The sequence below is a fragment of the Gadus morhua genome, chromosome 11 (assembly GCF_902167405.1).
Source record: "Gadus morhua chromosome 11, gadMor3.0, whole genome shotgun sequence".
Lineage (NCBI taxonomy): Eukaryota > Metazoa > Chordata > Actinopteri > Gadiformes > Gadidae > Gadus > Gadus morhua.
The window spans coordinates 101,691-173,248 of record NC_044058.1 but is presented as its reverse complement, the minus strand read 5'-3'; the positions used below and the strand labels follow the sequence as shown (position 1 = coordinate 173,248).

Here is a 71,558-nt window from a genome sequence, read left to right as displayed (position 1 = left end):
AGGGAAAGTTAAAAAGGAAAGTGCAATGTATTTAAGAAAGTGAGAAAATTAAATTGAAAGTTATTTAAGATCAGATCAACAGACTCTCTGGAACCCAAGTCGGGACCACAACCCGACCTTAAGGACAATCTATTACAATATTCTAGGACTCTAGCCCAGAACCAAAGGCAAACAACAAACAACCTCAGCAAATGTCATGTATTTTTCTGGTAAAAATAGAAAATAAAGGGAAAGTTAAAAAGGCATTTTAGTAAAATAAAGGTAAAGTATTTAAGATTTAGCAGAAAGCTAAAGCAAACATAAAAGTCTTCAATCTTGTTTTGAAGGTGCTCAGAGTTGGGGCAAGTCTTAAATCCTCAGGGAGTTTATTCCAGCTATTTGTTGCATAGTAACTAAATCCTGCTTTCCCATGTTTCGTGTTTACTCTGGGGATAATTAACAGATTGGTCTCAGAAGATCTTAGTGTTCTAGAAGGCTTATGTAGTGGAAGCATATCAGTTAAATATTTTGGGCCTAAACCATGTAGGGATTTATAGGTCTTTGTTAAAACTCTAGCAGCAGCATTCTGAACAAGCTGAAGCTTCCTTAGAGTTTGTTTTGGGAGACCTGTAAGGAGACCATTGCAGTTATCAAGCTTACTAGTGATAAAGGCATGTGCAAGTTTTTGTAAGTCTTCGGTGGACATGAGCCCTCTAAGTCTTGCTACATTTTTAAGGTGATAATATGCAGATTTTGTAACTGATTTGATGTGACTTTCGAAATGTAAATCAGAATCCATGATAACCCCTAGGTTTCTGGCTTTGATTGAGGTTTTCAGGGACAGAGAGTGAAGGTGTTGGGTTATTTTAAGCCTTTCCGTTTTAGCACCAAATACAATTATCTCTGTTTTATCCTCATTTAGCTGAAGGAAATTTCGGCACATCCAGTCTTTCACTTGCTCAATGCACTGGCATAGCAGATCTATGGGCCGATAGTCATTTGGTGATAGCGATACATAGATTTGCGTGTCATCAGCATAGCAATGATGGTCAATATTGTTATTATGCATGATTTGCCCTAGTGGGAGCATGTAGATGTTGAATAAAGAGGGTCCTAAGATCGAACCTTGTGGGACTCCACACATCACGTTGGTTGATTCTGATACAAAGTCGCCGATGGAAACAAAGTAGTTCCTATTTTGTAGGTAGGATCTGAACCAATTTAAGACTGTGCCTGAAAGCCCCACCCAGTTTTCTAACCTGTCCAAAAGTATTGTATGGTCTACAGTGTCGAATGCAGCACTGAGGTCTAGAAGCATTAGTATTGAGGTTTTGCCAGAGTCTGTGTTAAGACGGATGTCGTTTACAACTTTAATGAGGGCGGTCTCAGTGCTGTGCAGGGGTCGAAATCCTGATTGGAAGGTGTCATAACAACCCGGTCTCACGAAAAGTCGTGACACTGTCACATTATTTAATCTATTGAAACGTGATCAGGATCACGTATTTTCAAAATTTTCGTGTTTTAAAGCACAAATTTCCGGCCGTGGTGCAAACAATATTATTCAAGAGTTATAATCAAGCCCAACACATCAATATTAGTGACAACCCATTAAATACGATATGATTTCTAGATGTCATGGCAACGTCTGCTCGCGACACTGGACTTGCGAGGCGTCGACGCGGACTTTCATTCACATAACCAAAAACAAGACAGTAGATGGCTAGATAAAATAAACATCAAGACATACAGCGCACCTGCATTTAATATATCCGTGAATTGTCACAATTTCTCAGAATCAAAGGTGAAAGTAGAAACGGGTGGCCTAAAGCTGTCATATTGTTCACAGACAAGTTTAAGTAGAAATGGGTGGCCAAAAGCTGTCATATTGTTAGTTATCATTGACTTGAAATACATGGGTTTGAAATTTGTGCTGTAAAACACGAAAATTTTGAAAATACGTGATCCTGATCACGTTTCAATAGATTAAATAACGTGACAGTGTCACGACTTTTCGTGAGACCGGGTTGGTCATAACAACCAGTTGATGCCAGGAAGTGATTAAGTTGCTGGAGGACAACTTTCTCAATGATTTTACTTATGAAGGGCAGATTTGATATTGGTCTGTAGTTGTTAATAATAGAGGTATCTAGGCTCCGCTTTTTTAAAAGGGGTTTAATAACTGCAGTTTTCAGGGCTTTTGGGAAGTTGCCTGACTGGAGAGAGTTGTTAACTATCTGCAATATGTCTATTGCTAGGCAGTCAAAAACATTCTTAAAGAGGTTGGTAGGTAAAGAATCAAGGCAACAGGTGGATGGCTTTAGTTGTGTAACAGTTTCCACAAGAGTTTTAGAGTCAATAACATTAAAGCATGCCATCCCTGCCATGTTACTTTTGCCTGAACAGGGTGGTAGTCCAACATTTTTGTTTGAAGTGGAGATATTGATGGCGCGTCTGATGCCTTCAATTTTATCAGTATAAAAAGCTGCAAACTCATTGCATTTCTGCGTGGAATGGAGATCAGGTGGAATTTGTGTTGGGGGGTTGGTCAGTCTGTCAACAGTTGCAAATAGGGTTTTTGCATTATTATTATTGGATTTAATGATATTGGAGAAAAATGTTTCTCTAGCACTTTTTAAGTCTGAATTGTAGGCACGGAGGCTCTCTTTGTAGATATCATGGTGAATATGAAGTTTTGTTTTACGCCAGATGCGTTCAACCTTCCTGCATTCTTTTTTCTGTGCTGTTACAGAAGCAGCTTTTCTCCAGGGTGCCTTTTGCTTTCCAGAAATCGTTTTAACCTTGTAAGGTGCAATGACATCCATGACTTTCAAAATTTTCAAATTAAAGTTTTCTACAAGATCATCAGCAGAACATGGGTTGAGAGGTGGTAGTAAGGAGATGGCCTTTCTAAAAAGTACATACGATTCTTCATTGATATACCGTTTTTTGACAGTATTTGATTTTGTCTGTATGTTGGGAATAAAAGATATATTAAAGAAAACACAAAAGTGGTCAGACAAGGAAGGATCAGTCACAGAGAGATCAGAAACATTGAGGCCCTTTGTGATAACCAGGTCTAGAGTGTGGCCCTTACAATGAGTAGTCTCTTTCACATGTTGGGACAGTTCAAATGTGTCCAAAATGGTAAAAAGTTTTTTTGCACACTTGTCATTCAAATCATCAGTATGAAAATTGAAGTCACCAGTTATAACTAGACAGTCAAAGTCTGTGGAGATGCTCGACAATAATTCTGTGAATTCATCGAAAAAATTTGCAGAGTATGTGGGTGGCCTGTAAATAATTAATAGGAGAACTCTGGGGGAGCATTTCAATACAGCACAAAGGTATTCGAATGATGGAAAATCACCAAATAACATCTGTTTCCCCTGAAAATCATTTTTAAATATAACAGCGACCCCTCCACCTCTTTTTCCAGATCTACATGCATCAAAAAAGTTATAGTTGGGAGGAGCTGTCTCTATCAGAACGGTTGCACTGTTATTTTGTTCCAGCCATGTTTCAGTTAAAAACATAAAATCCAGTTTAGAGGTGGTAATAAAATCATTAACTAAAAATGATTTGTTATTAAGAGACCTAACATTAAGTAGACCCATCCTGATGGTGTTGTTGATAGGCTTTAAGGTTGTTTTTGGTTTGGAGGAAATATGTATGAGATTTGTGAGGTTAGCAGTGTGTCTAAGTTTCCCTTTGTTTACTCTCTTAGTGGTTACAGCAGGAATGCAAAAGTTGCCATGTTTTGACATAGGCAACCTTGGGTTCAGCAGATTATGCGAAACGTCCTTTATACTTTGTCTACAGCTGAACCCTTTTTTGTCTCAGTAATACTCAGGACTACTATCAGTACAGGGGGCGGGGGGCTGGGGCGCCATCCTCTTGGGTGTTATCAGCCTGTGGCCATGACGTGGCGATGCTATCATTGACACAGATGCAAGTTTGATGCCTACATATTCCTGTTTCTTAAATTCAGCTGGAAAATCGCAAAGGGAGGAGACAGTGGAGCTGGAGTTGTTGTGGCTATGGGAGAGATGAGGAGGGGGGTGGCCGTTCCTGGCCAAGCCAGCATCGGCGATGGGGGAGGGCACGGTGTCCATGGTGTCGGGCAGGCTGTTGTCTCTCTTCAAGGTCTTTGGTCTGTAATGCAGAGGAGGGGGATGGCCGTTCCTCGTCAAGCCAGCATCAGCGATGGGGGAGGGCACAGTGTTGATGGCGTCGGGCGGGCTGTTGTCTCTCTTCAAGGTCTGTGGGCTGTCTGCTATCTGTGTGTCAGATAGTGGCAGAGTAGATGTGTGGGGGAGGCTGTAGTCTCGCTTCTTCTCAACCTGTGCTCTGATTGTGGCCTGTGCGTCAGACCATGGCAAGATTGTGGCCTGTGCGTAAAGCGAGAAGAGAAGATTGTCCCTCAACAGTTTTGAGCCTAACCTGTTTGGGTGTAGGCCATCTGCTCTGAAAAGATATTTGCGCCCCCAGAATAAGTTGAAATTGTCAATAAAGCCCCTTCCTCTTTCATTGCAGACTCTGGAAAGCCATGTATTCAGTGCAAGTAGACGACTGAATCTGTTTATTCCCCTGTCAACTGCTGGTATGGGTCCACTGATGAATGAGTTGATGTGTATTGTGTCCAGTGTATCCAATAGATCAGTGTAATCCCTCTTCAGAAGTTCTGACTGTTCTCTTTGAATATCATTTAATCCTGCATGCACAATAATCTGTGAGATTTTGGGGTTTTCCAATATGATTTTGGCTAGTTTATGGTTGATATCACTAACCATTCCATATGGGAAGTTGCATGTTTTGATCTTCTTACCGGTTATATCCTTGATGGTTGAGTCTCCTATAATCAGAGTGTCTGGTTCATCTGCTTCCTCTGAGATGGGCCCTTGTTGGACGGTGGCAGACACATGCGCAGCCCGCCTCCGTGGCGACTGGTTGTTCCATCTCTGTCCGTACCGTCTGTCCGGACACATTTCAGGGGTCAGGGGTGCACAGGTGGCCGAGGCATGCGCAGCTCGCCTCCATGGCGACTGGTTCATGTTCCGTCTCTGTCCGCACTGTCCGTCCGGACGCATCTCGGGGCTCAGGGGTGCATGGGGGGCAGGCTCGTTCGTGGACTCTTGAAGTGGCAGGAACCGGTTCTTCAGTGGCAGGGTTAATTTCAGTGACGGGCTAATCCGGCTGATAACTTTAGCTTTGGGTAGTTTAGCATTTGGCGTTGAGTGATCTTGTTGATTCACTTTGGTATGTTGTTTTGGCTTAGCGCCGACTCTGTGCCAGTGAAACGCAGCTGGAACTGTCTCTCTCTTGTCCAGCTTCGGGGAGGATACAGTGTAGCTTTGATCATCTTGCTGTATCTGAGTGAGCTCAGCAAACTCACCCATCGGCACTGTATCCTGTAGGGGTCCTTTGCATTTTTCTAATGCTGCTAGTCTCGTTTCCATTAAAGCCACCGTCTGTCGCAGTTTGGTGCAGTCTGTGCATTTCCCAGTCTCCATGCCTGAGATATCCGAGTACAGAGGCATGTTGGCGATAGGAAAGTCCAGGGCTTTTTCTGAGGTCTGATCCGGGAGTAAAAAGTGCCAAAATGTATTGTTGAATCGAGCGATGGAGGACGACGAAAACAAACTATATACTGTTAGGTATTATGATCATGAAATAAAATAAGATAAAGTAGATCTGAACGATGAATTAAGTAGTTTTTTCCAATGCCTAGCGGAGCTTCGGGAAACATGACCTCTCTCTGCTGCTGCTATCTGCTATTAATCTACAGGTCTTGATGTATTTTGGAGAACATCCCCAGTCCAAGAAGGAGAATCCACTGACATGGTGGAAAAAGAATGCAGTACACTATCCAACACTGGCAAAGCTGGCAAAGTCCCTGCTGTGTATACCCGCCACATCCACGCCATCAGAGCGTCTTTTTTCAGCAGCGGGTACCATCGCCTCAAAGAAGAGGGCAAGCCTCAGCCCTGAGCATGTTGATATGCTTACCTTCCTTCACTGCAATCACATGCTTCTTTAAAGACTTATGTGTACAGAGCAAGAGACATAAGGAGGTGTAGCCAAGTTATTCTTCACAGCTACACGTTTTTGCCTCCTAAATGCCAAAAAATGTTAAAGGCCCACTATGCAACTTCGGGCATTTCTTGGCTGTTTTCTTGGTTTTGGCACGCACATTTCTCTACACAGCGCCCCCTACAGCTTCGTAGTAGATATTGCACAACACTGTCGTAACAACTCGTTGACGACCCTTCCCCATGCACTTCTACGCGAGCCATGTGCATTTGTTTTCAAAGAAGCCGGCGAATGCGTGGAGCCATGTCCGAAGTAGATGTTCATAAAGTGTAGGCAAGGTTATACATTTTTAAAAAGGTGTATTTGTATTGCAATAAACATAAATCCATCCTTTTTTATAGTTGACGGGGAGAATGCATATCCTAGATTATAATTGTTATATCTTAGGTTGAACAGAACAATCAGTGTAAGAGGTTTGGCCAACATAATAATCTAAATAAACAAGAACCTGGATTCGGGGATTCAATCTGTATCTGGGGGACGAGACGGACGAACAGCAAAACACCCATGGAAACAAAGGTGTTTATATGGTTGCAACCAAGCAAGCTAGAAACATACAGGGCTCAACAAAACGGTCGAGAAAACAATTTGTACAGGGCTCACAACAAAATGGTTGAGCAAACACATTTGTACAGAGACTATCAACATCAAGAATACCACGAAGACAAAGATCACCCAAAGGTACTTTCAATTTCAAAAGCAACACGGCCGAGTCGGCGTCTGATTTGCAGTCTTCTTTTTCTTTCAGTTCACGCTATTCCTGAAAAGCTTGCTCAACGTTTACTCGTGTCTGGCCTCTCTGTCGGTCAGTCTCCCTTTTCTCTTCTTCGGTTCCTCCGACATTGGGTTTCTCTGTCTCTTTTTAGTCGTTCGATCTATGATGAATATAACAATCCCTTAGTTACTTGTGTTTATATCGAGCCGGTTCCGCGTTTGGGGGTCTGTGCCGTAAAGCACCAACGCCCGGAGTTCAGAACTTTCAACGCTCCAACGCGTGACGCTTAGCCACGATAGCCAATCAGCGTGGAGCTTGACCCGACATCACCGACAGAGAGTAGTGACCCTTGCACAGAAGCATACGGCCGACATCTTTCTTTATTCTGGGGGTGGAAATAGTAACATAGTTACGCCATTAAATGCGTTTATGGAAACATTTTTAGCGAGAAATGTGCATTTTACTTTCATTATGTTCGCTCGGTGAATGTGAAGGATGTTTGGTTTGATAGTTATGACGGAGAGGGAACGCTCCGTTCACTTGCATGGACAGAGTCTCTGGATGCTAAGCAACCTCAACGTCTTGGCGGACTATTTCTCTCCTGATCAACACTACGAATGCTGGAAACACACCAGACACACCATGTGAAGTTATTCAACCCGATTATTGTTATTTATATCAGAGATTATTTAATCTAACCCGATCTAAGCTCTATCACCCAAACACGGCGGCGTTTGTGTTTCCTACCTCGGACTCCAGCGCAGCCACGGCCGACAACTATCTTTATTCAGGGTGGAAATAGTAACATAGCTACGCCATTAAATGCGTTTATGGAAACATTTTTAGCGAGAAATGTGCATTTTACTTTCATAATACTCGCTCGGTGAATGTGAAGGATGTTTGGTTTGATAGTTATGACGAAGAGGGAACGCTCCGTTCACTTGCATGGACATGGACTCATCTAGCTGCGTTGACGCGTTGGAAGCGTTGAACCGAGTAACCACCACACAATGATCAAGCGTCAGGCGAGTAACGCGTTTGGTGTGGCCGCACCGTAACGCGGTTGGTGTGGCCGTACCATTAGTCGATTGATCCATGATGAATGCAACAATTGCCTCGCAACTGGCTGTTTATATCTAGCCGGTGCCATGTTTGGGTGTGTGTCTGTGCCGTAAAGCATTTTCGAAACTACAATCTGACTACATTTCGAGGATACTTCCGTTGCGTCACATCCGGATTGTGTCGGTCCGAACAGAGCAAGTTGCATATGCGCTTTTTCACTGGAGAGGCGACATGGGTAAATGACACACCCACCAATCGACCCAGAAATGGATGCAGAACCATCAGCATAACTCTCAACCTGCATACTTAATGTAATTTTGGCTAAAAAAGTTGCATAGTGGGCCTTTAAAAGAAGAAGATGGTTATGGCTGTTTGAAATGTAGATTTTCAGATGTGAAGTTGCACAAATTTAAGAAAGTTTTTATGTTTTTATTACGTATTTTTATTTTATGTATAACTTATTTTTGATACCAGGAACAGACTCAATAATTGTATTTATCTTTCTTTACATCTCAGGATTTGTTTTTAAAGCCAGAATGTGTGAAACTATGCATGGGCTTGTTCCAAGTTTCCAAGCTTATGTTGTTCCTGAATTGCAAAAGGTAAAAACTTGTAGTTCTGAAAGTGAAGTAAATGCTTACTTAAACCCAAGAATGTATGGCACATAAATGCACTTAATTTATCTGTCAACATTGTTATTTTTCATGGTACAAGTACAGACTAATAAACAATGGGAAAGTAACTAAATTGGTACTTTTGGTAGAAAATATGGTTTGCTACTCCATGCATTTTTTTAATAAAAAATGTTGATTTTTAAAAAAAAAGGAAACAAATTGGTTGTTCATTATTAATTGACCTGTGTTATTTTCTCATGTTTATTTATAATTACTTTTCAATTAAGCAATGTAAGTTTTATCCGATTTCTCGATTAATCGATGGAATAATCGGTAGAATAATCGATTACTAAAATATTCGATAGCTGCAGCCCTACTACAATGAATGAGCAAATACACAAGAAGCAAATGAATTGTACAGGATTTCTTGGATTGGATAACTTTACATTGAACTGTCAGAGGTATACAAATGATTTGTATCACATCATATCATTAAAAGCAGTGAGCACATAACTGTTGTGGTTTGTTCTAATCAATTTTCAAGGAGAAGCACTAAATTGCCAATGATTTCTCGTGAGGTTGTCGTCTTTGATGATGACAATATCATTGGCTCTGAGGTTGCGTTGAGGTGAGTGCCATTTCTGTCTTGTGGATATGTTGAGCAAATATTCCTTCTAGTGACCCCAGAATTGTTCAATGAGATATTGAACTCTTCTCCATCTCTTTGTAGCATACAAATCCTCCTTCACGAATACTTCAGGGGGAGGAAGAGCAACTTTAGATTTCATCATCATGAGATGATTCGGTGTTAAAGGTTCCAGCGAATAAGGATCATTGATTCCATTTACTGTCAATGGGCGACTATTAACGATTGCCATGGCCTCATACAACAGTGTTCTGAGAGAGGCGTCATCAAGTCGACCTGGGCACTGGGCGAAGGTTGCATTCAGCACATTTCGAACAGTTCCAATTTGCCGTTCCCAGACACCGCCTGCATGGCTGGTAGAGCCATGCAAGCGGTGTTAAACATTTCTCTTCAAATGTTTAACAGTTGAAGAGAATTTCACATTGCTTCTCAGACAGGAAAATTTCCAGTAGCTTGGTGTCGCATAAGTGCTTCCTTAAACTAATTTCTGGGGCCAACAAAGTTAGAACCTTGGTCGCAGTGTCGTTGTCGGACAGCTCCTCTGAAGCTGATACAGCATCTCAATGCGTTGATGAATGAACATGATCTCCGAGCATCTCTATATGGACAGCTCTTGAGTACAGACATGTGCGGGCATTCTTTGCAGGCTTTCTTTACAATGAACGGGCCAAAACAGTCCATGCCGCTATTTGTAAAAGGTGCTGAGGCTTCAAGACGTTCTTTAGGGAGTTCAGCCTTCCGCTGGTTCTCTGTCGGCCGACAAAGTTTCCTGCAAAGCAGACAGGTGTGTACCAGTTTAGCAACCAGCTTGCTGCCACCAATGACCCAGAATCAATTTGTCCTAAGCTCTATTTGTGTCTGGCTTCGACCCTGATGGCATGTCTTAGCGTGGCAGTGGGACACAATCAGTTTAGCTGTTTCGTAAGATGACTGGTTACTCGATTTTGTGGCAGACAGATGTCTGTTTTAATCTCCCACCAACACGGAAAAGTCCTTCAGACCAAATGGGATCAAGACTGAAGAGATAGCTCGAGGTTGGGAGGTCTTTTTCACCTTGAAGCGACTTTATCTCATGGGGGAAGGCTTGCTGCTGTACGATTTTAATCACTGCCTCAGCAGCCTTCTCACGCTCCTCCACAGTCACATGTTTACTATGTTGGTTTTGTTTAGCTTGATTCTTGCAACCACCTTTACAAAAGTTGTCCATGAGGAAAACTGACTCAGACGCTGGAGGATGTCGTTGCAGTTATTGGCTTCGGTTGCAAGCACCTGAATTGTCTGGACTTCAGGATCACTGACAAGCAAATCTGCTGGAGTGCTGGGTGTTAGATGTAATTCACGCTCCCAGAGAAATTTCGGTCCTCGCAGCCAGTTCATTGAGTGAATGTCTGAAGCATTAAGACTTCGGGATGCCTAATATGTCGGGTTTCCTGAGGTATCCCGTAATACCACTGACTGGGATTACTATTATTTCTAATCAGCTGAACACGGTTTGCAACAAATATGTGGAACCTACAGGCATCATTGTTGATGTACCCAAGCATAACTTGCGAATCAGTCCACAAAAATTCTTGATCAATTTTCATGTCAAGCTCACCCTTTAACATGACGCTTACTTTTGCAGAAACCACCGCTGCTGCGAGTTCAAGTCTTGGGATACTTGTGACCTTTGAGGATGCGACCCTTGCCTTTGCTATCACAAGACTGCAATGGATTTCATTCTTGTCATTTTTGTACCTGAGGTAAAAACATGCACCATATCCTACACAACTGGCGTCTGAAAAATGGTGTAACTCTACACTGACAATGTTATGAAAGTCATGTGGGTGGTAACACCTTAGAATTGAGACCTCTTTCAACTTGAGAAGACCATTAATCTATTCTTCCCACCGTGGCTTTACATCTTCTGAGAGTGGGTCATCCCATCCGATGCCTCTGTGACAAAGCTCTTGAAGGATACGTTTTCCACCTAGGCTGAATGGAGCAATGAATCCGAGTGTATCGTAGAGAGAGGCGATGACAGACAAAAAACCATGATGAGTTGAAGGCCGATCTTTCAAGCTGAAGTTAAAGCTGAAAGTGTCATCCTTTATTGACCATTGAATGCCGAGCACGTTCTGATGGGGTTGGATCAAAACCTAGAGGCTCAATGTCTGCTGCTCTATAGGGATCTAGACAAGAGAGCACTGCTTCTTCATTTGAGTTGAATTTGTGAAGGCTTAGGCCTCCTCTTTTGCACAACTCTTGCGACTCAGTGGCTTCTTCGACTGATGAAACGCTGACCTAACCATCATCAACGTAATCGTTTTTCTCCACGAATGTTGAAGCCATGGGATAGTCAGTTTTGTGTTGTCATGCTAGATGCTTTAAACCAAAATTGGCTCATCCTGGAGACGAAGCGTCTCCGAAGAGATGAACCGCCATCCTGTACTCCTGAGGTTCCTTCTCCAGATCACCACCTTTCACTAGAGGAACTTCAGATAATTTCTGGATTCTGGAGTAACAGAGAATTGATAAAACGTTCTTTCAATGTCACAGATGCTGGCTACAGCTTCCTTCCTGAATCTGCAAATTACTCCTACCAGAGGATTGATTAGATCAGAACCAGTTAGCATAGTGTCGTTTAGAGAAACACCATGTCATTTGGCCGAACAGTCAAAAACGACTCAACTTATCTGGTTTTCTGGGGTGATAGATGCCATGATGCGGCAGGTACCACTCTGTCTGTCCCTCTGATGTCCAAGGGGCAGGCTCTGCATTACCTTTGTTAATGGTTTCTTCCATGAATGTTTTGTATTGATCACAGTATTGTTTGCTGGCCTTTATTTTTTTCTTGAGACACTGCAGGCGAACCGTGGCTAACCTTTTGTTTTTTGGCAGGTTGGGCGGACTGTTGCCTTTGGGGGAGAGGCATTTCATAATGCCCGTCCTCCTTCTGTGTGATTTTGTTACTGAGGAACTGTATGAAATGAACAGCTTCTTGGGACACATATTTATCCTCATAAGTTCTCTCAATAAAGTCTGATTCCAGGGCCTTTGGAACATCTGTCGCCGATGGAAATGGCAGTTATTTTACTGTGAGTCGATGCACAAAGCTCTGACTTCCTTGTCTGTCTAAGTTGGGGTTTGATGAGCCTACTATACTACATCCTAGTTCTGATCTCCGTGCAAATGGTTGGTTTTCATCACCTAAGATGACTTCACGAGGAGCTAGTGCTGCTTGTCAGTCGTATCCGATTAGGAGCCCTACATCACAGTCTTGGAGGGGTGGTCAATTATCTGCCAAGCTTCTGAGATGAGGCCACAGTAATGTGTATGTGTAAAATAAGCAATGAATGTGGGCGCGAGTGCGTGCATCCATCTGTTTAAACGCACGCAAACTAAACACGTAACGCATAATGCAGTCCATGGCAATGTTTACTAACGGGGGGACACATGCATATTAGGAACACAAGTCGATAACGATAATGCATATGTGGCAGGTTGAGTGTTGCTCCTCCTCCACTCAGGTGATTTCTGGTGGGCAGATTGCAGATTGGTTTCACCTGTATAAGTGCTGCGCCTTCTCTGGCGCGCACACTGCTGCCTGGCACTCGTGGCGAAGACTCGGTGCGGCGTCTGTTAGTTGTTGGTTTGTTGTCGGTTGGTGTGGCGTGCTTCAGTCACTTGAAGGTGAGTAGGCATGACGCTACTTTCGTGCAACTTTATGATGACAAGCAGGTGCCCAGTGATCGCGAGTGTTTTTGTAACTTTCCAGCGTTGTTGGCCGTGTTGTTCGGGGGCGGCATTGTGAAGAGTGAGGGGAGTGTGGCATCCGCTCTGTACTTTTGTCGCAGCCGGTGATCAGTTTCGGGGGCGTAAAGCTCTTTTCGTTCGGGTAAGCGTGCTCTTTTGTTAACCTGCTGGTTGTGTTAGCTTTGTGCTTAGCCGTCTGCTCTCTGTCCTGCTGTAGCTGTTGGAGCCGCAGCGGTGCTTTTGCTTTTCTTCCTCCTCCTGTGCTCTGGTGAAGCTGCCCTGCACGGCTCTGTGACGTAGCCTACACCTGGCGATCCCAAACGTAAACCATCCACGGCCTCCGGTCCTGGGGCGGCCGCTCTGTCTTCGCCAGCCACTCCGTCTTCTCCATCCACTCCGTCGTCTTCATCATCTTCGGCTGCTCCGGCACCGTTGCCTTTTTCCACACAGTCCGATGTGGCGGTTGCATTCCCACGCAGCGCTAAGTTTTCAGTCCCACCACAACTCTTATTGGTTTGGTTAATTGTCTGCTTTTCCTTTCATCTTTTTGTGTTTGTGTTCTTTAGTTTATTTGTTTGGGTTAAATCCTATACATACATATATTTTTGTGTTGCGTTTTGTTGACCCATTTGGGGTTAAGCATATCAATATTTTCTTATTATTTCTGATCTATTGCTTTGGGGTTCAACTGATTATTTTCTGTTTAGTTTAACATAGCTGTTGGGTTTGTGTTTGGGGTGTTAAATACGCCTGGCCCCCACCCACAGTTAAATTTCGTTTGTATTTGGGTTTAAATATTTGGTTATGAGTCAGTTCTGTTCCTGTGTGTGGGTGTGAGTGCTGTGTGTGTGTGTGTATGTGTGTGTTTTATTATAGTCCTCTGTTTTAAATGATTGTCGTAACAACCTGAGTGTCTCGCCACAACAGTAGTGTAATTTTTGTGTTTCTTTCTTGTGTTTCCAGGACAGGAGCTGGTGCAGCGGGCGGCAGGCTTGGTTTGTAGTGGTTCTTTTGTGGTTTTGAGTTGATTTAGTCTGACCGCCTCGCTACAGCCTAGCTCTGTGCCTGTTGTATTTATTTCTACTTTGGGGTTTTGACTTGACACTTCAGTGGTTGTTGAGATCCCTGAGCTCTTTTAATTCTGCTTACTGTAAATAAATAAAATTATATCTTTTGTAAGTCCGTCTCTCGCCCTTTATACAAAACGTGCAACGAATCTGTGTGACCTCTGGTTGGCCAAAGTACAGGGCCAAGGTTGTATTTCCTGGGGTGCAATTCCCCACGTGGCGTTGTCGAGCAACTTTCCCCCCCCTTCTCTCCATTCCGCCACAAGTTGGCGTTGTCGGCAGGATGCACTGTTAGAGGACAGAGCCGTGACTTTCATTTGTGTTATTAGTTTGAGTTTGTTTTTTTTCTTTCCCTTTTTGCTTTTGTTGGATTAAGTGGTGGTGTGTTGAGGCAGTGGTGAAGACGGAGCGGCAGCATATCTTTTGTTTCTTTCTTTCCTTTTTGCCAGTTGGTAAAATCAGGTCTCCATTTTGAGTTGGTGAGTGTGGTTTCTGCGGTTGCTATGGAGGAGGAACTGCAGCAGCTCAGAGAGCTAGTGGCACAGCTTAGAACAGATAACGAGCAGCTGTCTCGAGCGAGAGATGCTTCCCAGGCCGGTCCCAGTAGGGCTGACCCCGCTCCTGTTGCTCCGGCTGCTGGTGCCAGCTCCAGGGTCACTGAACGGCTGGTTGTCATACCTAGAGATCGTAGATGTCCCATGTTCAATGGCAGAACAGGTGTAGGCTTAGCTGAGTGGAAAGAGGAGCTACAGGTGTGTATGCGTGCCCGCCACCTGTCTGTTCGTGATCAGGCTTTCTTCATCTTTGACCACCTAGAAGGGGAGGCCAGAGAAGAAATAAAGTATCGCCCCCGTGTGGAGAGGGAGGATCCTGACGAGGTTTTGACCATCTTGACTGAGCTTTATGGCTGTGTACATTCATATGTGACCCTGCAGCAATCTTTCTTCTCCAGGAAGCAGCAGGACGGGGAGACATTGTTAGAGTTTTCCTTGGCTCTAATGGCCCTGATGGAGTGTGTCAAGCAGTCAGCACCTGATGCTCTGCCTAATGCAGAAATCCTTCTTCGCGACCAGTTCGTGGAGCATGTGCTTGATGGTGCCCTTCGCAGGGAATTGAAGCAGTTCATTCGTCGCGACCCCACTGCTTCTCTGCTTGACACACGTGGAGAGGCCATTAGATGGGAGAGGGAGGGCTCTCCAAGGGGTGTTAGGGAACGTAGCCACTCTCTTCCTTTGGCCCACGGTTTACAGTATGGAGTGCAGGGTAGTTCTCGCCCCGCCCCTCTTGTCTCACCCCATGACTCAGAGTTGAGCGAAGTGAAGGCTCTCTTGAAACGTCAACAAGGACAGCTTGACCAACTGGCCCAGACCATGGCTTCTTTGCAGGCTCTTCCTTTTCCACCTCGGCCCCCTCGCAATGGGCCTTTGATCTGCAGAAGATGTCAACAGCCAGTTCATTATGCCAGTGATTGTGATGGGGAGCGAGTCCCCCCTCGTCCCCGTGCTGGTTCTTTGACTGGTCGACCTACTACTGGGGCTGGATTTTCCCGCCCTGCATTTCAGCCGGAAAACTGACGCCCACTTAGCTGCGGAGCCAAAGCTCAGTTGGGGAGGCTAGAGGCTCGCAACCTGACCTCATTGATCGGATAATGGCACCGTGTCCCCATATTGATGTTTTGATGGGTGGGGTCACGGTTTCATGCTTGTTAGATAGTGGTTCCATGGTGTCTACGATCCTTGAAAGTTTCTTTGTAGAACATTTTGCATCATGGGGCCAAGAGCGCTTTCGGTCTTGTAATTGGCTGCAATTGCGGGCAGCTAATGGTCTTTGTATCCCGTACATCGGTTACTTGGAGCTGGATGTGACCTTGTGTGGAAAAGTGGTCCCTGGTTGTGGGATTCTGGTGGTGAGAGACCCTCCTGATGCTGCATCTGCTTCCCCGGGGATCTTGGGGAGCAACATCATTCGTCGATGCTATCGTGAACTCTTTGCCATGCATGGCCCCGCCCTCTTCAAAGCGCCGTCGGTGGTTCAAGCCCCAGGCCCAGTCCTTGAAGCCTTGCAACGGTGCCATCAGGCCACCACAGAACATCAGAGAAACATCACTGGTTCCGCCTGGGTTTGTGGGAGACGGGCAATACGAATACCTGGTGGAGTACTGAAGCTTGTGGCAACTACCTGTGCAGAGCAGCGGGCTGGTCAGGCTGCGCTGTTTGAACCAACAGAGTCTGGCCTGCCAGCAGGGCTGCTGACTTTTCCTTGTGTGGTCCAGGTTACCCGTGGTACAGTTTACGTCCCAGTGGTCAATGTGGGGACGACTGATGTCCTTCTCTACCCACGTGTTGGTCTTGGCGCTTTAAGTAGTGCGCAGGTTGTCAGTCTACCAGCTGGCGTAACTGAGGTGAAGCTCACTACAGCCTCAGTTTCATCCCATGCAGCTGCTGGCACAACAACGGGTGGGGTACAAGCTGGGGACCTGTCCGCTCTAGCCGAGCAAGAGCAGAGTGAGGTGTATGCTCTGCTGCAGAAATACCAGGCAATTTTCTCGAATCGCGACGGTGACTTGGGTTGTACCAACCTTATCTCTCACGAGATTCCCTTGCTGGACGAGATTCCGGTGAGACAGCGGTACCGACGGATACCACCTTCGGAGTACGAGGAGGTGAAGGCTCACATTGACCAGTTACTTGAAGCTAAGGTGATCCGGGAAAGCAATAGCCCTTTTGCTTCCCCCATTGTCCTGGTCCGTAAAAAGGATGGTAGTCTCCGGATGTGTGTTGACTACCGCCTGCTTAATCGCAAGACACGGAAGGACGCATTTCCCTTACCTCGCATCGAGGAAAGCCTTGACTCCCTTGCTGGAGCTCGCTGGTTCACCACCCTCGATTTAGCGAGTGGGTACAACCAGGTCCCCGTCACAGAGCAGGACAAGTCGAAGAAAGCCTTTTGTACACCTTTCGGTCTCTTCGAGTTTAACCGTATGCCATTCGGCTTGTGCAACGCCCCAAGCACCTTTCAGAGATTAAAGGACAATTCCGGTATTTTGAACATTGAGCCCCCTTTCTGGTTTGTTTATGATGAAATAGAGTGGGTGACACCGAAATTTTAACTATTAGTCCTTTCTCGGGTATTTGGCTCATTTTGAATCGCTCCTGCCTGCTTCACAATGGTTGTCTGTGTGCATACACAAACCTGTCATCCCAGCAACCCTAAACGTTCATTTTCGAAAATGTGCAAGTAACCGAGTGGTTAGTGGCATTTGTGAAGTTTAAAAAAAAATTAGCGGCGCAATATATGGTTTCTGTCGTGTTTTATTGCACATTTATCGCCAGTTGATTTCAGTTGGAAGACTCATTAATGCTCGTGGATATTACTCCGCCGAACCGGAAAGGTGGGCTGTTTACGTTGGTTTGAAGTCTTGTACCGTGACTTGAGCACCTCGGATTAGGGAAAATCATTGAAAATGGAATATGAAAGGTGGCTTCTGGAGGACGCACTCGATTTTGAGTTTGACGGCAGAGGATATCGGTATGAACCAGAATACACCCAAGAGGAGCTACGGGAGATGGAGGCCAGGGCTACGGAGGCGCCTGAAGCTCCGGCTGAAGCGGTCCCCAGGATCGCGGGAAATTGGTGGTGTGCCTGTGGGAAGTGCAGGCAGATGCCGACGGAGCACGAAAGTAGGTGCTGCACGGAGTGGGACCTTGTCGTCACAGCTGGTATGGCCAACCTCAATGTCTCGGTCGACGAGACTGTGTCGCCCTGCATCTCTCTAAATGAAGTGCGCCATCTCCTAAATAAAACCGTGCTGGAGACTTTCTTCTGGGTCCCTAAAATTAACTGAAAGAAACGCCCCACACCCGAAGGACCGAATGGCCAACTGTCAGATAGGTAAGCTACATTGATGTAATGTATTTCATATTCAGATGCCAATTTGTATAATTCGCATGTAGCTCGACTATAATGTTTTTGAAAACGGTGCCACCAGCTCATTACTAGTAGTTACTGACCCAGTCTTTGCTCTATCCATGTTTTGTTACCCTCAGTCAATACCGACTTGTGGCTTATCGAGTCATTCTGGAGTGGGCCCTCAAAGGTCAACCACTGGGACGAGGAAATCGCCTTGCATTACCCAGTTGCGTGGTGTGGGCTGTTAGGGATGCGTTCCCATCCCCCACTGGACAGTATGCTGGGTTTAAACCCAGTGAGATAGAGGAATTATTCTGAATTCATTATTTTTATTCTTATTCCAATGTATATCTTACCCTTCTGTTCCTACCTTCTGTTCCTACCTAACTGCATTGCGTTTACTTTTTAATTTCTTCTCAATAAAAAAACTTTTGTTCAAAAATCGTTGCAGTTTTATTTAGAAAGTGCACTAGTGTCTGTAGGCCTAAACATGTTTTCCTAATGGGTAAAGGTAGACATAGGCCGACTGTATTTACAAACACATTTACAACACTACCACTTGAACACCCTACACTTCACTCTTTATTACACTTCATTACTTTATTATCATTAATGCTGCTACTTATTTATTTTTATACTTATTTATTTTTATATTTATTTTATATTTTTTTCTTGCAGCTATGTGTATGCTGAGGAACCAAGCCTAATAATTTTGCTCTTGTGTAGCCTACTGTACAATAAGGGGTAATAAAAGTGATTCTGATTCTGACATATAAACAAATTTACAATCTGGATCCTTGGTTTTTCAAACATCAGTGTGGTGAGGGAATCTGGATTGATGTTTCCTGATTAGATCTTCCTTGGGGGGTCTCTCCTTAGTGGCAATGTTTGCAGGCCGCTGGACATGTGGAATGTCTTCCGGTGTTCTTTCCTCCCTTCTCTCCAACACGAGTTTCACAAGGTGTTGCGTGAAGTACTGACTAGTAGGCTCATAGATCTTCTTGGCTACCCATTCCTTGCTCTGTTTTGGGAACACCATACTGTATCTTGGAAGTCCTACACAGAGAACATTATTTCTTAGCCAAGTTGTGACAAACACATTTAGGGGCTTACTTATGAAATCTCAATACCTTCAGAAGTCTCTGTCTGCTGTCGGCCGACATTGTAATTGTTGTCCAGGATGGCTAGTTGTGTTCGGGCTACCATGGTGTCGTACCGAAAATGCAGTTGTTTCGGCAGATATTTTAGCATAACGTTGTGGTACACCTCCAAAGATCCTGTAAATTAAAGTGTTTCATTAGACATTGAGAGAGTGACTACATAGGTTGAAAAGTTGCATAGATCTGTTTCATAATGCTATATACCTGTATGTTTGAAGCGAGTCATCTGCTCAAGGTCTTTCAGAAGTCTTTTATCTTCAACAATATTCCGTAAAGACTTGAACACTTGAGACTCTGGCTGGAGCCATCGCTTTGTCCTTTGCTGATCTGGGTTGAGAGCAGGGTGAGGGCATGCCCACTTTCTTCCATCTTGCTCCCATGTGTGCTCCCCACAGATGTGGTGGAGGACTGAGGTCCACCGTCGCTTCAGTTCCTACAGAATATATTACATTTCAAGACTATTTGATAATCTTCTGACTGGATTTCAGTGCAATCTTTATACATTCTTTATGCATTGGGGTTATTACCTCAGCACTCTCACCACAAGATGAGCATGAGAACCAAAAGTGATTGAGGATCGCCCGAATCCAGCCCTGCAGGACCTGATTTTCCTTTTTGTTGGCGAGTGCTACCAGTTTTTTCTTTATGCCTGTGTAATAGTAATGAAACACATTACCACAAATGTGGGTGAGCCAAATGTGAAGGTTCTCCTTCACAGTACAAGATATGTGGTCTTGATACATGGAAGGTCTATCAGGTTATGATTTGATGAGTCATTGAGTCAATCACAATTTACATTGTTTTGATACAACTATTTACCTTTTGATACATGCCAAGGATCAAATTCATGGTGAACATTCTGGAATTCCTCCCTCATTATTTTCCGAACTGATGTGGCCCGGTCTGTAGTGATGAGGTCTATATCTACTCCTTCATTGAAAATGAGATGGTTGAGGCCCCTCCTACAGCCTTGGGACTCCATGGCAACTGAACTGCTAGCTTCCGTTACCTATTGACAAAAGAGAATAGAAACTAGAACTGCAAGCAGTTATGCAGGGGTCCAAGAAGTGTGCATTTCGCCGGCACAACGCGACAATAAATGTGCGTTTCGCCGGCACAACGCGAAGCATGTGTTCAAAACACTACCCTGAACCTGTGGATACAAAGGATTTGACTGTGGTAGGAGTAGCGAGAAGTCAGTGTAGCGTTTTCGCGGCGAAATTTTGTAGAAGATATACAATTTCCTCGTTTATGGCGCCCCCTAATTGCGAAATTTTCCGAAATTTTTATCGTACGACAGTAAGGTTAGCACCAACATGTGTGTAAAATTTGGAGTCGATCCGATGTGTAATTTTGATTTTTTTGGGATTTTGGATTTTCCACGTCTAATTTAGCTAATAAACCAATATTCAAAACGCAACCGTTTCGTCGTCGAAGGTCGGATCAAAAAAGTAATGCAGGAATTCTTTTCGTGTAGGTCTGAAGATGCCGTGTGTAAAGTTTTGTGTCAATTGGTCGGGAAATGTGGGAGGAGTAGCGAAAAAACATTTTTGCGGTTTTCGCGATTTAGCGAAAAATATTCATAGACGCAAATGGGCGTGGCCTAGGTCAAAAGATGCAGCAGACTCCAGTGCATCTGTGGGTACAAGGTTTTGGACTCTGGAAGGTTCGGTGTGGGAGTTATAGCCCCGAACGTGTTTTCCTAGGTATAGCGCCACCTAGTGGCCGGCATGTCTGGATTTTGGCGTCTGCGTAGTCCCCACGGATCTGGATGTAGTCATGCAATTGGCGTGTCGGCACCATTTACGGTTTGGGCTGCGGTACCACTTTCAAGGAGGTAAGTATAATAATAAACACTACAAAAACAATAGGGATCCAACCTGTTGGCTTGGACCCCTAATGAATGAATTAGCAATAGCAAAAAAACAAATACAATACACCCACTGAATAATGCTTTATCTATACTCTGTCACCCAGAGTATAGTTTCACAAATCGGACAAGCAGCATTTTAGTTTTACCTGTAGTAGTTGAAAGTGAATGATCTCATTACTGGATAGAAGCTGAAACGAATAGGTGGAATACTTGCAGCTGTAGCCTGTAGAATATAATAGCGTGACAACATGTGAGTCCTCCTTACTATCCAGAGGAAAACATTTCCAACAGTCTTACAATCCATACCTCCATGTTATTGTATTAAAGAAAAAAAACACACTCACCTGGTGAGTCAGACCTGGCATCTCCACACAGCTCTATGGACTCGCCTTCAGCCTTTTGTCTAATAAGTCGCCTAATGAGATTCTCATGATGATCCTTGTATGCAAAGTGTACTACTGGAATAAGGTAGTCGGATTGGATGGAGTAGTACTGCGATTTCTTCAAGAGTTGCAAGTTTAGGATGCTGGCCCACTCGTGTACTTCAGTGAAAGTTGTTCCAGAGAAAAGCGTAGCAGCAGAAACAAGCAAGTTATTCTGTGCCATTCCTCTTGCATCAGGACATGATGCCCACTTGCCATGATGACTATTCAAACATGTCCATTCAATCTTTAGTTGGCTGCCTGTAGTTGTCACTTTTTTATCAGTGATTTGTGCGGCACATATATGGCATGTTCTAAACAGTTGCATGATGCTAGACTCGTTCACAATCCATTTTCTTTCATCCCACTCCCCTTGCTCTTCTGAGGCACTTGAACTGGAGGTTTCACTTGAACTTGACTGTTGACTGAGGCTGAAGCTCATGTCTTTTGGGTCATCCTCAATGACTGAGGAAATGCTTGTGTCCATTTGAAGTAGCTCAGTTTCACAATCATCTGGCTGTTGAAAAGTGAAGCAAAGGAATACTTACAATTATAGTGATAACTAGAAAATGCATTTCCTGCAGAAAATGTGCTGTAGTGCAAAGTTAGGTTGAAAATATGTTTTAATAAAGCCACATAGATTAAGACATAAAGAAACGTATGTCTTAAATCAAGTGATGGGGTTTGAACAAAAGTTCAAAAGTCTAAATGGAGTAAACAATGTAAACATTTGAGAAAATGGAAATGGTTGAAAACAAATAGAGTGACAGCTGAATGAAAAGCGCAAAGCAAAATAAAAAGAAATGTAAAATAAGTGTGTGTGTGTGTGTGTGTGTGTGTGTGTGTGTGTGTGTGTGTGTGTGTGTGTGTGTGTGTGTGTGTGTGTGTCCCAATCTGTCAGGACAAACTGCCCAATCTGGCAACACTGCTGAACGTCCGAAAAAATTAAAAAAATCTGAAAAAATCTCTGCGATTCCAAGCTATTCTGAATATTTTAAAATTTGAATGGAGTCTCTAGGTGAAAAATTGAGGAAGGAGATAGGTCCCAGTTTGTAGAGAAGAAAGAAAGAAAGAAAGAAAGAAAGAAAGAAAGAAAGAAAGAAAGAAAGAAAGAAAGAAAGAAAGAAAGAAAGAAAGAAAGAAAGAAAGAAGATACAATAGTTGAGCGCTGCATGCAGCACTCACCTAATCAACATTGTATCACCACAAGTAAGGTAACAATATAGTAACAATATAACTTACAGATAGTGAGAGCCTCTTCCTGATCACAGGGAAAGCAAGGTAACTGCCAGATAAGGACTTCCTTGGGGATTTATTGGATTGGTGAGGCCGTCGCTGTGGACTGGTGAGGACCAAGGATATGCTGGAGGTAGAAGGCTGGTCCACCACACCGCCAACAGCCTGTAACAAGTTGCAAAACACAACATCTCATCAACATTACTGACACAAATATTGTTGTTATGGCTCAGACTGCCATTTGAACAGTGGTTCAAGCGATTATGTTATGCATGGTCGCCTGAGTATATAATAATATAAGATATATAATATGGGCTATAGATATCTATATATTATACATCACGGCCAAAATCACGGCCGTATGATGCCCATGTCTGATCTAACCTCTGTGGATACCCCATCAGCTCTCTTTAGGAGACGTTACGATCAAAAAAACATTTTAAAAACGCTATTCTAGGTCAAAATACTAGTAGGCCTATAGACTAACTTCAGAATCATCGTCAAAAACATCAAGCAGCAACAACGAACTCGCTGTTTTGGTCCGTGTAACCTTCAGTTCGAGTCAGATGTTCAACCTAAACTAATCATAAACATAACGTTGTACATGATGTCTAGCTTACCCCGAGGTTTTCTTCGTCTAGCGTTGGTCCACAAAGCGTCGGTACAGCTGCCCTTTTCAGATGCAGTCTCTTCGGACACTTCTTTCGATGACTTGTTGATTTCAGGTAGTCCTCAGGCCGAAAGTGAAAGGCGCAAACGCGATGGTCGGCTTCCCGAAGTACATTTACTGGGGTGTTTATGTCGAACCCGAGGAATGAAAGCCACAACTTTCTGACTCTATGACTTTTAGGTGTGTTGAGAGGAAGCCGATGACAACTCCTTTTTCTAGAGATCTTCCCACAGTTTCTGACCGCACAAATTCTTCCCATAATCGACTGCACGGTAACCACAGCTGATGCCTTGGTTTTGAACTCGACAGAAAATGAAGTTGAACGTCTTCTTCTTCTTCTTATTATATATTATTCTATATTATATTAGTTATATATATTTATATATATATATATATATATACATATAGACCTATATATATTATTATTATGCTTCTTCTTCCTCTGGAATATTGTCGTCAACAGGTTGTCGAACTATGTAACCAGCTGTGTAACCATGGTTACACAGATGGTTACACAGCGAGCGGAAGTTTATATGCTGTTGTGAGGTATCTGAAAAAATAGTTCCAATTAGCAACTAACACGGATATAAACCATATATTGCGCCGATATTTTTTTTTTAAACTTCACAAATGCCACTAACCACTCGGTTACTTGCACATTTTCGAAAACGAACGTTTAGGGTTGCTGGGATGACAGGTTTGTGTATGCACACAGACAACCATTGTGAAGCAGGCAGGAGCGATTCAAAATGAGCCAAATACCCGAGAAAGGACTAATAGTTAAAATTTCGGTGTCACCCACTCTATTTCATCATAAACAAACCAGAAAGGGGGCTCAATGTTCAAAATACCGGAATTGTCCTTTAATGCAAAGGATGTTTGGGGATCAACAGTGTCAATCCTTGCTCTTGTACTTGGACGATATTGTTGTATTTTCATCTCCTGTCTCTCAACACTTGCAGCGACTGGAGGTGGTCCTCAGTCGGCTTCAGAGGGAAGGCTTGAAGGTCAAACTTGAGAAGTGTGCCTTTTTCAAAAGGGAGGTCCGTTACCTGGGGCACATTATCCCGAGCCGAGGCGTTTCCACGGACCCTGCCAAGATTGAGGCGGTGGCAGAATGGCAGCGGCCCTGCCATGTGTCAGAGCTGCGCTCGTTCTTGGGGTTCGCCAGCTACTACAGGCGGTTCGTGGAGGGGTTCGCTAAGCTGGCAGGCCCCCTGCATAAGTTGGTGGCAGAGCATGCAGGTACCCGGTCCAAGCGAGGCTCTGGGCGGGATTTGGGCTCTGCATGGACACCCCAGTGTGAGCAAAGCTTCGAAGCTTTGAAGGCGAAGTTGGTCTCGGCCCCAGTGCTGGCCTATACAGATTTTGCACGCCCGTTTATCTTGGAAATCGATGCAAGTCACAGTGGCCTGGGAGCTGTCCTTTCACAGGAGACTGACGATGGTGTTCGGCCAGTGGCGTACGCAAGCAGAGGGCTTCGACCCACGGAGCGCAACATGGAAAATTACAGTTCGATGAAACTGGAGTTCCTTACACTCAAGTGGGCGATGGGAGAGAAGTTCCGGGAGTATTTGTTGGGGCATAAATGTGTGGTCTTCACGTACAAAAACAAGTTGAGTTACCTGGATTCTGCCAAGTTGGGGGCCGTAGAACAGCGGTGGGCCTCCCAATTGGCTGTCTTTGATTTCGAGATCAGGTATCGTTCGGGACGCGTCAATAGGAATGCTGATGCCCTCTCCCGGCAGTATCTGTCAGGGTCCAGTCTGGCTGAACGGTTGCTACCTGGCACTTCGATCCCACTGCTCCCCCAGTCAGCTTCAGTCTCGGCTCCAGTGGTACCTGCAGCCCAGGCCGCGGTGTCTGTCTTCCGGGGCCATTCTCCATCTGACCTTCGTTCCTTACAGGAGGCAGATCCTCTCTTGGGTGACAACTTTCTGCGCTTTTGGCGGAGGCGGGTTAAACCGACTCAAGAGGAGAGGCAACAACTCCCTGCCTTAGCTTTGACGCTCCTGAGAGAATGGGACCGCTTGGTCGAACAAGGTGGTGTACTGTACCGCCGGACTTTCCGTTCAGATGGGGGGGAAGGGTGTTTCCAGCTTGTTCTGCCTGCTGTCCTTAAGAAGGAGACCCTGACCCAGTTGCATCAAGACCATGGTCACCAAGGTATCGAGCGCACCACAGAATTGGTACGACAGCGCTGTTACTGGCCGAGAATGTCTGCTGACATCAAGGAGTGGGTCCAGACCTGCGAACGCTGCCAAGTTGCCAAAGATTCAGGGTCAGTGCCCCACAGCTTTATGGGTCACGTGCTAGCGTCCCGGCCGAACGAGATTGTCGCCATCGACTTTACATTGCTAGAACCATCACAGAACGGGTTGGAGAACGTTTTAGTGATGACCGATGTGTTTAGTAAATACACTGTGGCAGTCCCAACCCGGGACCAGCGTGCTGTGACGGTTGCCCAGGTCTTGCTGACCGAATGGTTTTTCCAGTTCGGCGTTCCAAGCCGCATTCACTCCGACCAGGGTCGGAGCTTTGAGAGTTCCCTGATCCACCAGCTCTGCCGCTTGTACGAGGTTGACAAATCGCGAACCACTCCTTACCATCCAGCCGGCAACGGACAGGTCGAACGCTTTAATCGGACGCTCCATGACTTATTGCGAACCTTGCCAGTCTCCCGGAAGCGGGATTGGGTTTCTTTTCTTCCTCATGTGTTGTTTTGTTATAACACTACGCCACATCAAAGTACAGGGGAGTCACCTTTCTTCCTGATGTTTGGTCGAGAGCCCAGGCTCCCTGTGGACTTTCTTTTGGGCCGGGTCCAGGACCCTGAGCCAGGGGACGTACAGAACTGGATGACCGAGCATCAGTCAAGGCTCAGAGTGGCATTTGAGAATGCTCGTGGTAGGTTGTTGGCCGCTGCAGGTCAACGGAAGGAACGACATGATCGGCATGTTCGAGAGGCCCCTTTGCAGGTGGGCTGGCTGGTCTATCTCCGAGACCTTGGTGTCAGGGGTCGACACAAGCTTCACGACAAGTGGAGCCCAGTGCTCTACCAGGTGCTGAAAGCCCCATCCGGCAGTGGAGCAGTTTACACCATTGCCCCTGCTGAGGAGCTCCACAAGGCTCGGCAGGTGCATCGGAATATGCTGAAGGCTCAGGTTGTGTCCAGTGCATGCCCTCCCAGGGTGCTTCCTCCACCCGCTCCGACGGCGCCCATAGGTTTCCCTGACTCACCTGAAGATGGGGAACTATGGCTGCTGGCCCGTGACAGTTCTGCACCTTCCGCCATTGAGGCACTAGCTCGATCTTGCCCTACGGGACCTGTTACTATGACTCCAGCAGGCGCTGGGCCTGACCCAGGTCCAGGCCCAAGTGCGGAGCCAGAGCGTGTTCATTCTGTGGCTCCGCCCTCTAGTGGTCAGCCTAGCTCTTCTCAGCCAACTCGGCGTCGTACTGGCCGTTCCACCGCCGGTCAACATTCCAACCTTCATCGTCTTCCCCAACCGGTGGGCATCAGGGGTAATGGGGTACTTGAATTTGCAGGTCCTGTGGTAAATGCACAGTCTGTTCTGTTTAGGCCTTGGTCCTAGGTGGTTTGGTTAACAAATAGTCTGCCGTCGGGGCGACGACGCAGAGAGTGGGGGTGGAATGTGGCAGGTTGAGTGTTGCTCCTCCTCCACTCAGGTGATTTCTGGTGGGCAGATTGCAGATTGGTTTCACCTGTATAAGTGCTGCGCCTTCTCTGGCGCGCACACTGCTGCCTGGCACTCGTGGCGAAGACTCGGCGTCTGTTAGTTGTTGGTTTGTTGTCGGTTGGTGTGGCGTGCTTCAGTCACTTGAAGGTGAGTAGGCATGACGCTACTTTCGTGCAACTTTATGATGACAAGCAGGTGCCCAGTGATCGCGAGTGTTTTTGTAACTTTCCAGCATTGTTGGCCGTGTTGTTCGGGGGCGGCATTGTGAAGAGTGAGGGGAGTGTGGCATCCGCTCTGTACTGTTGCCGCAGCCGGTGATCAGTTTCGGGGGCGTAAAGCTCTCTTCGTTCGGGTAAGCGTGCTCTTTTGTTAACCTGCTGGTTGTGTTAGCTTTGTGCTTAGCCGTCTGCTCTCTGTCCTGCTGTAGCTGTTGGAGCCGCAGCGGTGCTTTTGCTTTTCTTCCTCCTCCTGTGCTCTGGTGAAGCTGCCCTGCACGGCTCTGTGACGTAGCCTACACCTGGCGATCCCAAACGTAAACCATCCACGGCCTCCGGTCCTGGGGCGGCCGCTCTGTCTTCGCCAGCCACTCCGTCTTCTCCATCCACTCCGTCGTCTTCATCATCTTTGGCTGCTCCGGCACCGTTGCCTTTTTCCACACAGTCCGATGTGGCGGTTGCATTCCCACGCAGCGCTAAGTTTTCAGTCCCACCACAACTCTTATTGGTTTGTGTTCTTTAGTTTATTTGTTTGGGTTAAATCCTATACATACATATATTTTTGTGTTGCGTTTTGTTGACCCATTTGGGGTTAAGCATATCAATATTTTCTTATTATTTCTGATCTATTGCTTTGGGGTTCAACTGATTATTTTCTGTTTAGTTTAACATAGCTGTTGGGTTTGTGTTTGGGGTGTTAAATACGCCTGGCCCCCACCCACAGTTAAATTTCGTTTGTTTCCTTATTACTTGTCTTAAGAATTAGTTGGGTTTCTGTATATTTGTATTTGGGTTTAAATATTTGGTTATGAGTCAGTTCTGTTCCTGTGTGTGGGTGTGAGTGCTGTGTGTGTGTGTGTATGTGTGTGTTTTATTATAGTCCTCTGTTTTAAATGATTGTCGTAACAACCTGAGTGTCTCGCCACAACAGTAGTGTAATTTTTGTGTTTCTTTCTTGTGTTTCCAGGACAGGAGCTGGTGCAGCGGGCGGCAGGCTTGGTTTGTAGTGGTTCTTTTGTGGTTTTGAGTTGATTTAGTCTGACCGCCTCGCTACAGCCTAGCTCTGTGCCTGTTGTATTTATTTCTACTTTGGGGTTTTGACTTGACACTTCAGTGGTTGTTGAGATCCCTGAGCTCTTTTAATTCTGCTTACTGTAAATAAATAAAATTATATCTTTTGTAAGTCCGTCTCTCGCCCTTTATACAAAACGTGCAACGAATCTGTGTGACCTCTGGTTGGCCAAAGTACAGGGCCAAGGTTGTATTTCCTGGGGTGCAATTCCCCAGGTGGCGTTGTCGAGCAACTTTCCCACCCCCTTCTCTCCATTCCGCCACACATACAATACTGATAACAAACGATGTTTATAATGTATTGCGTATATCATTTAATAGAACCACAGTTACCGCATATCATATGTGTGTTAAGTTTTCTTTGCCGAAATTTATTTAAGGACTCTGGAAGAAAACCTTATTCCATGTGTGACTTAGGCCATATTATTTGGCCATAAACTGAGCCATTTGAAGTTTGAAATTCATGTGCATCTGTCTCATCGGAGACTGCAGACGAGCTGTCAAAATTAATTAATAGTGTCTAGACGGTTACTTATAAGACCACAGATTTCCTTTGTTAACGTAACACAGGCGTCCATTTTGTTGGCAATCTCAGCTGTGGTGTTACTGTTACGTAGGATAGGTTCATATTGCTGTCATACGGCGTTGCGCTTTGTTTCAATATCTTGCTGTCATTTTTTGAGGTCTTCTACTGAGCAGAGGGTTATGCTTCTCTTGGCCTTTCTCTGTTAGCTTTCTCTCAGGTGATCTAGACCTGAGAGTGGCGTGTCTGTGGGATTGTCTCTTTCTTCTGTAGCCTTTGATTGCCCTATGCTTGAATCCATACTTATAAGCTGTAGCTATCTTTTACCACAGAGTAATACTTAAGTCAAGCATTTACAGATTATGGACATTCACCTGGATTTTTTTGCATAAAACAGTAACAAAAAAAATGTCATAAATGAGCACTGTAAACATCGATAGCTAAAGAGCTTCACCCTTTTAACCCTTTCATAAACAGACATATCATTAATTATTACTCCATAAACACATGTGGTGTTTTTATAAACACCACTTGTCTTGAAATATATATCAATTTCAGAACTGTTAAGAATTTAAAATTAACTCACTTGTTATTTTGACCTCAAAATGTGATATGTAAGTATACTAAAGCGCTTTAATTACGCTTTAAGCTTGTATGTGTGTGTAAACACTCCCATTTGGCTGTGTGATGCTTAATGTCTCTTTTTCAGCATCCGTAGTTGTACATTTAGTGTGCTGCTCTTTTTAATCTTGCCTGAGCAGAATGTGGGTGCGAGCGGAGTCAGCTGGCTGGTAACAGGTTGGTAGCTGGATCTCAGATGAGGTGGCGTCAGCTTCTCTGTAGGGATGGCAGGTCTTTTGCAGCCATGAAGTTTTCACTGTAACTGCCCTCTTGGAATTACCACACAGGATGCAGAGAGCTTCGACTGGTGTTCGAAGGTGCATTTTAACACCTTCTGACACTGTGAGAACTATGAAAATGGACAGAAATTCAAATGCCATAGTACCAGGTTTCAGTAAATAATACATAGAAATCATGTTCACATTTTTTACTTAAACATTTATTTTTTTAGTAAACTAAAGTAATGAATTTTACATGGAACTACAGTTTTTAAACTGCTGTGAGTTGCAGCTCTTATTCAAATAAAATAATGACAGTTTCTCTCAGTTTTGAATAAATGAACCACTCTTTTTACAATAAATACACCATTAGTCTGCTACTACCTCCTTCTGCCTCCAAGGGCGCTAAGTTTAAGCTCAGCCTGCTAGCATCCCGTCTTCCTCACACACACCTCGCGGTAACAGTCCTTACACGAGAAATACAATGACCCAAAAAACACGAAGCAAACCACAATTAAATAACCTTTTACAAGTTTTAACACAGGATACGACATGTTTGTAAATAGTTCGTTTGCATGTTTTACCAACTCTGTAGCATCGTGAGCATGTGGTTTTTGCCGAGACGGGAGCAGGAAGTCTAACGTCTTCCATAACAGGAAGTAACAAAATAAGAGTGGTGCTCCTCAAATAAAAGTACAAAAAGTAAAGTGGCATAACTTCTAGATGAAACTAACTGCCATTTACAGGCGACCCTACTTCAGGTGATCAACACTGCATTAAGGAAATAAACAACAAAAAGTTACGTCTTGCGGTGTAAGGAAGTCATTAGCAGAGGTATTGTGACAATAGGTGGATTTTACAGGGCTTGGATTATGGCTGGGTTTGTATTTTGACACTCTTTTTTAAGCTGAATTCTTTAATTGCAGGGACTGATCTGAATTATTTTTGTTAACTTAGTTTTAGCATGAAGCAGAATGTTCCAGTCGTATAATTAATTAATTCAATATGTATATAGGGTAAAATATAAATACTAGAAGAGGGGATTGATGCAAGGACATACATGATGTGTTGCTGAGACCATTTGATTGTGAGGCTAAGGGAAGGGAGTTCAGATCCTACACTTTATCTAAATGACAATTTAGAAAAACAGGTGAAGGCCAATTTCATACCACTAGGGGGCACAATAATTGTTATGGACAAACAATTGACAATAAATAACATTGGAACTATGATACCGAATTCCAAACTACCAAATTCACACCAAGTTGAAGAGCTGTCTCTCGCTTGACAGTTTCCACAGGGAAAGACTGGAACCAGACGTAAGGCAGCCACTGATACACCTGGAGATGGGCTTCCACGAACCACTATGATGTTTAACTTAACCCCATCGGAAATATCTGTGCTCAGCCAGGGCAAATGGCCTGCTTCTGTGCATAAAGTTGGCCCCGTAAGTCTGCATCTTTAAACTAGTACACCACCGTGGAAGCACAGACACTGGGTATAGTCCAAATAAAGTGCCTTGCCTAGATATCTAATATATTTTTACCAAAAACACTGTTTTGGGAAAATCACCCTCAGAACATGGCCTAAAAGCAAGTTAATGCAGTTTTCTAAAAAGACATTCTTCTAATTCCACCATAACAGTCTAAAAATCAATCAATGGTATAGTTGCATTTTTTGTTTTTCCTAATCAGTGAAAGTTTGTTAACATTTCGTATTTCCCTCCCGAACTCTGCGGCCTTGGTGACTGAATAGTTTACACCTTTATTTATATCAATACCATTCATGAACAATCATTTTACATTGATTGCCGACACGTTTGGTTAATATCCCTGACCAAACATATTATACACCTTCTTTTTAATTAGACATGAACACGCGCCCTGTATGTTTTCCACAATAATTTTCCCTGCAATCTGGTACTCAAGGGCTCTCCAGTTAATCACATTGCCTGGGGAGAAGTTAAGGTCACCCACGAAGCGCTGGATCTCACAGGGAGAGAGGACAAAGTCCCACATATGGACGTCTGTTGTCATGCCGACGAAGGACTGCTGAGGGTCAAATCCGCCGCCATAGGAATCCTGCTCCTGTAGGGAAGGATGAATACAGAAAAAGAAAGTCAATATCAACAATATCAACTCTCTAATGTATGTAACATCTAAAACATAAAAAAAAGTGTTTCGTACAAGGATGACAGGTAATTGATCGCAATTACCTGTCCTAACATGATCAAAGCGTGTCCCGTTATGGTTCCATGAGAACAGTATCTTCTGGCACTAGGCTTTCCATCGATCCAAATCTGTACCAGGCCATTAGCTCCATCCCAGGACGCACAGACAGACTGCCAGGTGTTCAGCTTGTATTCCTCTCCGAAGAAGCTTATGCCTTTATTCCTGATGTTCATCTCTATCTGATCTGAGGCACTCTCCTTAAAGATCAGGAAGGCATTGGAAAAGGCGGGAGTTGCCAGAGAGAACAGGCCGTGGTTTCTGCTGAGGTTTGTGAAGGACCTTAAGAGAAGCACAACAATGACATCAAATATGATGGATATAATAATGGACATAAAATGAAACATAAAAAATATATATTATATAAAATATATCATTATCTTATCATTCTTCCTCTTCTTCTTCTTATTACTATTAGGGGGCCAAGCAAAGTGCGAGGCACCCAATTGTAATTGCTATTATTATAATTATTATTATTGTTCTACCTGAGACAGAGAGTAATGGCTTTGAATTCTTCTCTTGGTGTGATCAGCTTTACATGGTCCGTTTTAGTCTCCTGTGGAAAGGTGAACATTTTGCCGATGAGATCTGAAAGAAAAGCATAAAATCTCGTTCCAAACTCAAATTTATGTTTGAAAGACTTCTTAAGCAACAGAGTAGCAAGTTAGTTTGGAGTTAATGCACAAGATTTAACCCTCACTTCAATTAGCATTTTTTATTGTACACCGCAAATTCACACACCCGAGGACATCCGATGACTAAGTGTTGAAGAATGTCTGCATGTTGGAATAAGGGAGCTGTAAGGTAAAACGATGAGCCTACCTTCAGGTGCTGCAGCACACACGGTCAGCAGCACCACTGTGAGTAGACGCTTCATCTGGTACAAATTAAACACTAATTAAACTTTTTGGAAATTAAGCATGGTATATGTAATACTATTATGTCCAAGTCAACACTTTGCAAGTAGTTAAAACATTCATCTCTGGAGCCTAAAAGGCATTCAAGTCCCTTTGTTGAATGTGTTGGATATTGTTGTAACGTACCTTGTGTTCTCTGCCAGGGTTTCGGACATTGTGTAAGACGGCAGAGGAAAAGTTGAAGCTTTTATTTTCAGTTCCTGCAACTGCTGAGTTTTTTTTTGTTCAATCACATTTGTCAGCACTTTTGCAGGAATTCTTTCTACTGTTTTTTTTTTTACAATTACAGTTTTAAATCTCAAAATGTTATTTATTTTTAATGACTCTGATCGATTTTTGCTTCATCCATTCTTTTTTAGTAAAAAATAAATAAACACAGAAACAAAAGTTGATCACTGATGCCCATAACCATTGATGTTAGGCCAACATCAAAACATCAACCAAACTAGTTAGCAGCAGTCTTCCGCCCTGGATCAGGGCCTGGGTGTCGAAACAGCCTTGGCTCATTCAGTGCTGACTCAGTTCCCTTTCAACCTCATTTATTGAGGAACTCCTTTATGAAAATAATATGTTTGATCTTTCCAATACTCTTAACTCTTTTGTCCTTTCCTTATCATTTATAATGGTTTTGTGTTACCGTATAATTTTTTTTGCCATAATTTGGTGTCAAGCGTTAATTAGGCAGCATTTTTATCAAGAGAAATTTTAACATTTTAAAAACAATCCCAGTTTTTTTGACAGTAGCCTTAACAGCACAACATTATCAATTCTGCAGACATGAGCTGTGCTGAGCCAGTGTGATGGGGTCTCCTGAACACTCTGATTTTAGCTAAGCTCTAAGACAGGCTGAGGGATAGTTATAGTTCTCCAGCAGGACAGAGAGACCATGAGGGATAAATAAAGAGAGAAATACCACAAGAGAGATAGAGAGAGAGGCACAGACAATGAATGACAGAGACAGCAAAAGTAGAGTGCCTTAAAGTAAGAAAATAAAGATTGTTGAATAATACTATAAGACACAAACATACAATATTGTCAAATGCAATAATGAATATTTAAAGAGTACACAGCAGCGAGGAATGGAAACAAAATCAATTATTTGGGATAATATAGTGTAAGGTTTATTAAAATAGCAGCAAAAAATGAAGAATTCAATCATACATTACGTGGACAACCAAAGGAAGGAAATTTATATCACAGAAGCATGTATTCGCAGTAGGAAGTAAAGTATAACCATGCACATGATGTCCTCATTGATGGATATTTTACATATGTAGAAGGCAAAACAATCCCTCAATCTCCAATCACTGTAGAGTTCAGACCATTTTCAGAAATGAAAAGCGAAATTGCATGGCACTGACAATAATGTGCTCAAGCAAATGTCTTCCACTGCCAACATAAAGAGTTAACAATCTGATGATAGAGTTGTGAGTATGTAGGCAGGAAGTAGTACAATGTGGTTGCAGTTAACTGAAGTTAAGAACAACCACAATGCACAGAGAGGGATGGCCTGTTGTTGACTATGACCTCCTCTGATCGTGATCGGTGGGTTACACAACTGACACTGATGCTGGAGGAATTGCACACAACCCTGTGTGCATGTTTCAGAATGGGTGGCAATCCATGTGTGTGCGCTGGCGTGCATACGTTGTAGGGAGGGCTGTATCTGTGCTCCTCCTATGCCATTAGTGGCTTTGTGCCCTCGCCCTCCGGCCCCGTCCGCTCCCAGCCCTGCCGTATGCGGCCAAGGCTCCGGTCCACACAGGGCAGCACCATCAGCAGCTTGAGGACCAGGACCACGGAAGGCACCACCAGACACAGCATGTAGCCCGGCGGGGTACACCACTTGTAGGTGGAGGGCCTCAGGAACTTGTTCCAGCCATACAGGTAGGTGTGGAGCGTGCAGAGCAACAACGTGAGGTGGCCCAGCTTGGACTAGGAGACAAGAAAGGAGAAGTGTGATGGGAGACATGTGGCAGCATGGACACACACTCCTGTCCCTGCAGATAGCACAGAGCTAATGTCTCTGTAGTGGGGCTAATGCGTGGATGTGTTAGAGTCTGACCTTTGGAGGGAGAGGAGCCAGCAACCTCCTTGCAGGCACGTCAGTCTTACACACACTAGACAATAACTGTAACCGTAAGCATATGTGCAAATATGTGAATGCACACGCCAGGGATGGAAATTAACACCCGCCACACGCCATTTGCGGGTGGATTTGTAAGGTGGCGGGTGAATTGTGTCACTTCACCCGCCACTGTGTCGGGTAATACTTTCCAGTCAGGTCAGATCAAATTTGCATATTTAATACATTCGTCATATGGCGCTGCAGTTCTACAACCATTACTGTCAACATCCGGCCCCCTTCTTCTTCTACGCCCCTTTTGCTGAACTGCGACTGTCAACATCCGGGATAATATACCGGTAACAGGGCTCTCAAGTCTCACGCATTCGGCGTGAGACCATAGCTGTGTTCGAAATCGTTCCCTATCACGGATATAGTGCACTATATAGGGTGCTCGCCATTTTGTAGTGGTGTTCGAATTCTCAGTGGTTAATTTCATGCACTATATAGTGCACTTAAAATACCCCAAATTTGAGTGTACATACGATGTGCCCTACATGTCAATCCTGTATACCACAATGACATGCGGCCGTGTTTTTCCGGAGGCGAAGAAGAAGCTGAATAAGCGCGAAAACAAATACATTTAATGATGGAGTCTCCGGCTGTCGTATAGAAATGTCAACAATTTATTTGTAACATTCAAAATTAATTAAAAAAAACTTGAACAATGAAATGTAACATTCAACATCAATACAACCTCCAGCTTTCAGAGTGCCCGGTTTGTTTACATGATGTGGGCGCATCTGTCTACGTCACACAAATACCCGGCGCATTTACTGACGCAAATGACGTTTAGAAATGTTCAGCGTAGTGTCCGAATTCTCGTTTGTTCGTTCCCTATATAGTGCACTATATCGGGAATAGTGAGTGAGTGTATAGGGAACGATTTCCAACACAGCTCTTATGTCCATGCGTGAGACACAAGCAATTCGGAAGAAGACGATGGGTGTGTCGAATAGACGTCGTCATCGTCTTGCCGTCCCTCCCCGTTCTGTGATTGGTTCCCCATCTCAGGGGAAAATCAGATCCATGGAATCCAGGCTGCCTCGCAGCGCGAAACGAAATCGCGCCCAAGGCAGCATGGCTATAGCCAGGCTATTTCGGAGGCGGGACACGTTCAGAATTCCATTCATAAATGAACAGACGTGAATTGTCTGGCTGGTTCTGGGAGTGTCCATGGTAAGATTTGTGTAACCAACGAGAGAGGTATGATCAGTTAAGCATGACGAAGGAGAAGTGTATGGAAGTAAATCCATACACTTCGTATCTGGATTTGAATTGAACTCCTATTCAGCTTTATTTTTCAATGTTAAAAATTCAAAATCAAATATTCTGCGTTAAAAAATTCAACGTGGGGACGTTGATTACGTTGAAATTCAAATCCAGATAAGTTATTTCGATGCATAATTATTCAGTGCTTAGAATTCGATGGCTTTTTATTTTAAAACTCTGATGGCACAGATTTACTTCCATAGAAGTGACTCAAACATTTTGTGGTTGAGAGGGCGTATCGGTTTCCAGCATATAGGTTTCTACAGGACAAAATCTGCGTGGGGGTGGGGGAATCTAGTGGGGGATATGTTCAACAAAAGAACAAGGAATTGAAAGCTACTTACAATAGGCCTAGGCTACATTAATTTCCCATGATGGCAGCAATGTTCCACTTTCAAGGTTTTTTTTTAGTAGTTCACTAGCGTGCAATAATTTGCAGTGTCAGAATTCTGAGAATTTAGTCAGCATTCAGATTTCTCAGAATTCTCTGACGCTGCAAATTAAAGCGCTACTACTAGCGAACTACTTTCAGCGTGACTGGAGAGAACTTCCTTAAATTAACCTTTAATGCTAGATTTGTTGGAACGCTTTTGTGTGAATTAGTTTGGTTCTCTTTCATGGAAGCCGGAAGTGGGAGATTCCTGGGGCTTGCCCCATGAATTCAACCCTTGCACACGCTCACACGCCATACTTCGTATTTGTCACGCAGAGAAATTACCAGGATAGCGCCCACCAATTTGGGCCGCTATTTAACAGTGTTACAGGTAGGAATCAAATGTGTTTCCCGTACGTAGGGTAACCAGACGTCCTCTTTTGCCCGGACATGCCCTCTTTTTGAGACACTTTTAAAAAATGTTTTGCGGAATTTAAAATCGTCCAGGATTTTATTAAAGCCTCATACATGTTCACATTGAATTTGCGTTGCGTTTCTCTGGGTCGTTCACAAACGAGTTAGGCTACGCCCTCCCCTACTCAGTTCTCTTCTTTTTGCAATGGTGGAAGTGAGTAGGGGGAGTGGTTAAGTAGAGCCTTCAGATTGGACGGTTTGACCTACTCAGCTACTGTCGTGTTTTGTATTTATTTTTTTACCATTATTGTTTTATAGGGACAAACATTAACAAATTTCTCCTACAGGGGATTGATAAAGTTCTATCTAGACTATTGAACAGAAAGAAACACTTCATACTTTACACACATTACCACAGCATTGGCCTAATGCCACAGATATATTTTCAGCATTGGACTGAATGCCACATATATATAATTATGTTTTTGCACGTTTGCAACGTTTAACAGTTCAGGGTATAAAGTTCAAGTATATGCCTCTACTTGTATTGCTTAAGCCAATAGCCTTTTGAGGCAGTGTTTTTTCTGAATATTAGTGTTAAGGGCCAATAATGCTTACTATCATACGTTAGTTACCTGGGGTCTCATTCATAAAACTGTGCGTGGGATCGTTACTAAAAGTGTACGTACGCCCAAAAGCCAAGTTTTGCATGCGCCAAAAAATATTCAGATTTATAAAACCCTGCGTACGCACACCGTACGCAATCTTTGCTCTATAAATCACAGAGTGCCTACAAGTGTGCGCAGCTGAATCAGCTTCACGTTCCGCCATGTACACGCCCATTTTTAACCATAAATGGTCAATGCAAATGACCTCATGAATGCGATCTGCATATAAAGAGACTCAGATGCAAGTGTTATGTCTTGTCGGAAACAATGGCAGAAGTACTGAGAAAAGCCAAAAAGCGAAATTTCACGGAGGTTGAAGTGGAGACACTTGTGGGTGAGATGGAGGCCTGAAAAGTAGGTTTGTTTAAGGGTCACGGGATTGGGATCGCCAACACCAAAAAGCAGAGTGAGTGGCAACATGTTGCTGCAGCAGTGAACTCTGTCAGTAGCACGGAGCGCACAGTCCCAGAATTAAAAAAGATGTGGTCTGACATAAAGGTAGGTAATGTAGCCTACCAATAAATCTTTATGTTCCCTAAAGACCCTCTCCCTCCGAATCCTGCCATTTTCATGGTCCGCCAGAAGTGCCATATGGTGCAGCATTACCACGGCGCTCACCTCTGTATTTATAGGGTTACGGTAATAAGACTGACCGAGAACACCTTGGATAATCAGTTTGTAATCACCCAAGTAAAATGTTCTTGAACATAACCCCTTTTTAATGCCAGATTTGCCATGAAAAGCATCAAGAGTAACGGACAACGATTGTGATGAGGAGTGTGGCTTGGTTTTCCACACTTGGGATTTAATTGACATTTGATTATGTGTTTACAGTGTCACATAAAAATATTATGTTATTGACACATGTTGGACAGATGCTTTATTCCATGTAGTCGCGCCGTCAGTGGACAGTAGGAGTGACGGGATTAAATATAGAGATTTTTTTTTATTTCTATTCTAAGGAGATGTTTCTGGAGTTATAACTGAGAAATAATGCAGTTGACTTAAATTATTCTGATTACATAGATTTAACGCATGATACGGGTTGAAATTGAATTTATGAAGGGCGATGATGAGACATAATCATTCTACTCACTCTACAATTCTTCTGTCTGACTTCAGTTCACCACCACACCATCTGTGTCGCCAATTCTCCTTTTCTTCTAAACCATGCGTACGCATGGGTCAGAGTTTGCTTAGGGCTGCGCACATTCTCCCGTCAAGTTGGTTTTTTATAGATCACAACCTTGGCGTGGAAAGTCACGTACGCCAATTTCAGCCCTGTTTTGTGTGTACGCAACGGTTATAAATGAGACCCCAGGTCTGTGGACACATTTGTATGCAGTCACATGTAAATAACATGCTATGATGGTGTAGCCATGCATGTTGTTTTATTGTTAATATGTCAATTTGTTTTTTATTGAAAATACTTTGTATAGATGAATTATCCCCAAACTTGTCATCGTAACACCTTTGAAATAAACATGACTGAACATGGCAGATACCTGTGTATTGTTTATCATATGCGGTAAGAGTGTAAAGTTTTCAACTCAGTTCCTTGGTAGAACCTACTTACAGTAAAAATCACGTCTGATGTAAAAAAAAAGATGTTTGAAAAACATTTTTCTTATCTATTGTTACTATTATATTGTTTAAAATGTACGCATATATTAAAAATAGTGCTGTCAAGCGATTAAAATATTTAATCGCGATTAAATCACATTAATGCAATAGTTAACTCGCGATTAATCGCGATTAATCACAAATCTTTTTTCTATGCTAAATATCCCTTGATTTCTTTGACCCATTAATTGTTCTCATTTTAATGTTCTTATCAACATGGTGGGGTGCATCGGCTTGCCTTGGGCAAATGTTTTTTTATTGATTACAACATTGGCCTATACTGATCAAAACAGGATACAAAAAAAAAACATAGTGCAATTAAACAAAGAACATACAAACATACTGCCTTGAACATAGCAGTCAGGCTACTGCTTCTTGGTTTTGAGCCTAAAAAAAAATAATTGGTTTGCGTTAACGCCGTTAATAACGCGTTTAACTGACAGCACTAATTAAAAATATATATAGCGTATAAAAAGTGGCTGGTAAAAAAGATGAGTGGCTGGTAGATTTTTAAATCTACCTGCCACAGTGGCTGGTAGATTTGGTAGAAAAAGAAAAAAGTTAATTTCCATCCCTGGCACACACGCACACACATGCACGCACGCCGTTTCCCCCCCCACACACAGACACAAACACACACACAATTGTATGGCCAAGGATAATGTATGCCCTCTGTATTCAATTTGATGAATAATTTAAAATTGAAAGTACTGCTCTAATTTGGGCTGGAGTAATGGGGAGGATGGCTGATGGAATTAGAGAACGAGCTTGACATGACCCAGTTACATTTATGAATGAGTAGATTTCGAGGAGAAGTTGATTTCATATTAAATTGGCCAAAACAGAAACATTTTTATAAAACAAATCTAGAAAACTATCTTTATAGTTTGAGGGCACTAAGAAATGGAAATTGCCTTTTCATTCATTGAGGTCACCTATTCAGCAAGGTATGGCAACAACATTAATTACTTAACTACTTTTTTTTAGTGATCTATTTTTGTCCAAAACTAGGCTAATGCATGTATCTTCGTCTTAAGATTTTGTTGTTGTTTTTTTTTTGGTTTCTAACAACGTGTGCACAGTTGCAACCTTTACAAATTGAAACCCTGTAGTTATATTCATATTTCAACAAGACTCCACATTCGAGGATGATAGAACAATGGCTAACCCTTCACTCAATGGGCTGCATTCAGGACTAAACTTAGGCACACATGATATCATGTGAATTTAAGTGAGTACTTAGTTTGAAGTTAAAGGCAATTCATGGGTTTTGGCCCTTGTCTAAATGAGACTAGAGTTTTTGACTCAACCTCTAGTTGTAATTAACAGAGGTAATTGTTTAATGGAAAGTGTTGTTTACTATGCATGCAAATCAATTATTAATTAGCTTTTACTGTTATTCAGGGCTGATAAGTACATTGACATTTAAAAATGCAAGGCAACTACTATTGAAGTTGAAAATAATGATCATCATTGAGATTAAACATCTCTTCCAGTGTCCTGGCAAAGACAGGCAGTAGTAGCCTACAGTCACAGGGATGGGAATTGATAATAATTTCAAGATTCCGATTCCGATTATCGATCCGATTCCTTATCGATTCTCTTATCGATTCTCATTGGGCGAGAAAATAAGTACAAATGTGTTTGTTTGTATTAAATCTCTTTAAATACTGATCAGAAGTGTGTGTAGTATTAGGAAATTGTACATTTTCACATCAATTGGTCTAGACAAAAAAATATGTTTGGCTTTTTAAGCCCAAATGCCATCATTATGTGCCATAAAACTAAAAACACAGACTGAAAACAGTCAAGTAAGAGCTTGTGCCTTTTTGAATAGGCCTACTAACAGTGCTCATTTGCATTCAACTTGTAACAAAATTCAACTGACATGAACAAAATATATAAGCGACATTCCTGCAAATTGAATTGCATGCTGTGTAGCCAAATGTTTCAGCATATTGGAGGTAGTTCCCCCCTTTGATGAAATGGAAACTCTACAAGATAACCACCATTGCATGTCTTTACCTTTTGTGGAAGAGGGAGGGACGTCGGAGGACCCGACGCATGGAAGAGGCAGTGAATGAAGTATTGATTAGACAGAGATTTATTAGATGGGCCTACCCATATATATATACACATATGGGCCTACCTAATAAACCGTTGGAACACACAATACCGGAAACCATAGCAACGCCGGTAAACAAACCCCGAGAAGCCCAATCCCTATGAGAGCTCCCCACGCTACGGCCATCCGGTGGCGCACAGAGCTGTTGGCCGTGATATTATATCTACAATTATATTATATTATATACTATTATATATAGAGCTCCGGGAGTCGCAAACGGCAAAAATCACTTTCTCCTACATGCTGCAGTTCACCCCAGGCTGCACTGCACTGAGTTTGACGGTTGATCGCTGATTGGCTGTTACGTTACACATGTCACTCAGTGGTCACGCTATTGAACGCTGATTGGCTGTCATCACGCGAAATTCGCGTCAAAGTTGAAATATTTCAACTCGAGCGAATTTGTCGTGGCACAAATCCTCGTGAACGCGCTCGCCTGTGCACTGCGAAAGTGTGGCGCGACAAATCAAAACGCCCGATACACGTCTATACGTTCACTTTGTATGGGATCTTGTCGCACCGTCGCGTTTGGTGTGAACGAACAGTGCGCTTCTTCCTCGGCGGCGCCATGTTTGCTGCGTTCTAAACCAAAACAAAGCAGCGTGTGTGTGACGTCATGACGCATTTGCCGCGCCCGGAACCGATAAACGGAATCGTTTAAGCAGGCTTTCTAATGATTACAAGGAATTGGTTGACTCGGGGTGTTTACCAATGTCAAGGAAGCATGCTCAACGGCCGCCCTTTTAAGGACGCTACGTCATAGAACGCCGACAAGCACTGTTCCAATGTTGAGGACGCTCGAAAGCTGCGCCATTTTCGCGTCCTTTGTTTCTGAGAATTCCGAGGTTTTTCAAGGATGCATCGCTGCATCCTAGACGAGACAAAACTACCCACAATCCTCTGCGTTCACACGCTGCACAGGATATTAAAAATGGGGAAAGCAGTGCACGTTCAAATGTAAGTGAAGTTATATTAAAGTTTTCAGAAATATTTTGTGCCGTATCGGTTTTTATAGATTCATCATGTTAATGCAAATAATCAAGCTTAAAGACCTGTGCCACTTTTCAAACGTTTTTGCAACTTAATGATACACGTTGCTATATTTTGCATGGACGTAGCTGGTGTTAAACACCACTGTCACCAATGTCAATTTACTCGCTCACAAGATTACATTATTTATGTATAGGCCTACCTATTTATGTTTGTGTTTATCATCATCATTTTTTTTTAGGGTCAGCCCAGCAAACGGAGGCCTTTGTGCACCATAGGGTGGCGCACAAACATATTGTCAAATAAATGCACCACCGATCATTTGCAATGTTTGTAATTTGTAATGAACGTATATAATTGTATTTTATATAATATACTTATGTGTTCAAAGCACTGGTAGATTGTAGGTATAAATGAATGAATGAATCAGATCAGTTAAATAATATATCCAAATAAATACATGTTTATTATCACTTTCTTTGTCTTTTTCCCCCTGCATAATAGTAATCAACCATACTGTAAATATGATGCATGAATTAAGTTCTCAGACAATTTCACTTAGTTTTATAAAAATTTAATGGATTTTTTTTTTTTATAAAGACGATTCGATCAACCGCAAAAAAAGTTTTTGTGACTTCCTCAAAGAGGCTCCATGCGAAGGAGACATGACCGCATTTATAACAGACAAAAGTCAAATAAATATCGATCAGCTAGATTGCTGCCATGTTTTATTCATAAGCGCACATGTGTTTACAAGCGGAAACGCAGTATTAAAAAGCGGAAGCGCTTCCACACTAGCAAGTCGTTCAAAAGTCTGAACGTTACAAACCCTAGGAAGCACTCGAGCTAGCACTCTAGTCTCATCTCCATAGGACGCGACTAGCAAGGACGCGTCCTAGCAAGGCTGCAGCCTTCACATTGGGAAACAGCCTCGGCACCGGTTCTGAACAAGAACCGGTTCTCGATTCCCATCCCTACACATAGCAGACACACAAAACATAAGAAAAATAGAACAACTAAAACAGTCGCAAGATATATCGGGAGGCTCAAGGAAGGGAGTAATATTAAGTTTGAGAAACAAAGTGTGAAGACATTTCGGGAGGCTCAAGGAGGAGAGTAAAGTGTAGTCTTGTGGTGGATTCTATAGACATAATTCACCATAGCCTACTGTGTTATTGACTTGTTTTCATTGTGTTATAGGGACAATGTCTCTATAAGATCGTCATCGTAAGGTCGGTACGATGTTTGAATTTAAAGGTTTTTATATGACAAAATGAAAGGCCTGCCGTTGCTTGTCGAGGTGAGAAATTGTCTCTTCCCTTATTTTAGCGCAATTTATATAGTCTATAGACAGAACGTCTTACCTGGGAGAGTTTGTCGACGGCGGAACTGTTATGTTTTTAAACATATCGGCTCCGCCGTCGACAAACCTCTCCACCGTTGACAAACGTCTTACCTGGGCGAGTGTCGCTGCGGTGTGTGCACGTTACACCGGGATTCCACCGGACGCGTACGCGCCGCGGAACGGCTGCGTCCTCTGCCCTGCATCCATTCCTACCGGGCGCGTAACGGCAGCGTAGCGCTGCCTTGCGAGCCAGCCGAGATCACGCGATAATCCTAAACCTAATGTATTCACCTTCCACTCCCAAAACGATTGCAATTAAATGCCACGCTCAGGGGTGGACTGGCCATCTGGCACACCGGGCATCGTCCCGGTGGGCCGTTGACCCAATGTGGGCCGGTCCGGTCCGCTATGTTTCGTTTTTTTCTCTCTCTCTAAATTCCCTCCAATTAGGCCGGCCAATTGGCTACAGAGGGCTAGCAGTGTGTTGCCAGCATCGACACATATTATTGGTCTATGTTTGTCATTGTCAATCAATCATGGGCTGACAGGCTCAGAGAGCCCTGACAGTGCTGTCAATCACAACACAAACCAGGGTGGGCGGGACCTCATGGCATGGGCCGGAATCGAGGGAGTCCGCGACTCCCTCGAGTAAGTAATTCATGTCTTAGACTTTTTCTCGCAGCTACAGATAAAAAATAATAATTCTCTATTTATGGTTTCACAATGACTGAGTCACAGTTGAAACAAATGCGTTTCAGCTCTAATGCTGCTACTGTCTGTAATATGTTTCTATTTAGATTATTTGTCAGGATATTTTGTTATTATTGTCCGAGTCTGGTTTTAACTAATGCTGGGCTTACACAAAAACATTTTCCCATTCACAGACTAAAAACTGCAAGAGAGAAATTAGCGTTGGATCAAGTGTGATATTTAACAAGCGTTTTGTAGCGATGTAGATATGGGGGATGGAGATGCAGCGACCACAGGATGTCCGTTAACTTCCTGTTCAGGTTTCACACCTTCCTTGTCAACAGCACAAGAGACACAAATAGCAATTTGCACTGCTATTTGCAGTGCAAATAGCAGGATGTATGTACTTGATTAAATTGTTTTAATAAAGTACATGCAGGGATCTTCCCGTTCGTCTCGTCCCACCCCTAGTGCTGATAATGTAGTGGGCTGGTCTGGACAGAAAATGCCAGGGCTGAATTTTTGTCCCAGTCCACCCCTGAGCGTCTCTATGTGCAGCCATCGGCTCTTCCGTTAGCCAATGGGATAAATGCTCATAGCTTCATATATTGCCGTGGAGGGATTACATTATAATGAGTGGAAAACCCCCTGCGTCGAAAAAAGAAGCGCAAGGTCCTCCGTTAGCCAATGGGATGAATGCTCATAGCGTCTCAGGGTTGCCAACAGTCACGCCCCTGGCGTGACTCTCATGCTTTCACCATCAATCTCACGCTGTCACACACACGCAAGAAATGTCACGCCAAAATAAAAAATCCTCCCGTTCATTTTCTGCGGGAGCAGACTAACAGCTGTATCATCTGCCTACCTACAACGTGATCACGGCAGTATTCTCTGATCGTTGATTCGCTGAAAACCACGCACATGATACTAAGTTGCGTTTGAAAAGGTCAGAGAGAGTTCAGAGCCGGAGTCGGAGCCCACTGATGCGCGTTTGGGGATGGGTCGGTCGCGACCGATTCGTTCACAACGAATGAATCCCGAACGTGAACGACAAGAACTTGTTCCCCAAAACAAGAAGAACTGGTTCTTTGATTCTTTTTTTTTTAACATAAAACAAAAATATGGTTACGTAAATAAAATATACAAACGAACAGTGCTTCGTCTCCCCGCCACCTTATATCGATTGAGTCTACAACGTTCTCAAAGATTCAGCCAATGAGAGGTATCAATGGTGTTGCCATGGCACCTGGGTAAACAAATGACAAGGTGGTACCGTCGAATTTGCGTGCTTTCTCTGTCTGACGTATCTTGGGTCATACCATTCGACGTGGGGCCACTAATATATCCCCCTACATTTCCGAAAATAGACTTGACCTCCATCTGTTTATTGGATAAACGCATTTCCCAATCCCATGAGCCTTTTCTCCATTCTACGTCAATTCAAGAACAAACAAAGAAATTAAACTGCAGTTCGTATTTTTTATTTATGACCATGAAAGTTCTGTAATGCCTGAATTATGAAGAATTAAATGTAAAGTAAAATAGAAATTATAAAAATAAAACCATGAATGACATATAGAGAGTAAGCAAGTGGTATAAATATTGGTGGGACGTTGGCATATACAAAATAGTATATCTTGTCGATTTTCACAGGGGGTAGAGCCTAGCCAAGGGTATATCTTGGAATACTTGAGAATCGGGCGAGTGGCACTTTTAAATTCCCCAAATGATTCAAGGTGGCCCAGATTGTACATTTTGAAAAAGCGTTTCCATTCTTTAACTTTTTTTCATAGATGAGGCTTTATACTAAACGAGGACTATTTTGTTAGTACATTTTTTTAGGGTTAAGGGTCGTCCAAAAAATTAGCCGCTCACACTAATATTTTAGAGACTCACTCCAGCCAAAGTCCCAAAGTTGGCAACCCTGGAGTCTCTCGTCGTCCATGTTGCCGACCCTTTGATTGATTTACTGCTGACCTGGTGCCACCGGTCATGACGTAATAATGTTGATGTGAAGTTACATGAGCTGAGTATTGTGTTTTACTTAGAAAATTGACCGGATGCTCTATGGCTATTACTTTTTCACTTCCTGTCCTGCTCGATCTGCTCTGTTGAAATTGACGCGGTCTAGCAGCGGCTCGCGGCAAAAATAGAAGTGCGACGGAAAGATAGCGCCGCGGCGCAGCACGCCGCTCCTGGGACGCTCCTGAAACGTTCTGCGGCGCGCCCGGTGGAAATGGTCTCATTGATTAGATTGGAAGCGATCAGCAGATAGCGCCGCGCTGCGCCGCCCAACTAGTCTTCGAGCCAATGTTCTATTCCCTAGCGTCGCCGCCCCTGAAGAAGCGCTCTGTAAAAGCTGGTTTGTACATCCCGGGTCCCGTAGGCACCTCCATATCTACCCCTCACCACTGGATGTCGCCCTCTTTCGTTTGTGAGAAACAATTACAAGAATGGACGATGAGAGACTGGTCGTCGAGGTGGAAAAATATGTCGAATTGTATGACCAAAGTTCCCGTCATTACAAAGACAACTCCAAAAAGGACATTGCCTTGCAAGCCATAGCTCTGGAGATTGGCTCTTCAGGTGAGAAATCAACAATGGGGGACTAAGCACCCAAATCATTAACCATAATGGGAAATAGACGAAATCAAGTCACATACAGTATAATCACACCATGTAGGTAGAAACCAGATTACTTGTAATATATATTTTTTTTATTTAAGGCAATGCAACTCCATTTATATAGCACTTTTCATACATGAAGACATGAAGTGCTTCACATAGAAATACAATAAATATACAATACAATAAAATAGATAGGCTAAGTAAAAGAAAACACAGGCAAAGTTCAAAAATGCATTGTCATGTCATTGTCACTGTCTCTCTGGTATCAGATCATGTATTAACTGTCTCTCTGGTATCAGATCATGTATTAACTGTCTCTCTGGGTTCAAGGAAAAATAACATTAAGTGTCTCGAGCACTCAGATAAAATAGAATAATAAAATAGATAGTCCAGCACAGCAATAACATCACTGTATTTATCCCGAGGGATACAATATCTGTATATATATATATATATATCTCATCTCATCTCATCTTTGTCCGCTTATCCGGGGTCGGGTCGCGGGGGGAGCAGCTCAAGTAGGGGGCCCCAGACTTCCCTTTCCCGGGCCACATTGACCAGCTCTGACGGGGGGATCCCGAGGCGTTCCCAGGCCAGTGTTGAGATATAATCTCTCCACCTAGTCCTGGGTCTTCCCCGAGGTCTCCTCCCCACTGGACGTGCCTGAAACACCTCCCAAGGGAGGCGCCCAGTGGGCATCCTTGCCAGATGCCCGAACCACCTCAGCTGACTCCTTTCTAAGTAAAGGAGCAGCGGCTCTAATCCGAGTTCCTCACGGATGGCTGAGCTTCTCACCCTATCCCTAAGGGAGACGCCAGCCACCCTTCTGAGAAAACTCATCTTGGCCGCTTGTACCCGCGATCTCGTCCTTTCGGTCATCACCCAACCCTCATGACCATAGGTGAGGATAGGAACGAAGATCGACCGGTAGATCGAGAGCTTTGCCTTGCGGCTCAGCTCTCTTTTCGTAACAACGGTGCGGTAAAGCGAACGCAATACCTTCCCCACTGCTCCGATTCTCCGGCCAATCTCACGCTCCATAGTACCCTCACTCGCGAACAAGACCCCGAGGTACTTTAACTCCTTCACTTGGGCTAAGGACTCATTTCCTACCCGGAGTAAGCAATCCACCAGTTTCCTGCTAAGATTCATGGCCTCAGATTTAGCGGTGCTGATCCTCATCCCAGCCGCTTCACACTCGGCCGCCAGCCGATCCAGTGAGTGCTGAAGGTCACAGGCCGATGATCCAATGAGGACCACATCATCTGCAAAAAGCAGTGACGAGATCCTTAGACCACCGAACTGCAACCCCTCCCCACCACGACTACGCCTCGATATCCTGTCCATGTGTATCACAAACAGGATTGGTGAAAAGGCACAGCCCTGGCGGAGACCAGCACCCACTGAGAACGAAACTGACTGGCTGCCGAGGACGCGAACACAGCTCTCGCTTTGGGAGTACAGAGACTGGGTGGCCCTGAGGAGAGACCCCCTTACCCCATACTCCCCGCAGCACCTCCACAGTTTCTCCCGGGGAACCGGTCATACGCCTTCTCCAGATCCACAAATCACATGTAGACCGGATGGGCATACTCCCAGGCCCCCTCCAGGATCCTTGCGAGAGTGAAGAACTGGTCCGTAGTTCCACGTCCGGGGCGAAAACCGCATTGTTCCTCTTCAATCTGAGGTTCGACGATCGGCCGAACCCTCCTTTCCAGCACCTTGGAGTAGACTTTACCAGGGAGGCTGAGAAGTGTGATACCCCGGTAATTGGCACACACTCTCTGGTCCCCCTTTTTGAAGAGGGGAACCACCACCCCGGTTTGCCACTCCTTTGGTACTGTACCCGACTCCCACGCGATGTTGAATAGGCGTGTCAACCATGACAGCCCCTCAACACCCAGAGCCTTTAGCATTTCTGGCTGGATCTCATCAATCCCTGGGGCTTTGCCACTGCGGAGATGTTTGACTACCTCAGTGACCTCCACCAGGGAAATTGACGACGAAACACCATCAACCTCGAGCTCTGCCTCCAACATAGAGGGCGTGTTATTCGGATTCAGGAGTTCCTCAAAGTGTTCCTTCCAACGTCCGACAACCTCAGTTGAGGTCAGCAGAGTCCCATCCTTACTGTACACCGCTTGGTGGTTCCCTGTTTCCCCCTCCTGAGGTGCCGGATAGTCTTCCAGAAACACTTTGGTGCCGACCGAAAGTCCTTCTCCATGGCCTCTCTGAACTTCTCCCACACCCGCTGCTTAGCCTCCGACATGGCAGCAGCTGCAGCCCTTCGAGCCTGTCGGTACCCTGCAACCGAGTCAGGAGTCCTCCAGGATATCATATCCCGGAAGGCCTCCTTCTTCAATCGGACGGCTTCCCTGACCACCGGTGTCCACCACGGTGTCCGAGGGTTACCGCCCCTTGAGGAGCCTAAGACCCTGAGGCCACAGCTAGCCACTGCAGCTTCAGCAATGGAGGCTTTGAACACCGCCCACTCCGGCTCAATGCCCCCAACCTCCACAGGAATGCCAGAAAAACTCAGCCAGAGGTGTGAGTTGAAGATACCTAGGACGGGGGCCCTCCTCCAGGCGTTCCCAATTCACCCGCACTACTCGTTTGGGCTTACCAGGTCCATCCAGAAATTTCCCCCATTCCCTGATCCAACTCACCACCAGATGGTGGTCGGTTGACAGTGCCGCCCCTCTCTTAACCAGAGTGTCCAAACGTGCGGCCTCAGATCAGATGACACGATCACGAAATCGATCATCGATCTTCGGCCTAGGGTACTCCGGTACCAGGTACACTTATGAGCACCCTTATGTTCGAACATGGTGTTCGTTATGGATAATCCATGACTAGCACAGAAGTCCACAACAAACGACCGCTCGGGTTTAGATCGGGGAGGCCGTTCCTCCCCACCACGCCTCTCCAGGTGTCTCCATCGTTGCCTACAGTGGGCGTTGAAGTCTCCCAGCAGAACTACGGAGTCCCCTACTGGAGCCCCATACAGGACTCCATTTAGGGTCTCCAAGAAGGCAGAGTACTCTGAACTGCTGTTTGGTGCATACGCACAAAACAACAGTCAGAGTTTTCCCCCCTACAACCCTTAGGCGCAGGGAGGCGACCCTCTCGCCTACCGGGGTAAACTCCAACACCGCGGCACTCAGCCGGGGATTTATGAGTATCCCCACACCCGCCCGGCACCTCACGCCCTCGGCAACTCCGGGAGAAGAATAGAGTCCAACCCCTATCCAGGAGTACGGTACCAGAGCTGAGACTGTGCGTAGAGGTAAGCCCCACCAGATCTAACTGATAGCGCTCCACCTCCCTCACAAGCTCCGGTTCCTTTCCCCACAGCGAGGTGACGTTCCACGTCCCCAGAGCCAGCTTCTGCCGCCCGGGTCTGGTCCGTCGAGACCCCTGACCTTCGCTGCCACCCATGTGGCTGCGCACCCGACCCCAACGGGTCTTCCCACAGGTGGTGGGCCCATGGGATGAAGAGAGGGGGGTTGCCACGTAGTTTGTTCGGGCTGGGCCCGACCGGGCTCCGTGGCAAACCCGGCCACCAGGCGCTCGCCATCGAGCCCTCCGTCTGGGCCTGGCTCCAGACGGGGGCCCCGGGCTTCCTCCGGGCCGGGTCACATCTCCTCTTCTTATGTTATTCATTGAGGTTTTTAAACCATTCTTAGTCTGGCCCCTCACCTGAGACCACTCTGCCATGAGAGACCCTACCAGGAGCACAAGGCTCCAGACAACACAGCCCAGGTTCACAGGGACACGCAAACCTCTCCACCACGATAAGGGGACGGTTCCAGGAGAGGATAGATATATATATATATGTATAGATATATGTATGTATGTATGTATATATATATGTATGTATGTATATATTTGTATACATACAAAAGAGTATTTATACCAGAGAGTGATAATAACTAAATTATAGGTCATCATGACTAGGTTACACCATACGGTTCTGCCATTGCACACTTCCTAGTGGCGAATTGAAATATTGGCGGTGCCTCTCTGCACGGAGCTCCTGGACCAGATTGTGGTATACCCACTGTTCCTGTCTCCGTTCATTGATGGGGTGCACCCAAACCCTTCGTCTTATCCTTGCCCGCCTACGATCAACCTCCTGCTCGTACGGCGCAGCAGAAGAAGGGCAGCCACCCTCTGTCTGGCGACAATTGTTCTGTTGAAATAAAAAAAACTCAATAAAATGTAAAATAGCTTGTGTTCAATTAAAATTGATAACTACTGGCTGCATACATGTAAATGTGTGTCTATGTTAAGGCTATATAGATGGATAGATAGATAGCTACTTTATTGGTCCCAATGGGGACCAATAAAGCCATCCAGTAGCTCAATACAATAATTACACACAATAACAATTGGCCTTAAAAGGTGACTGCACTATATACTAAAAAGGCTTAATAGAAGGTCCTGCAATTATTGAGATTGTTGATGCAGTAGATGAATAATTGCAAAACATAAAATAAATAAGAAATGACAGTAAATAAAACGATAAAGTGCCCTACAAACTAAGTTGATCTGCTGCTTGAAAATATACTTTAACTGCGCCGATTATACATTTTTCAAATTATTCAGCCAAAAAGATGGAAAATAATAAACTAGAATACAATAGGCTACTCACCCATTGCGTTTTGTCTCTTTGCTGCGGTAGATTGACAGGTGTCTTCCTGATTTTATACTGCAGCGCGACCGTCGCGATGCTTCCAGTTGGTGCTAGGGGCGGCTTTTGGCGCGTGTGAAATGCGTGCCGCTGCGCGTCGGCGCCGGTGTGTTTAGGCCTTTAGTGTATGTTCTTAGCTGCGCTTGTGCCGATGGCGGAGCCGTTGAACGTCTTACCTGTGCGTGTGTGTGTGTGCGCATGTGTGCGCTTCTGTGCATGTGTCGCTGCCTTTGTGTTGACGTGTGGTGTGTGCAGGGCCGTCCGACTGCGGGGACAAAGGGGACAGTTGTGGGGGGGCCCAAGGCAGAGGGGGGGCCCATGACCAAAAAAATAAAATAAAAAAAAATATATTTTTACCCTCTGGCCAGTCCGCCCAACAATCGCTCCGGACCCCCCCCCCCCCCCCTCAACAACCTGGCGCAGGGGGGCCCATCAGTATCTATAGTATAGGGGCCCAGGATTTGGTGCTACGGCCCTGGGTGTGTGCGCGTGCTTGTGTGTGTGTGCTTACGTGTAGTGTGTGCGCATGTGTGTGCGTTTCCGTGTATGTTCGTGCGCATGTGCTTGCTTGCGTTAGTGTACTTACCTGCGCATGTGCCAATGGCGGAGCCGTTAAACGTCTTACCTGTGCGTGTGTGTGTGCGCTTCCGTGAACGCTGCCTTTGTGTTGCCGTGCAGTCTGTGCGCGTGCTTATGAGTGTGCCCATGTGTGTGCGTTTCCGTGTATGTTTGTGCGCAAGTGCGTGCTTGCGTGTGTGTCCTTTCCTGCGCTTGTGCCGATGGCGGAGCCGTTAAACGTCTTACCTGTGTGTGCAGTGGCGGCGCCAGAGTATTTTTTGTGGTTCAACTACGGTGGGGCTAACCCATACAGCCGTGGGGCTCAAATCAATGCCAGAATTTCAATGTTAATATATATTCAATAAAACAACACCCTCCCACAGCTAGACACACGCGTGACGCACACGCGCGCACACAGACAGAGAGACAGAGAGAGAGAGAGAGAGAGAGAGAGAGAGAGAGAGACGCTAGTTACGTTAATACTGTAGTTACGTTAACAGCACAGCCGGTAGATCCGACTGAAAATTTGGCAGATATAGAAGGCGATGAGACCAATATAAGATTTATTTATTTTCTTTGACACACAGATCACCCAATTAAACAAAACACAATACTACCACACAAAAGCCAAGAGTCAAAACACATCTCCAACTAATTTAATATGCTAATCAAGAAACAAGACAGCAGCAAGGAAGGAACATCACGCGGACAACACGCAAAACGTCACTAAAGTTTCCAAAAACAATATTGAAACTCACCAGGTTGAGATTTTCAAATGAGTACAATCCGCCGGTTTTTTGTGATTGGAGGCAAAGATGTCGATGATGCGCCTGAACATCCAAAGTCTTTGTCCTTTGTTTGTTGATGGACAGCAGCGCCAAGTTGCTGTTTCGGGTATCACCGCTGCTGTTCCGTAGATAGTTCTTAATCCGACGGAGGCAGGAGAAACTGCGTTCGCACGAAGCAGAGGTCACGGGCAGGGTCAGTGAAATACAGATGAGTCTGTATAAATCAACAAAAGCATCCCGGTAAGGTTGCATTAAAGCGAGAAATTCCAAAGTGTCATTCACTACATGTCCCTGTGCTTTCTTTCTTTCCAGCAGACGCTGGAATTTGGTGTAGCTCTGCTGTCAGGTTTTCCTCAGTCACTCCATAGAACTGCGCCATGGGCTGCAGACATTTCTTGTCTAGGAAAGACGCATGTTTGGGGCTGAGTGCCGAGACTCCAGTTAAAACACCTCGGCCTCGGTTGAGAAACGTCTTCTCATTTCACCGACAAGTCTGTCAATTACTGGGTAAATACAAATGTGTGCGCTGCGCATCTGAAGTTGTAACAGGTGTGCGCTCAACTGGGGCCTCGACAACAAACTCCTGAAGAATTCGAGGAGGCTGTGTCCGTCTCTTTTCGCATGTCCCGTCCTGGCTCACACCGGCTTTTGTGCACAGGTCCGCTACTCTGTCCCGAATGTCAATCCACGACTCTTCTGCGCGTTTGTCTGACAATGTCGCTATGACTGACTCTGATAAGTCTATTGTGGACGAAAGCCTCAAGAGTGGGAGATTGGAGCTCGTCAGACATGATTTTGTGACCCGGAATAGCTCCTCGAAAAGCGTGAGACGCAGGACAAACTGTTCATCAACAAGTCCATTCACAGCCCTGGCCTCCGTTTTCCTCCGCGCATTAGGCTGAGACATGATATCCAGAAGTGTCGCCCGTATTGCAGGCAGTGACTTTCGGATTGCCACCAATGGCGCATATTGACATGCCCAGCGTGTGTCGGATAGGCTCTTCAGTTCAACGGGCTGTGTCACTGATTCTATCTCTCTCTGTTTCTTGATGAACAGATCATGGGCGACAGAGTTGAGAAAAAGTTGTACAACATTTGTATAGTTTCAAAAAACTCTGCTGCCGCTTCAACATTGCGGACCACATCGACCAAAACGAGGTTTAACCTGTGCGCATGACAATGAATGTACAGTGCTTGTGGCACATCCTTTTTGAATTTCTGCTGAACGCCACTTTTGGAGCCCGACATAACTGCAGCGCCATCATAACACTGTCCGACACACATGTTTTTGTCAATATTACCACTGTGATAGAGTCTGTTGTATGCTTCTCAGGAGCGAGTCGGCGTCCAGGCCATCTTGCATGCGCGAAGTGTAGGAATTCCTCACGCCAAATTGTCTCGTTTTAAATACCGCACAACAATGGAAATCTGTTCCAGTTTACGGATATCTTTGCTTTCGTCAACCATTAGGGCGAAATGTTCTGCTTCTCGGGTTTCTTCACTTATTTCATTTCTGACCATGTCAGCCATAATCTCAAAAATCTTGTTTTAAATGTCTTTATGTGTGTACTTAGCATTTCTTGGATTATCCTTCAGTTTCTTTGCTACTGTCTGATCAAATTCACCAATTAAGTTCAGCAGCTCCACAGAGTTGCCCTTATTTTCTGACTCTGCATTCTCTCGGTGACCTCGCTGAGCAATACCTTGGCATGCAGTGTAACGTAGAGACATAACCACAGCCCTCATATACTCTCTGTTTTCCTTTACGATTTTTGAATGACCTGCATCTATCATGTTTCCTAATCTCGAGCCATCTGTCGTTGCCAGTTTAAATTCAGCCCATGCCTCCATGGCGAACTTGTGTGCCGCACTTGCGTTGTGTTTTTTAAGGGCTGCTGTTGCGTGTTTCCAGTTCTTGTATCCATTAGAAAAGGCCGGCTCTGAATGGAACCGGTGCCCACCACCACCCAAAAAATGTTGGTTACCTATTAGCCTTGAAGGGTAATTTTTCCTGATAGGGCGCTGCGGTCCATCTCCAGGTCGTTTGCTAATGTCAGTGGTAGCATTAGCATCATGGCCGTGGTTGGCTGTGGTTGGCTGTGGCTGACCATGCCAGCCCCTTTCCTCGTCCTCTTCCTCCTGCTGCTCCATCTCCTCTTCTTCTTGCTCATCTTTGTCCGGCCGAGCCTGGCACATGGGAGACGCGGGACCTGAGTGGTCGTCTTCCCCCGCAGGTGTCAACGGTGTGTCCGTAGTTTTATCCAAAACGCCCGCCACCGCCATCTGTTCTTCCGTCCGACGACGTTTAAAAACAAATTTATCCATGATAAATTTTGACCAGCTTACTAATGTTAACCTAATAACATGACTGTAAGCCACTAACGCTAACTACTACAGCCAGGTAGCTTCTAACAAAGATAATTCAAATTTCAACCAAACTGTCTCTGTGTCGAGCATACACTAAAAGCGCGCTCACAGGAGTGACTGACAGGTTCCCCACTGATCTCAGGACAGCACAGTCCATGTTGATTAATAATAACGGCGGATGCTGGAGGCCGACTCTTAATGAACCCAGATCAGTGACAGTTGTCATTGCAGCTGCCTGAATGCCGTTACGACGTGGGGGCGCTGTTGGACTCCGCACTTTTCTTGGTTGTTTTATGGTAGGGCTAAAGGTAGGGCTAACACAATTCTTGATTGGGCTATAGCCCAACCAAGCCCTACCCTGGCGCCGCCTCTGTGTGTGTGTGTGTGTGTGTGTGTGTGTGTGTGTGTGTGCGCGCGCGTGTGTGCGCTTCCGAGTTTGTGTCGATGCCGTGCGGTGTGTGCGCGTGCTTGTGTGTGTAGTGTGTGCGCGCATGTGTGTGCGTTTGTGACTTTTAAGACACATGACATTTTCTAGGATGCCAACTTTCTATTAAAAGTCAACCTATTCCACACAACATTTTCTCTCCAATAGTTTTCCCCTGGATGATACACTGGCCTACACAGAAACACACAAGAAAATAAGGGAGAAGTTGTCCTGGAGAAGGTTGAGGAAAATGAGGTTCACCTCAAGAAAAAAACAACAACACAAAAACATGCACAAACACACACAAACGCGCATGCACACCAATATCCATACACGCACAGAAAAAGCTTTACCTGTACGAAGCTGAACTCCCTCCAGCTGAGTGCATTGCTGACAGAGGGAAGGGAGGTAATCCCCAGCAGAACGTACAATGCGAATCCCAGAATCCCAACGGAAAAGTAGGAATCAGTACGCCAGGCGGAGGTCGTATCGAACACCGCTGTCTTGTTCTCCCGGATCTGACAGAGAAAAAGAGCGGTGGTAGAAATACAAATCAGGTGGCTTATCGGCACCTGTTTAGAAATGCTTTATTGATGCTCTTGCCTTACCTGCAGCACTGTGTGTGCTGTAACTTTGTATCTCACGTAGTATCTGGAGGCCATATGTAAACAAGAATATCATATATTATTTACCAAGATGTTCCTAAACATTCATAGCTTTATAATGGTCTCACCTAAACTAAAGGTGAACATTGGTCTTAAAGTGGTTATCCAGGGATAGGTATACGTGAACAAGGTTGTGCATTTTCTCCTGCAGGTGTGTGGAGGCTATAGAGGGGTGCTGTACAGCATACCTTATGGGGATGAGCAGAGTATAGAGCACATGCAGGAAGGCAAAGCCCAGCGCCAACAGGCCCAGCTGCTTCCTGCACAGCATCCAGTGGTCCAGCCAATCAGGGAAGCGCCTGCCAGTCAATAGTTGATCATGATCCATTATTATTTAAGAAATGTACATTGCCCGAAACATAATGGCTTTGTTGAAACATTTAGCATTTAGATTCTGTAATCAAATTGCAAATTGAGAATAGATGTGAAATGGTCAAAGAGAGAGGTTTGTTGGTTTGTTTTGTTTGTTATGAGGGTTATAAGGGGTGAAGGCAGCCGTTTCCCAAACCAACTCTGGAGGTGTAAACACTATATCACATCTAGATTCATGAGAGGTAGGGGCGAGTTGCCCTAATGTGGGACACTTTTTGCAATTTCAACTTATGTGTGATATTACCAAACTAAGCCACTACATTTGACCCACACCGGAAACCATTCTGAAATCCCCAAGATGTTGGCTACTGAAAACAGGAAAAAATTATTCAGGTATCATACTCAGAGAAGAAATTTCACATATATTAGTGCTCCATGTGCAAAATTGCTCAAGAAAATGTGTTTGCTCTAGTCTGGGACGGTGTGTGCCCTAATCTGGGACAGTCAATATGAGGGATAAAAAAGACAATATCACCTTAATTTAAATGTATCTGCTCATGAATATTTATGTCAAATGTACAGACCCATGCTTTGTGATACCAATTACTACAATACATTCATATATATGTAGATAAATGAATAATGCGTGCGTGTGGTTGATGCGTGAGTGACTAAAAGCCTTTGTCCTGGCTAGCTAGTCTAGCTAGCTTGATTTTAGTGTGACTAAAAGCTAGTGCTTTAACATAGCTAGTCCTCTAAACTAGATTAAATGGCCCATCAAGACTGGGTTCTGATCCTATTGTACTAATAAACCCTGAATTTAATACACATTACACATTTAAATGCTTATTTTCACAATTAACATGACTGTCCCAGATCAGGCAAATCATGCTCTCCCACATTCGGAAACACATTTTCATAATATTTTTGCCTAATTTGCAGCATAATTATATCATAAACACAATCTGATATCAAATATGATTTTGTTTTTGTTTATTACAAATTTATAACCTTAGAATAAATTTTCTCTAAAACCTATCTCACTGACTTTTTCGGGACTTCACACTGTGCACTTACGGTTTGGCTGTAGCCCCTCCCCTATCTTTATAACCAAAATCGTGAAGACATGTGATTTCAATCACAGGGCATCCCTTCTTGCATTTGACAATATAATTAATTTGCATGTTTCAGAATAAGAGATAAATGCTCCAGACTTTAGGTGTCCCAGATTAGGCAGTGTCCCACATTAGGGCAACTCACCCTATGTTGTCATCCGAATCTCTCACAGAGGTGTTGAGCGTTATAACGTGCTGAGCTCAGACGTCCAAGTTCATCAAGAAGGATAAAGCTATTGGGACTCGCATGCAAATATATCTGAAACATTGTCAGGCTGTATCACATTTTCTAAAGAATCTGTAGGTCGTAAAAGATGCAATTCTAGAATTAAAAAGCATTTGCCAGCATTAGCCAAAGCAAAGTAAACTTGTACACTTTAATGGCTGCATTCAAACACGTTTTCTGTGACTCTGTGTGAGTGTGCGCCCATTTTGCCTTTGTGTAAACAGATTAGTTTTAAAGCTTCGTGATATTTATCTCATGAACACCAGAAGAATGTGAATGACTAAACTAAGCTCACTGTGGCTCAGCTATTGAAGGTTCTCTTCAGTCTGTGCTCGCTGACCTGTACTTGGTTCCTCTATACAGCTGAAGGATGGCAGCCATTACGCCTGGCAGGTAGCACAGAGACAACATGATCAGAGATACGATGGGGAACACCTGCATGAACACACAGGTTATAGAATTGTAACACATGAAGCTGGAGTAGAAGCAACATATTAGCTACTACGGAGGGCCTTCTGGTCCTGATGGGGTTTGGATGTTTCTACCTTGTTGGCCAGGGACACCATGATCCTAAAGGAGATGTCCTTGTCCTGCTCCACATAGGCATAGATAACGTCTCTGATGAGCAGGTAGAAGAAGAAGAAGGCGGTGAGGCCGGTGGCGATGCAGAGAGGTAGCCTCCACTCGGGGAACAGCTGCAGGGGGAAGTCCTCCACCTCCCTGGCGGCTGACAGACTGCCTCTGTCCAGGACGCTGAGGCCCAGCCTGGTAGCCAGCTCTCTGACCGCCTGCTTGGCCTCAGCCTTGTCCCCACACAGGAACACCTGGAGATGGGAGGACGACTACAGACTGCACTTTCAGCCTGCTAGACTCAAGGTGTGGCTTATATAAGGCTTCCTCACTTATGCATACTAGTCATTATTATAATTACACAGATGAAGACTAAAGGAGATATTTGACTCCAGAGGATATAGCGCACGTTACCACCTGCAGTGCCATGGCTTTCTACAGAACATACACCTAATTTTAGACTTTGCTGAAAGAGGTAATAGCAGAAGAAAAATATTGTATATTCACATACATCCTCCGTCAAACAGAAATACACACATTCCATGTCACACCCCGACACACAATATTTGGTACATCTACACATACACACACACAGACACAAAAATAGAGATTGTGTGGTTAAGGGTCCCCTGGGTCTTCCCTACCAGGTCAAACTCACACGGAAAATTCCACACAGACAGTTCTGGTCAGCTGGAGAGGAAAGCTTTGGTTGGAGCTCAAAGGGACTGAGGGCTAATCCGTCAAAGACCCATGGCTGATACACTTGAGTCGTGATCGTTCTACAAATCAGCGGGCCTTAATGTGTTGATGTCTACAGTTTAAGACTAACTAAAGCGTTGTGAGCAGTTGCATTTCCAATCCAGTTTCTTGTCCTGATTATTTTGGTAACATAAAGTCGAAAAAAGATGCATTAATAAAATTGTTATAAGTTCTGCTACTGATAATGAAACAAGAAACATTGATTCATTCACATGTCGCATTTTTACTTATTTATCTTCTTTTTTAACACATATACTTATACAACTACACCCCACCACACTAACTTCAAAATACAAAAAAAACACTCAAACACAGACAAGACATACAGATGGACAAACACAGTACCTGTCTGTGAGCATCTGAAGGTCCGTTCTGTAAAGACCAGGCTGAGACTGTATTGAAGGCTTTAACAACAGACGCTGCAGGGATCAGGCTGAAGAAAATAAAGCAACACACACACTTACACACAAAGCAATCACCATTTTTATTGGCATACTTTGCATCCGAGAAGTGTGAAGCAGTTGAGTTAATTTGTTTCCCACCTCTGCAAAAACTCAGCATTGGATTCTGGGTAGAGGCCCTTCTTGCTGTTGTTACTGACGTCCACCAATACCTAATGATCAATGGGAATGGGTGAGCAGGTTCACGTGACGTCACTAGCTTTGCGCTGCCATCTTGACGACCGATCCCACCCACTGACCCACTGATTTCAGTGGTAACTCAGCACCAACAACAACACCTACAACCACAATCAAACAATGAGGATGCGCTCTTTTATTCTCTTTAGTGCAGGTAATGAAAGGTTCTGAAAGATGGCATATCCATGTAGCTTACTAATGAATAGAATGCATACAAAAAAACGTTGACATATGACCCACTATGTTCTGCTCCATATACCCAATGATGACATCGTCCCAGCCAAAGAGTATTGGTACTAATACCTCACTCATTGTCCAAAATAATCCATAATAATTCAAATCGGGTTTTGTTATGGGTACAAAATTAATCTTGAAGAAAACTCGTCCTAAGCGTCCCCGGCGAAATTATCGTCTATGATTTGATGACTGATTTCAACGATCAATGATAGTAACCCACCACAAACTGTCACAAATATATAGTCCTTATCAGATAAAGATTATTGGTGGCCAATTGCCTCACTTTAGCGTCCTTCACCCATCCAGCCACAGCATATTGGTAGGCATCAGTGCTCTTGAACGTTTTCAAGATATCTCCACTGTATTGGGAGGGGTTGTGGACTAAATAAATATATATGTCGTGAAGATTGATTTGAGGCAAGCATACTAATGGACAAAAACTAGGGATAACAAATAAGGATCGGAGCCTAAAATCGATAATATCTCTGTCTCTCTCTAACATTCAGATGAGCGGAGTGGGCGGCCATACTTGGCGAGATCGGTCGTGCAAATGGCGGCGTTCCAGAAAACGTGACGCAGATGAACCTTATGAATAGTCATTAGTGAGGTGTAGTAGATTGTGAGTGGAAGCACCTTTCCCTTCAGTTGAGGCGCTACTTCTTCCATGAAATCGTAGTGTTCTCTATGAACGCAGACGATAACTACAGCGGCTAGCTGTGCAGCTTCTGTATGGCTCATAACCTGAAGGAAGACCAGCAGACAAACAGACATGAGCACCCTCCATCCACACACACACACACACACACACACACACACACACACACACACACACACACACACACACACACACACACACACACACACACACATACACATACATACATACATAAACAAACACACACAGTGATTGGATAATACATTTTACATGTGACAACTCAACTCATTGATTTGTCAAGGACGCTACTCTTCAAACACAGTTCTGGATCACTATTTACTCCAAGGAATATATTTGCACAAATATACATTCGTACAGCTTTATCATTAGGACTTTGCATGGAGTTGTTACACATACTGTGAATTTTTTTTAGCAAAAAGGCAGGTTTTCTTCTCTACTGGCAAAAGTGAACTTCGCTATTTGGCCATGTTTTTAATTAACTTCATGTTGAGAACGTGCCAGACTTTTCCTGGAATCTGTAGAGCTGTGAGTCAAAACAAAGCCCAACAGAGAGGGAGGAAGACAGCGGATAGAGGCATATATATATATAGAATGAGAAGAGAGAGAGAGAGAGAGAGAGAGAGAGAGAGAGAGAGAGAGAGAGAGAGAGAGAGAGAGAGAGGGGAACGTTTTCTCAAGGACCACCAAAGCGTTGTGTTGCTCTAACCCAGTGCGTACCTGAGCCCCCGGGGGCAGGGGGCCACAGCTGTGGGGCCTGCGGCTGCCGTACACCACCCTGTAGCCCGTCTGGAGCAGCCGCTGGCCCAGAGAGCGACCCAGGTCCCCCGTCCCAAAGATACACAACAGCTCTCGCTCCGGGGGTGGCTCCATGCCCAGAGGACGCAGAGACATGCCTGGTTCACCTCAGTTGACATGGCGCAATGTGTTTGCGGCTGCATGCCCAGACACACACATAAACCCACATCACAACACAGTGTCACATGCTGGAGAGATATCTTGTTGTCAAAAAGCACAATAAACACAATAAAAAAATAACAGCAATCTGTCACTGCCTCACAATAGCTTCGGATCCAACAGTTCAGAACAAATAGTTCATGTAATAATACGATCTCAGCAGACAAGCAGCAGTCGTCCTTACCTCTCCGTTGCCCTGACTGACTGACTGACTGACGTTTGTTTTATAGCCGACGTTCTGCCCCCACACCATGTAGGGCATGGGTGCAGCCTTCCCAGGCAAAACCTCCCCGGGAAACTCCAAGGCAAAAGGAAGAAGGGAACACAAATGTTGGGGGGAGCAATACATGTGTGTTTTGGTTTTTTTTGTCCTGGAAAGTGAAGCGTGAGTTTAGTATTAAGTAATAATGGAATTTCTCACTGCCATGCACTGCCAGGACACTGTTTCCTTCTCTCCTTTTCGTTCTCTCTCCCTCGCTCACCCCCACATCCCATTTTCACACATCAACACACACACAAACACCAAATTTTCATAAACAGAGTGCACATGTTAAGATAGTTAAACAGACTTTCCCTACTTTCCATCAGACCCTACTTTGTGGGGAGAGAATTCCAAGAGCCCTCTCTTCCCAATGATCTGATACCATGCACCCTCTCAGACGTTGTCAATATGTGAGTTCCCTGTGGGCACCGGCAGCAACTCTCTGTTGACCTTGTGGAGGTCGCTACGGTCCAAGGGGTGAGGGGAGGTGGTTCTTCAAACACAGGCAGAGATATCTCCCTGCCTGGGTAGATACTGGAGGTTGACCATGGAGTGCATGTGGTTCTGGGTCGCTGGGTTTGAGGTTAGAACCAGCACAACAAGATTTCTTGCCACAAATTCAGTGACATCTGGTGGCTATTATAGGATGAAGATGACATGTCATATAATCAAATATATTTTAACAATTTCCAAACTGCTTCATGTTGTTTTTCAGTGTTGACAGAATTATGAACCAGTAAAACGTAACAGATAGAAGGAAACATAGGGGGCCTATCAAAGCCATAGGACCACCCCTAGCCCAGATGTGTCCTAATCATTTTTTGATGGGGTGCCACAGTTGCAACGCAGGGAAGCAGAGGGACCCCAAGTATAAATTACACTGCCTGCATCTGTGAATAATAGTGTTCTTTTGACTGCAGTGTGTCACCGACATGGGGGGCCCGCCAGGTGCATTCATGAAGTGTGCAGACAAACCCAGCAACTACAGACTAATCTGAGATTTGGGTAGCTGGCTCTGCCCCCTGGCTCAGCCCTTCCTGTTTTCCCAGAGATCTAGAATAGCTCCGGTTTGAGGAGTTGAGGTCAACCACACACCTACTATCTGTCCAATACTATAATTGCTTGTGGTGGGGGGGTGTTTGTGTATTTGTGTGTGTGTGTGTGTGTGTGTGTGTGTGTGTGTGTGTGTGTGTGTGTCACACATATAATCTATTGTGTGATACACAATAGGGTAATAATGCACTCACCACTTCCAAAAGGATTTCTAATGCCTGTGAAAATTATAACATCCATCATGGCTTCTACAAAGCACAGCTTCATTGCTCAAGATGACCTCAGCATGTCATGGCCAGTCAAGTCACTGACCTATGTATTTCTCAGCATCGTCAAACAATCTCGTGAGTTCACATTATGTTTCTCTCTGCTGATCAGTCTGGCTGCCCATTAAACCGTCTCCAAAAGTCACAAAAGATAGGTCCAAGCAGCCCTTAGGGGAGGAATGCCGCAGTGATCAATGGGAGGCCGTAGTCGGCCCAATCAAAGCAGGGCTTAAGGAAAGTCGGAGCAATCTACAGAGCAATCAAAACAGTTTTCTCTGAAATAGAAAATGTTAAAGGAATCAAAGAAATATGCAGTTTTTTTGACAACAGAAGGGCCGCCCAGATGCCTTATTCAGCTGGATTGACAGCCAATGTCGTGGAATTAACCGAGATATAATCACTTCGACTAACTTAAGAGAGAGGAAATAAAATTGAGGGGTCCGGAGCAAGTATGACAAAAATACTTTATTGTTAAAAATGCAACGACAAGGCTGAGTGGTTTGCAAAGCACTGACGGTCAACAGATCCGGCGTCCTCTTTATCCACACACTCAAAGCAGTTTCCTGTTTGAGGTGTCCGCCAACAATCAATCACAAATTCCTCTAAGCGACTGGTCAACAAGATAAGCTAGGCTGAGGTCAGCATGCATTGTCCCCGTAGCTTCCTGTTCCTGTGGGGGTTCCAACTTACGCTCTGACCCAAGACTCCCTGGCACCGTGTCAAGCCCTAGATCAGAATCCAGAGGCGCTTTAAATGTTTTCTACCATTAGATATATGGGCCCAATAATAATAATCATGGTTTACCATAGAATATAATCATTTAATTTCTTCCACACATACTTGACTTTCACACAAGGCTGATGCTGGCCTCAAACCATGGTTGACGAATGGCATCCAATTCAGTAATATAACAAGGATGTGTGATACCTTGTATGATTGAATGTTGAATTGATACTATGTGCTGCTTAGGCAAGGTAACCTATGCTATTGGACAGTATAACTTTTAAGTTTACCACACGGATGCATAACCTTAGACTAAAACCAAGCTTACATAAAATAAGAATTTTCGCTTTATTGCTGGTGTTACGTATTTTTAAGAACATAAGCTGCCTCCAACATAGCCTCTAGGAAGCAGATTCAAACACACAAGCTGTATTACCTCCACATAGCCTCTAGGAAACAGATTCAAAACACACAAGCTGTATTACCCTCACATAACCACTAGGATGCAGGACCAAACATATAAGCCGTAAATACTATACATAGCCACAAGGGGAGCATGACCTTACTGAAGGCTGCTATGGGGGATTATCACGCTGATACGTAGTACTTCCGCATTCGGTGTTCTTTGTGCACTGTGACATCCGGTGAATCACTCATCACTCTGGCGAACTGATGATGGAGGACCGGCAGTTCACTTTCACGACATCCCTTGGTAAATGTACCCAAAGTCACGTTTTCTGAAGTTCACAGACTTACCGAACAACACTCCATAACAGCCCGCTCAAAACTGGACATGGGATTGTTTATTTTTCGAGAAATATATCGACTACGAATGCAAGTGTCTGCTAGCTAGCTTACGCTAGGTAGGTTGGCTTATGCTATCGTCAGTTTGGCGTCAGCTCAGTCTGGAGGGATGATGAAATGATAAAAGAGATGAAAAATAAGGTAGACTTGTACTTCTTTGGTACATATATGAATGTGTATCTTCAGCAGAAAGTGAAATGAACTGAATGAATAAAGGAACTGAAAGAATAAAAGGATTTAATTCATTCCCTTTTTCTGAGTACATTATATATTAACATTATTTTGAATACTTTCAGGATGGACTGACTGGACTTTAAAATTGATTATAGATGAACGACTTCTCATTCAATTGCATACATGTCATTCAAAATATACAATGTTTTCAGTATACAGAATTACAGCACCGGAAAAAAATGAAGGGACCACTCCAAATGTTCAGTGCCTCTCGTTTAATATTTATATATTATATTTAATATTTATAGGTACATGTTTTGAGTAGAAACACTCTTCAACAGGGATGTAGCCTTTTTAAATCAAGTGGTCCCTGGAAGTTGGTCATCACACAGCAGACGGTCCACAGCTGGTTGACTGTCGCAGACAAGGTGAAAGGACAGTGCGTTCCCAGATGCGGTATTCCTTGACTCTGCCTATTGCTCTTTTCTACGAGGATTCGAAGTCGGGCGATTGCTTGTGTTTTCAGAGCATCTTTCTTCGGTGAACTGCGCAGTGGTTAGAGATAAGTTAATTAGTATTATTATTGGAGTGCTTCAGTCCATCTTAAACATTTGTCTACATATCTTTATGGTCACATTTGGGTCAAAGTTTTAATTTGAAATGTTCATTCCTTTCATGCCTACCTGTCATCTTGAGAGTGGCATAATCAGCGTTGCCCCACGATCAGCTAGTGGCATTTCGATGGTGAAACCCTTGTCTGCCATGCAGCCATCTCCTGGCTCCAGTAAATCCAGCAGTCCACTTCGTTCAGTCAGCTCTGGGTCGGAGATGGAGCCGGTGAAGAGACTTGACACAAAAGTCACAGCACTACAAGGGGCAATCCCAGGTTGTTGTGTTCTTGTAAGATGATGTTCGGGTAATCATTGACTGCACCGAGGTGCAGTCGATGATTACCTGAACATCTGGGGTCTCATTTATAAAACTGTGCGTGGTATCGCTACTAAAAGTGTACGTACGCCCAAAAGCCAAGTTTTGCGTGCGCCAAAAAATATTCAGATTTATAAAAACCTGCGTACGCACACCGTACGCAATCTTTTCTTTATAAATCACAGACTGCCTACAAGTGTGCGCAGCTGAATCAGCTTCACGTTCCGCCCTGTACACGCCCCTTTTAACCATAAATGGTCAATGCAAATGACCTCATGAATTCGATCTGCATATAAAACAGACTCAGATGCAAGTATTATGTCTTGTCGGAAACAACGGCAGAAGTACTGAGAAAAGCAAAAAAGCGAAATTTCAAGGAGGTTGAAGTGGAGACACTTGTGGGTGAGATGGAGGCCCGAAAAGTAGTTTTGTTTGGCGGTCACGGGATTGGGATCGCCAACAACAAAAAGCAGAGTGAGTGGCAACATGTTGCTGCAGCAGTGAACTCTGTCAGTAGCACGGAGCGCACAGTCCCAGAATTAAAAAAGAAGTGGTCTGACATAAAGTTACATATTTTTATGTAGCCTACCAATAAATCCCTAAAGACCCTCTCCCTCCGAATCCTGCCATTTGCATGGTCCGCCAGAAGTGCCATATGGTGCAGCATTACCACAGCGCTCACCTCTGTATTTATAGGGTTACGGTAATAAGACTGACCGAGAACACCTTGGATAATCAGTTTGTAATCACCCACGTAAAATGTTCTTGAACATAACCCCTTTTTAATGCCTGATTTGTCATGAAAAGCATCAAGAGTAACGGACAACGATTGTGATGAGGAGTGTGGCTTGGTTTTCCACACTTGGGATGTAATTGACATTTGATTACGTGTTTACAGTGTCACATAAAAATATTATGTTATTGACACATGTTGGACAGATGCTTTATTCCATGCAGTCGCGCCGTCAGTGGACAGTATGGAGTGACGGGATTAAATATAGAGAATTTTTTTAGATGTATATTCTAAGGAGATGTTTCTGGAGTTATAACTGAGAAATAACGCAGTTGACTTAAATTATTCTGATACATAGATATAACGCATGATACGGGTTGAAATTAAATTAAATGAATGAAGGGCGATGATGAAACATAATCGTTCTTCTCACTCTACAATTCTTCGGTCTGACTTCAGTTCACCACCACACCATCTGTGTCGCCAATTCTCCTTTTCCTCTAAACTATGCGTACGCATGGGTCAGAGTTTGCTTAGGGCTGCGCACAATTTCCCGTCAAGTTGGTTTTTTATAGATCACAACCTTGGCGTGGAAAGTCACGTACGCCAATTTCAGCCCCGTTTTGTGCGTACGCAACGGTTATAAATGAGACCCCTGGACTGTATTGCACAAATTTGCTTGGCATGGTGTTCTTGACTTTCTGTTTACTCATCCAGATGGGGAGGGAGCCAAGGAGCAGGTGACGGTAGTTGGCCCACGGTATAACAACATGGGAGACAGTGGACACACTGACCTGAAACATGACAGCCAGCACCTTCTCTTGCAGGCCTGCAGCAACCCGGCAGCAAAAGAGAAAAAACTCAACCAGTTGCAGTCTACACGTTGGACTGGGAGAAATGGGTTCAAATGTTTGTTTCTTTTTCTGTGCTTTCAACCAATAAACCAACATGGAGGCAGATGGTTAAATAACCTCCCAGAATTCACAAAAAACATCTCTGGATGTGAATCTGGTGTAAAAAAGGATGTCCTTGTCTGAGACACAAAATCTGTGAAAAGGCACTTGAACCACTTTCAGCTGTGACAGCTCTCATCAGCTCCTTGACTGTTTCTTCCAATTGCTGTATGCGTACAGCAGCAGCATCCAGTGCACCTGTATGAGATGAGGAAAAAAAATTAAAACATCTAACCCAGATTTTGGCTGTGACTTGCATATTGGAAGCAGTTTGGACCTCTAAAGAAATTGCTTTTTGTAGCTCAAAATTGCTTTTAAAATTTGCTTTTTATAGCTCAATATTCACCTTTACAATTAATTAAGTAAGATATAAAATGCAACATTTGTACTTGTGATGAAGCTTTTCACATTGTGGTTTGGTCAAATGCTGGGACATCAATAGGACTAAACAATTAGTAGAGATCTGAAAAGTTGAAATACCTCCTCGGTATAACCTAAGAGCCCATTCTGTGATTAAACCATAGGTAGCACATCCTGTCAGGTAGGTGGTTTAAGAACAGTATGGGGTAATAGTAGGCCAATATTTCAGAACACTAACAAACACTGACAAACCTGGTTTAGGAGCAGAACCGAAATCATGTTCTGTCATCACCACCGAAGCTGGTGATGACAGGTCCATAGCAAGGAGCCGTTTGTTTCAGTACGGCTCCTTTCAGCTGCCCACCCAACATCAACTGCTAATAAAACGCTTGAGGAGGCGTTTTGAAAAGAAAAAACTTACATTTTTTTAGAACAGGGTAGAAAGATAATTATGAGCCTTTGATTGATATCCAGACATTTTTTGCGGAGACACAATCCTGTTCCCCACTTGTATTGGAGTGGACGGCGATATCTACTTCTGGGCCACATGAAATGACGGACCCCCGTCCACTCCCAGCTAAAACAGCTGCAATACCAGGTTTGGCCTCTGAGCACGGGTGGATTGCGGAAGTATATGCCTATCCTGGGGGCCTGGCTGGGACGCGAGAAATACGGCCGCCATCTTGGAGTGGTCAACCGGGAGCAGCAACCATAGACGGCAACAGCAGCAGAAACAAGATGCCGGGCTGTTGTACAGCATATTCATGCTCAAATCGGCGGACCATCCTTAATAGGAATCGGGGGATTACTTTTCACAAGTAAGATTTAACATTACCGTACTATTGGTTTTATTTTGTGAAAGGAATATTACCAGCATTTTTGTCTTCGATAGTACTACTGAAATCGTAGCCAGCTAGGCTAATAAACAAGAGTATGACCATGATATGATTGCTTGTCAATGAAATGAAAAATACTTGAATAAATAAATGATGAAGATAAAGATTGTAAAAGACAATAGGGATAAAAGTTAGTTATAAAAAAACAGTCCAGAGGGGGCTAATATATGTTAACTAGCTAGGCAATCAGATGGACAGTGGCTATACACAGTATAGCTAGTCTAGCTTTCCAACCCATTTTTGTGTAGCTGAAAAATGTAGTGATAAACAAGAAAGGCCCTGCCACACCTGACACCTGGAATGGGGTAATCTTGGGATTACTGTTGAACTAGGCTATGTGTTCACCGGCTATGAACTGATACTTGATAAATCATATTCCATAAGCACTGACCTAGATTACATCTGACACTTTTGAAGGTTTCCAAAAGATAAAGATCTGAGGACGAAGTGGGAAGTGGCTTTGAGGAGAGAAGGATTCACTGCAAGTGATTATTCAGTTGTCTGCAGTCAACATTTTAAGCAGGCTGACTTTGACAGGACGGGTCAGATTGTTAGACTACTTGATGGTGTTATTCCATCCCTCTTCAGCTTCCCGGTTCACCTCCAAAAAGTAGGTGTATCATCATAAGGCTAGCATTCACAAATGTAAATATTCTATTGTCAAACAAACTTATCCTTTTATATATTGTATTATGCATAATGTTTCTTAATTTCAGTTGGTAAAGGGCAGGGCTACGTCTACCTCCAGAAGAGCTGACGAAAGCCTGTTCGTGGCCTCTGAGGATTCCCCAGAATTGACAACCTCACACCCACAACCTCAGCCTAATGATGTGAGTATTTCTACTTTAAACATCATATCATAATGTTCCTGGACATATTCAAATCTCACGTTTTGCTGCCACTCATTAAACACTCACAAATAACTGGCTTTGATAGCTGATGACTATAAGAAAGAATGTGGATGTGGGACATAAACTAGTGGTGTCAAAGTGATGTTTGTGAAGTGAAACATTACTCAAACCATGTTCATCCTTTTCTTTCTTTCTATTAGGACCATGTCTAGTGAAACATTACTCAAACCATGTTCGTCCTTCTTTCTACTAGGATCATGGATATGCCTTGCCTACTTCTCCTACCGCTGTTAAGGCTAAAATCAATCAACATTTGGCAAGATTGGAAAGTCTGGAGCGAGAAAAGAAGAATACCATGTCCAGAGAAAAGAGGGCAAAGACCACAGTCAAGGCTCTTTTGGGGGATTTGAGGGAAAAAAACCTCATTAATGAAGAGCTCAGTGAGAAGCTTGCGTTCTACTCAGGTAAGACAAAATTAGCACTTGGAAATTCATGTACATGTTATTGTTACTCTCTTTATTAAACTCCTTGGTTATTATCTGAAGGGGACTAATTAATCTTTGCTCATAACATTTCAGATCTTAAGATGGACTTTGTGGCAAAGAAGGGCCATGAGTACACGCAGAACTGCAGAGAGTTTGCACTCACGCTCCATCTTCATGGTCCAAAGGCATACAAATACCTCAGAGAGACTCGACATTTTCCCCTCCCACATCCACAAACATTACAAAGGTAGGTAGGCTTAATGTTGTCCGATTTGAATTTTTGGAAAATACTGATGTCAACATGTTATAGCTTCTTCTCAATATCTTTACAGGTGGCTGCGTTCGGTGGATGCCAAGCCTGGCCTGAACAAGATGATGCTGGATATGCTGGAGAGAAGATGCCAGGGAGACCCGACTAAATATGGATGTGTTTCACTCATGTTGGATGCCATGTCCATCAAAAAACATGTGCAATATAATCCACATACTGAGTCAATGTCTGGTTTTGTAGACATGGGTGATGGAAACAATGAGAATGATGTTGCTTCGGAGGCTCTTGTGTTCATGGTTGTTGGCCTACAAGGACATTGGAAGGCTCCCATTGCATACTTTCTGACCAGGTCTCTCTCTCCAGAACCACAGGGGGTCCTTCTTAGTCAGGCTTTGGAGGAGCTGCATGCACGGGGCATTCGGGTGGTATGTCTAACAATGGAAGGGCATGCCTCCAATGTCAGCATGTGCAACCAACTTGGGTGTGAGCTGAAGGGGGACCCACGAGACCCGCTTCAAACCAGTTTCCCACATCCGGTGACTGGCGAGAAAGTATTTGTAATGATGGATGCTTGCCACATGCTCAAGTTGGCACGTAATATGTTGCAGGTAAATGATGATCGTTGTAGACCTTTTTGTGCAATTTATGCCTCTGCTGCTAAAAGTTATCTAAATATTGTGTTCTGTCCATTTGCACATTTATGGCTGGACGTGATGATCATAATCTTGCTGTACTTGTTTTGAGCAGTGACTGATTCTTACTCTGCAGGCATACAGTCCAATTGCGACGACCACCGGACCGATCCATTGGAGGTACATCAATCGTCTCCATGATCTGCAAAAAGAGGATGGACTGCATGCTGCCAATAAAATTACAGACAAGCATGTCTACTT

At 44.2% G+C, this 71,558-nt stretch overlaps 3 protein-coding genes across 9 annotated transcripts; all 3 read right to left on the bottom strand.

Annotated features, from left to right (window-relative positions):
• Positions 1 to 18,243: 18,243 nt before the first annotated feature.
• Positions 18,244 to 23,452, bottom strand: LOC115553681 (uncharacterized). The gene is made up of 9 exons (XM_030370151.1): positions 23,129 to 23,452; positions 22,515 to 22,673; positions 21,195 to 21,789; positions 20,997 to 21,073; positions 19,797 to 19,986; positions 19,505 to 19,626; positions 19,182 to 19,410; positions 18,948 to 19,094; positions 18,244 to 18,873 (listed from the first exon to the last, which is right to left on the bottom strand). The coding sequence occupies exons 1-9, from the start codon at positions 23,435 to 23,437 to the stop codon at positions 18,623 to 18,625; spliced, it is 2,079 nt and encodes a 692-aa protein (XP_030226011.1). The 5' UTR covers positions 23,438 to 23,452; the 3' UTR covers positions 18,244 to 18,622.
• Positions 23,453 to 30,036: 6,584 nt separating this feature from the next.
• LOC115553680 (serum amyloid P-component-like) lies at positions 30,037 to 32,875 on the bottom strand. The gene is made up of 5 exons (XM_030370150.1): positions 32,799 to 32,875; positions 32,578 to 32,632; positions 32,241 to 32,343; positions 31,743 to 32,037; positions 30,037 to 31,614 (listed from the first exon to the last, which is right to left on the bottom strand). Exons 2-5 carry the CDS (start codon positions 32,630 to 32,632, stop codon positions 31,351 to 31,353), a joined length of 717 nt encoding a protein of 238 aa, XP_030226010.1. The 5' UTR covers positions 32,799 to 32,875; the 3' UTR covers positions 30,037 to 31,350.
• An 892-nt stretch (positions 32,876 to 33,767) lies between these two features.
• On the bottom strand, positions 33,768 to 62,110 carry LOC115553679 (metalloreductase STEAP4). Of its 7 annotated transcripts, none has more exons than XM_030370145.1 (13): positions 62,092 to 62,110; positions 61,671 to 61,885; positions 60,911 to 61,018; positions 59,945 to 60,015; positions 59,748 to 59,835; positions 58,619 to 58,897; positions 58,414 to 58,508; positions 56,609 to 56,719; positions 56,364 to 56,406; positions 56,109 to 56,273; positions 54,950 to 55,247; positions 52,935 to 53,124; positions 33,768 to 34,607 (listed from the first exon to the last, which is right to left on the bottom strand). In XM_030370145.1, the coding sequence occupies exons 2-13, from the start codon at positions 61,842 to 61,844 to the stop codon at positions 34,535 to 34,537; spliced, it is 1,695 nt and encodes a 564-aa protein (XP_030226005.1). In that variant the 5' UTR covers positions 61,845 to 61,885; positions 62,092 to 62,110; the 3' UTR covers positions 33,768 to 34,534. The 7 variants fall into 7 exon arrangements, with proteins under 7 accessions (XP_030226005.1, XP_030226003.1, XP_030226002.1 ...); XM_030370143.1 differs by having other exon boundaries at positions 62,011 to 62,096; XM_030370142.1 differs by having other exon boundaries at positions 61,671 to 62,092.
• Between the last annotated feature and the right edge of the window lie 9,448 nt (positions 62,111 to 71,558).

Excerpts from the sequence above, each read along its gene's own strand:
- LOC115553680 (XM_030370150.1), bottom strand. The coding sequence starts at position 32,632 with ATGAAGCGTCTACTCACAGTGGTGCTGCTGACCGTGTGTGCTGCAGCA. Across the intron at positions 32,344-32,577 it reads GTGTGCTGCAGCACCTGAAG|ATCTCATCGGCAAAATGTTC; the intron begins GTAGGCTCATCG and ends CTTTTCTTTCAG. Across the intron at positions 32,038-32,240 it reads GCCATTACTCTCTGTCTCAG|GTCCTTCACAAACCTCAGCA; the intron begins GTAGAACAATAA and ends GCTTCTCTTAAG.
- LOC115553681 (XM_030370151.1), bottom strand. The coding sequence starts at position 23,437 with ATGGGAAGAATTTGTGCGGTCAGAAACTGTGGGAAGATCTCTAGAAAA. Across the intron at positions 19,411-19,504 it reads CTTGTGGTGAGAGTGCTGAG|GAACTGAAGCGACGGTGGAC; the intron begins GTAATAACCCCA and ends TATATTCTGTAG. Across the intron at positions 18,874-18,947 it reads GCAGACAGAGACTTCTGAAG|GACTTCCAAGATACAGTATG; the intron begins GTATTGAGATTT and ends TTCTCTGTGTAG.
- LOC115553679 (XM_030370145.1), bottom strand. The coding sequence starts at position 61,844 with ATGTCTCTGCGTCCTCTGGGCATGGAGCCACCCCCGGAGCGAGAGCTG. Across the intron at positions 58,509-58,618 it reads TGGTGTCCCTGGCCAACAAG|GTGTTCCCCATCGTATCTCT; the intron begins GTAGAAACATCC and ends GTGTTCATGCAG. Across the intron at positions 34,608-52,934 it reads CATTTGAAAATCTCAACCTG|TCCAAGCTGGGCCACCTCAC; the intron begins GTGAGTTTCAAT and ends CTTGTCTCCTAG.